The 72,089-nt window shown below is 38.8% G+C and overlaps 2 protein-coding genes and 4 long non-coding RNA genes across 7 annotated transcripts; 4 read left to right on the top strand and 2 right to left on the bottom strand.

The window, feature by feature from the left end:
• The first annotated feature begins 14,799 nt into the window (after positions 1-14,799).
• Positions 14,800-15,722, top strand: LOC137241783 (putative nuclease HARBI1). The gene is made up of 3 exons (XM_067769186.1): positions 14,800-14,994; positions 15,054-15,495; positions 15,570-15,722. The coding sequence occupies exons 1-3, from the start codon at positions 14,873-14,875 to the stop codon at positions 15,720-15,722; spliced, it is 717 nt and encodes a 238-aa protein (XP_067625287.1). The 5' UTR covers positions 14,800-14,872.
• A 4,596-nt stretch (positions 15,723-20,318) lies between these two features.
• Positions 20,319-22,078, top strand: LOC137242529 (uncharacterized). The gene is made up of 4 exons (XR_010950273.1): positions 20,319-20,724; positions 20,792-21,002; positions 21,091-21,571; positions 21,754-22,078. It is a non-coding gene; the product is annotated as an uncharacterized lncRNA (long non-coding RNA).
• Positions 22,079-22,093: 15 nt separating this feature from the next.
• LOC137242530 (uncharacterized) lies at positions 22,094-24,240 on the bottom strand. Its single transcript, XR_010950274.1, has 2 exons — positions 23,982-24,240; positions 22,094-23,917 (listed from the first exon to the last, which is right to left on the bottom strand). It is a non-coding gene; the product is annotated as an uncharacterized lncRNA (long non-coding RNA).
• Positions 24,241-24,596: 356 nt separating this feature from the next.
• LOC137242531 (uncharacterized) lies at positions 24,597-26,119 on the top strand. The gene is made up of 4 exons (XR_010950275.1): positions 24,597-24,765; positions 24,833-25,043; positions 25,132-25,612; positions 25,795-26,119. It is a non-coding gene; the product is annotated as an uncharacterized lncRNA (long non-coding RNA).
• Positions 26,120-26,134: 15 nt separating this feature from the next.
• Positions 26,135-28,282, bottom strand: LOC137242532 (uncharacterized). Its single transcript, XR_010950276.1, has 2 exons — positions 28,024-28,282; positions 26,135-27,959 (listed from the first exon to the last, which is right to left on the bottom strand). It is a non-coding gene; the product is annotated as an uncharacterized lncRNA (long non-coding RNA).
• Positions 28,283-28,527: 245 nt separating this feature from the next.
• Positions 28,528-52,876, top strand: Nup107 (nuclear pore complex protein Nup107). Of its 2 annotated transcripts, XM_067766745.1 has the most exons (4): positions 28,528-29,362; positions 34,642-36,100; positions 36,155-36,315; positions 52,202-52,876. In XM_067766745.1, the coding sequence occupies exons 1-4, from the start codon at positions 28,759-28,761 to the stop codon at positions 52,564-52,566; spliced, it is 2,589 nt and encodes an 862-aa protein (XP_067622846.1). In that variant the 5' UTR covers positions 28,528-28,758; the 3' UTR covers positions 52,567-52,876. The 2 variants fall into 2 exon arrangements, with proteins under 2 accessions (XP_067622846.1, XP_067622845.1); XM_067766744.1 differs by having other exon boundaries at positions 28,529-29,362; positions 34,642-36,315; positions 52,202-52,872.
• Positions 52,877-72,089: the final 19,213 nt, after the last annotated feature.

Here is a 72,089-nt window from a genome sequence, read left to right on the forward strand (position 1 = left end):
AGTGGTATGTCCTGGTTCTTATAGCGCACAATTTTCCTCCGCATATCGATCCTGACGTCATGGTCAACCAAGAAGTCCACTCCCAATATGACTTCATCAACGATCTCCGCCACAACGAACTTGTGTAGAACCATGACTTTTCCAATTAATACCTCACATACCACTTCGCCTTGGACTTGATTATATTCGCCTGTTACCGTACGCGACCTTGCTCCAGGTAATGACTTTACTCTCCTGTAGACCAAATCAGATCGAATCAAGGAATGAGATGCCCCCGTATCTACAGTCAGTACACGCTCTTTACCATCCACATTCCCTCTGACGGTAAGACTGCTTGATTTCCTTCCGATTTGCGACACAGATATCACAGGACATTCAACAGCCGGGGCAAGTTTTCGTTCTTTACATTCGACACGCTCTTGCTCATTTCCGCCAGCTTTGCGTTTACGGCCACCCACATTGTTGGAACTATTAGGACCAAGATCGCAATGACGTGCAATGTGACCTGGGTTGCCGCACTTGAAACATTTAATAACTCCGGCATTCTTCTGTTGAGATTCCTTCAGTGCTTCCAAAATTGTGTCTACCCACTCCGGCCTTTCTACTTCCACACGATGAGCTTTGTATGCTGGTTTACTCAATAATGACGCCGTTTCCTGGGTCAATGCATGGGATACCGTTTCAGAAAATGTTTGTTTTGGGTTCGCGTATGTGGCTCGCTTCGTTTCGACGTCCCGTATGCCATTTATAAAGCTCTGAATCTTCACTCTTTCCGTGTATTCCACGGGTGCATCCGCATTTGCAAGATGAGCCAATCTTTCAATCTCCGAAGCAAACTCCTGCAAAGTCTCGTTAGCTTTTTGGTAGCGGTTTTGCAATTCTATTTGAAATATCTGTTTCCTGTGTTCGCTTCCGTATCGCCGTTCTACAGCAGCCATCAATGCGTCATAACTGTTCCGTTCGTACTCTGGAATAGTCTGTAAGATTTCCGCGGCAGGCCCTTTCAGTGCCACGAACAGAGCTGCAACTTTATCTTCAGCATTCCATTGGTTCACTGCTGCGGTCTTCTCAAACTGTAGCTTAAAGACCTGAAAAGGAACAGAACCGTCAAAGGATGGTGTCTTTACCTTTGGATTACTCGTTGAAACTGCTGGGCGATTTAGTTGCAACTGCTCGATACGTCCTCTCAAAGCATCCACCTCGGCCTCGATTTTATCCTGTCGACCACTGAAGCCTTCATGAAACTGGGTTAGTTTTTCTTCCATATGCGCTTCCAGTTTAGATGATATACGGACTTCCTGCTCTTCTAGTTGTGTGGAGATCTGAGATGATATCTGTGCTGAAATTTGTGAAATACGCGTTTCTTGTGCTTCAATTTTCGATGTTATTTCTGACGACATTTCTGCAATACGTGTCTTCTGTTCTTCCATCTTGGATGTTATACGGTTCTCCTGGGATTCTAGTTGAGATGCCATATTTATCTTTTGTTCTTCCAGTTGAGATGCCAGTTGAGATGTTATATCTGTCTTTTGCGATTCCAGTTGAGAAGCCACTGTCGATGTTTGAGCAGATATTGCAGCCAAAATCATGTTCAAGTCTGTGCTCGTAACTGTCTGCAATGTTTCGTTTTTCTCTTCAATTTTTGTTACTTTCTCGCCATCAAGATGAAAGTCATACTCTTCCACATCAATTCCTCCCGCTTCCATTGCCTCTCGTAGCCGTGCCTGAAGTTCAAGTTTAACGCCGCTTGTATTCAATCCACGGCTCTCCAACTCCTCCTTTAGTTGCTGGATCTTCAATTCACTGAACTTTGCCATGTCCTTGTTGTCCTCTGGAATTTATTCAACAATTCCTCTTCTGACACCAATTGTAACGAATTTACTTGCAAATCCTCTTATTTGCAATCCTCTGCTAAGTTCGAATCACTAAACTGTTGAATAAATAACTCCAATATTGAATGATGGAAAAATGGCCTTTATTAAGTACTTCACAATAACACTTATACTTTGCTACTCGCTGGCTTAATAACCAAACTGATTGATAACTCAAATGAAACTTTACTATTGGCCGCCAGATCGCGTGCTTAATCAAACTGATTGATAGCTCAACTCAAACTGAATTCCTTCTTACTCGCCTGCACCGCTTTTATAGTTTACGCTGCATACTTCTAGGCTCTTCGATTTCCAGAAGTTACTAGTTGTTTCGGCTACAAAATCGCCAGCCACAACTACGTGCACAAATTATTGCCCTCTCTTGTGACCACTGAGATAAGATATATGCATGTGTTTGTAGTTTACAGTCTCCCGCACACACATAAGCGTATAAGTAAATTCATCGGGGTGTGACATCTCATCTCTCGCTGCCTTGTATGTAAATGTTGCTCGTCGGAATGTGTACATATGTGTAGACGCAATTATTGATTCGTTTATGTAGATACATAATGATTGAATTATTGATGTGAATTCACGTCACTGCTTAGCATCGGTCTGGAGATGGCAGCACTCCTCAGTTTTGCTAATATTCGTAACAATATTTTAAAAATAAATCTAAGTGCAAGTAATACAAAAGTACGTCGAACATGTACTTTATGTTATTGCAGAATAAAACAAATGGAAGGAAGGGAGATCGCCAGAAAGAAGGCTAAAAGAGTATACACGTATTGCCCGGGTTATTATTATTATCCGGGTACCTCCCGGTGTTGTTGCTGTTGTAGCAGTGCTTCGCCCGATCCAATAGGTGTGGTTTATTTGGGGTCATGCTGTCTTATAAGGTCACGTTCTCTCGCTAGAGTTGCGGCCTCCGCTGGAAAATGTGGCCGGATTTCCCGGATTCCAACGGCGGAAATAAAACGAGCCAAAGCGGATTCAATTACTTTGCGGAAAGCAAGCTCCCCTTGGCAGGCATCAGTTCCCTCCCTGCAGCAAAACGATTGTCAGTATAAGTTTTTTAATCTTCCCACTTTCCTTTTTTGAAGTTGATGAAAGTGCGATTTTCAGTAGTATTGAAATCGGCAGATCGCTCGAGCGAAATTAGTATGGGTAGGTGGTCGGATGTCAATGTTGCCATCGGCTGCCAGTTGACGCAGTTTAGGAGTCATGCGCTCATGATTGAAATGTCTGGCGAACTGTGACCTCCTACCATACGCATGGGGACGTCTACGTTTATCGTGCAGAACGTAGTTTCTTCTTTTCGAGATATCGGCATAAAGGTGGACCAGGGATGACTCTCGACTTTGTTTGTACGATATAGGTATCAAATGAAAGGTGTTAATGAGTATTTTAAAAGGGCGTGGACCTTAGTTCTATAGGTGGACGCCTTTTCGAAATATCGCCATAAAGGTGGACCAGGGGTGACTCTAGAATTTATTTGTACGATATGGTTATCAAATGAAAGGTGTTAATGAGTATTTTAAAAGGGAGTGGGCCTTAGTTCTATAGGTAGACGCCTTTTCGAGATATCACCATAAAGGTGGACCAGGGGTGAATCTAGAATGCGTGTGGACGCCTTTTCGAGATATCGCCATAAAAGTGGACCAGGGGTGACTCTAGAATTTGTTTGTACGATATTGGTTTTGATACCCAGGAATGACTCTAGAATGCGTTTGTACAATATGAGTATCAAACGAAAGGTGTTAATGAGTACTTTAAAAGGGCGTAGGCCTTAGTTCTATAGGTGGACGCCTTTTCAAGATATCGCCATAAAGGTGGACCAGGGGTGGCTCTAGAATTTGTTTGTACGATAGGGTATCAAATGAAAGGTGTTAATGAGTATTTTAAAAGGGAGTGGGCCTTAGTTCTATAGGTGGTCGCCTTTTCGAGATATCTCCATAAAGGTGGACCAGGGGTGACTCTAGAATGCGTTTGTTAGTTCTATAAGTGGACACCTTTTAGAGATATCGCCATAAAGGTGGACCAGGGGTGGCTCTAGAATTTGTTTGTACGATATTGGTTTTGATACCCAGGGATGATTCTAGAATGCGTTTGTACAATATGAGTATCAAACGAAAGGTGTTAATGAGTATTTTAAAAGGGCGTGACCCTTAGTTCTATAGGTGGACGCCTTTTCGAGATTACGCCATAAAGGTGGACCAGGGGTGACTCTAGAATTTGTTTGTACGATATGGGTATCAAATGAAAAGTGTTAATGAGTATTTTAAAAGGGATTCCGCCTTAGTTCTATAGGTGGACGCCTTTTCGAGATATCGCCATAAAGCTGGACCAGGGGTGGCTCTAGACATTGTTTGTACGATATTGGTTTTGATACCCAGGGATGACTCTAGAATGCGTTTGTACAATATGAGTATCAAACGAAAGGTGTTAATGAGTATTTTAAAAGGGCGTGGCCCTTAGTTCTATAGTTGCCTTTTCGAGATTACGCCATAAAGGTGGACCAGGGGTGACTCTAGAATTTGTTTGTACGATATGGGTATCAAATGAAAAGTGTTAATGAGTATTTTAAAAGGGAGTCGGCCTTAGTTCTATAGGTGGACGCCTTTTCGAGATATCGCCATAAAGGTGGACCAGGGGTGACTCTAGAATGCGTTTGTACAATATGGGTATCAAACGAAAGGTGTCAATGAGTATTTTAAAAGGGAGTGGGCCTTAGTTCTATAGGTGGACGTCTTTTCGAGATATCGCCATAAATGTGGACCAGCGTGACTCTAGAATTTGTTTGTACGATATGGGTATCAAATGAAAAGTGTTAATGAGTATTTTGAAAGGGAGTCGGCCTTAGTTCTATAGGTGGACGCATTTTCGAGATATCGCCATAAAGGTGGACTAGGGGTGACTCTAGAATTTGTTTGTACGATATGGCTATCAAACGAAAGGTGTTAATGAGTATTTTAAACGGGAGTGGTGGTATTGACCAAAATTTGGACCAGGGTGACACAGAATAATACCACGAACAGTATTCCTGCCAAGATTCCAAGGGCTTTTGATTTCGCTCTGCAGAACTTTTTCATTTTCTTCTACTTAATATGGTAGGTGTCACACCCATTTTGCAAAGTTTTTTTCTAAATTTATATTTTGCGTCAATTAACCAATCCAATTACCATGTTTCATCCCTTTTTTCGTATTTGGTATAGAATTATGGCATTTTTTTTTCATTTTTCGTAAATTTCGATATCGGAAAAGTGGGCGTGGTCATAGTCGGATTACGGCCATTTTTTACACCAATACAAAGTTAGTTCAGATAAGTACGTGAACTGAATTTAGTAAAGATATATAGATATGGCGGCCTCCGTGGTGTGATGGTAGCGTGCTCCGCCTATCACACCGTATGCCCTGGGTTCAACTCCCGGGCAAAGCAACATCAAAATTTTAGAAATAAGATTTTTCAATTAGAAGAAAATTTTTCTAAGCGGGGTCGCCCCTCGGCAGTGTCTGGCAAGCGCTCCGATTGTATTTCTGCCATGAAAAGCTCTCAGTGAAAACTCATATGCCTTGCAGATGCCGTTCGGAGTCGGCATAAAACATGTAGGTTCCCGTCCGGCCAATTTGTAGGGAAAAATCAAGAGGACGCAAATTGGAAGAGAAGCTCGGCCTTAGATCTCTTCGGAGGTTATCGCGCCTTACATTTATTTTTTTTTTTTTATATAGATATTTGCTCAAGTTATCGTGTTAACGGCCGAGCGGAAGGACAGACGGTCGACTGTGTATAAAAACTGGGCGTGGCTTCAAACTGATTTCGCCCTTTTTCACAGAAAATAGTTATGTCCTAGAATCTAAGCCCCTACCAAATTTCACAAGGACTTGTAAATTTTTGTTCGACTTATTGCATTAAAAGTATTCTAGACAAAAAAAAACATTTTTTTTAAGTGGGCGTGGTCGTTCCCCGATTTTGCTAATTTTTATTTAGTATACATACAGTAATAGGAGTAATGTTCCTGCCAAATTTCATCATAATATCTTCAACGACTGCCAAATTACAGCTTGCAAAGCTTTTAAATTAACTTCTTTTAAAAGTGGGCGGTGCCACGCCCATTGTCCAAAATTTTACTAATTTTCTATTCTACGACATAAGTTCAACTCACCTACCAAGTTTCATCGCTTTATCCGTCTTTGGTAATGAATTATCGCACTCTTTCGGTTTTTCGAAATTTTCGTTATCGAAAAAGTGGGCGGGGTTATAGTCCGATATCGTTCATTTTAAATAGCGATCTGAGATAAGTGCCCAGGAGCCTACACAAAAATTTCATCCAGATACCTCAAAATTTACTCAAGTTATCGTGTTAACGGACAGACGGACGGACGGACGGACATGCCTCAATCAAATTTTTTTTTCCGATACTGATGATTTTGATATATGGAAGTCTATATCTATCTCGATTCCTTTATACCTGTACAACCAACCGTTATCCAATCAAAGTTAATATACTCTGTGAGCTCTGCTCAACTGAGTATAAAAACAGGCACTTTCAATGCTAGCTTAACACGGACCTTGCATCACCCACTAAAAGAAAAGTTTGATAATAAATTTTTGTTCTCACTTTGCATAATAGCGTCTGAAATGTTAATTTTGATTTTCACACTTCATCCTTCAACATCAAAGCCTCCCGGTTTGGCATTTCCTAAAGTTGGCGGCCCTATCCAAAACTAGTCTCTTGGAGTGAAACACATTACGGCTCCTTTTACAAATGTGAATACGTAGGCACATATTTTTACCAGGTGAGGCTTTGTCCTTCGCAAGAACACTCAAAGTGGTGAAGCAAAAGCTTTCCCAAGGCATTCGAACTAATGACCGTGTATGCTCCTACCCTAACGTAGTGGACAGTCGAACTAGTCATCCATAATGAGCTTTTATATCATAAGGCCGGAAAATAGCAGTTAACATCTTTCAACTTAAAATCGGTCGACTTTCATTCTAAAATATCGTTTTGATTTAACGAAGACTATTGAAATCAATGTTATAAACACAAACTTTGGTCTACATTTTAAAATTTTATCCAGTGTCCTTGTAAAATTTTAATTATGTAGATGCTCCGAGGACAATACGATTTTCACCCATGAGTTACGCAATGATATCCACTTAGGCTGCTTATGATTTCGAGGGCGGCATCCTTGGCCGAATAGTCACTCCCCAACGTTTCAGGGTGTTTCTCTGGAGTAACTCGTGAAATATTCGCAGTAAATGAAAAGAATGTTTGACTTTGGAAGTCTGATAATAATTGAATTTATTGAAGAAATTCTTTCTCTTTTTATACATAATTTTTTAACCTACACATACATAATTATGCTAACACTAACAAACTAAAAATATGTACATTTGTAATACTGGTATGCAAAGTCAGCAGATTACTTCATTGACCTATTTATGGAAACAATGTAAAATAGTTGTGTGTGAATATTTTGGTGATTCACATTGACAAACTAACACTGACAATTAGACATTCCGATCGGCACGTGCATTGATCGGCGTGACTAACAGCTCCGACACATAAGCAGTTTTTCATATAGATGAGTTTAACACATGCTTATGCATTATGAGTAGATTGCATGTATTTTTATGGAGAACGATAGAATGAGCGACACTGGCGCCATCTGATATTGAAAAGTAGCCAACTCCCCAATTTTGTTCCAAGCAAATCATAAGAAGAAGAATTTGACATTTGTTTTGGCTAAGGGTGTCGGCACACTTTGCAAGTGAAATTATTTTTCCCACTAGTTGGTAAAATTTCTTACATTTTTCGCAATTGAAAACTGCAATATAACAATGGAATACGACACAAAATATGTTAGCAAGTATTTTTGTTGTATAGGGAGAATGTTTACAACAGTGCTTCGCGAAATTTTGTATGTGAATGGGCAAGGCGTAATAAACTACAATTGCCAAGTCTGAAGTTCCTTCATATTTACAAACGTTGATTGTGGCGATGTTATTGGAACGCATAAGCTTGTGTTAAACGCATCTATATGAAAAATGTCATTGTGCCGCCGCCTTAACTGAGCAAAACTATGAAGGTGTGATATAACGTGGGTTTCGTCTTCGGCATTCAATTGATGCCGACTTCCCGCTGTATCGGGTCAACATAATTTATGTGGAACAATATTGTAATATGACTGCGCTATGACTGCGTGTGGCAGGTTCATAAAAAATGCATTGGCATAGAAGTTCATAATGCATAATGCCGCAAATGTATTGTATAAGTGGGCATAACGCATAATGCTACACCATCCGCCTTAGAAAAAAGAGGCTTATATAATTGTGGACAATTGTATAAGACTCTTTGTTTGAATTTTAAATGCTTTTGGTATTTTATGGTAGCTTGATGTGAAAGTGCAAGAGTTTGTATACTTTCTTTCTAATATGCTGACTTTGATACTTTTGTTATTTTTACATTTTGTCCTTGAATAATGTTTTGTATAAGTTCTTATTGGCATTTGTTTTTACACATCAGTATTTTAAATGTATTTTGCACGTCTTTAAGAGCGTCGACTCACTTAAAAATCGGCATGTGTTTACAAATTATTACGAAGTAACTGTTATATTTATGTATTTTTTTTTTTTACTTTTTAATGACGAGAAAATTGGAATGCTATTGTTGAGACTGTTTTTTGTTAATATGTGTGAGTTAATAGCAGATTTTTTTTTTATTGATATTTTGCTATTACTATTTTCTAGTCTAATGGGTGTTTGAAGTAAAAATATTTTTTTATTACTATATTCTATTCTATTCAGAATAAAAGATATATTTTTTTTTATTAGTATTTCCTATTCTACCGGTGGCTAAAGTAAAAATATTTTTTCTATTATGTAAACTTATGAGCTGCTTCTTCTCTATCTAACACTAAGTTTCCTATTTTTATTTCCTTACTGTAGCTATTTTATCATAATTAGATTTCTTTAATGTTTCTCTTAAACGAATATTTTCATTGCTATTTTATTTCATTTGGGTCATATTAAATTTAGAACCAATAAAAAAAAATTGTAGCTGATTATTCGGAAAATTTAGTAGCTGTAGTAGGTGGAAGAGCAAGGTAATTTATAATATTAGTAGTTCAGCTAATGGGTAGACGGAAGGTACAGTGGATGCAAAAATGTTTGGTATCTTTAAATGATCTTTTCAGATTTTCGATATTTTCTTATTTTCCAGCAATTTCTTTGATCTTATTTGTCATGCGATTTCTGCGGCGGGAACGTGGGTACCAATTATTGTCATATTAAATTTGCCTACTCGAGAAAATACTCAATTATTTTTCACCAATTTGTCCCTCAGGACAACTGTGTTTTCCTTATTAATTTCAAGTCCTGGATTGGCGGCATTTGTACAACTTGTGTACAGCCTGATAAGTAATTGTCCTAAGTCAATTTTATCATCTACAATCAGGTTGCTTGTATTTTTTTTTACGCTACCATTTTAGGAGCGCGACATGTCTTATTGCTGCAAATTTATACAGCGCTTCACATATATTTTTATATGTTCTCTTTGTAACTTTTCTTCATTCTTTGTTTTTTTTTTTTGTTGGCTGGTTGTAAAATGTTTGTATTATTTTTTTTATTAGGTTTTGCTTACTTCCACTGTCATAGAATTTCCTATTGCTTCATGACTATCTTTGTCAGGAGCTTTCAAAGGAATTTATGCAAATTTTTGATTTGTTGTTCACTTTAGGCAGGGCTGCCTTTACTGTTAATTGCGACGGGGTTATTATTTGAAGGTCTATTTTTAATTGTCTATTGCTCTTCCGCAGTTTTGGGTAAAAAGAATTTAGATGTTTGAGAAGGAGAAAAAAAAATTTAGACGCGCTGCTGCACGTTTTTCAATTGCATATATTCGATTTTCATAAATTTTCTTAGTATTGTGGCCATTGCAATGATCAATAGCCCGACTACGCAAATCATTGCGCCTAGCCAAACATCTGGAATTTTTGGAGTGATTTTGTGTCTAATTGGTTTGGTGGCTCATATTCAACTATCCTGTTTTCAGATACTTTATTTTCAGAACTTACTGAATTTTCCTTCCCTAATTCATATCCGGCTAATGCTATCATTATGCCGTGTGCTATCTTTGTCCACAAAGCCTTGCTGGAATTCTAATATTAATTTTCTGCTTTTGTGAGAAAGGGGCTAAATTTAATATTTAACAAAATGTTTGATTTTGTTCTTTACCCTATGCATTCCATTTTACTTTTATTATTTTTTCCTTTAGTTGACATAAAAGCGAGTTAATATCGAGCTCAAGGCCTAACAATAATTATTTTATCATTATTATTGTTATAATATATTTTTCTTAATTGAAAAAATTTTAAATCAGAATAGAAGAAAGACAAAATTTAGACAACTGCCAAAGCTCGTTGTATAGATCCATTTCGGGAACTGCTAAATTCCTTCATCGGCAAAGTTTAGGCGCCGCTGCTATAACCATTCAGCCATCACAGCGGTTTTTTGTTTGTCTTCATTATTCCTACTTCAATTCTGGTTCTTGCCAATTGATATTCACAGCACTGCGACATCTGTTACAGAATAGTTGTGAAAATTGGACTTGTTAGGCCTTGAGCTCGATATTAACTCGCGATATTACAAATCAGTAGGCCGATATAACAACAAAAATTGTTAATACATCCCAGAGCACGGGGAAAAAGTGTCAATAAAATATGACACTATGGCATCATCGCCATAAACAAAGTCCAATTTTCACAACTATTCTGTAACAGATGTCGCAGTGCTGTGAATATCAATTGGCAAGAACCAGAATTGAAGTAGGAATAATGAAGACAAACAAAAAACCGCTGTGATGGCTGAATGGTTATAGCAGCGGCGCCTAAACGTTGCCGATGAAGGAATTTAGCAGTTCCCGAAATGGATCTATACAACGAGCTTTGGCAGTTGTCTAAATTTTTTCTTTCTTCTATTCTGATTTAAAATTTTTTCAATTAAGAAAAATATATTATAACAATAATAATGATAAAATAATTATTGTTAGGCCTTGAGCTCGATATTAACTCGCGATATTACAAATCAGTAGGCCGATATAACAACAAAAATTGTTGACATAAAAGTTTAAGAAAAATTTTGTTGGAAAAATTTGTTTAATTTAAGATTTTTAACATTTTAAAGTAATTTTTTTCACAACATTTTAAAAATTAATTTTTATGCCGTTTTTGCCTGATTTATTTGACATTATAAAGATCTAAGACTAATTTTGTTAATGTTATTTTCCCTTATTTAATCAATATTATAGAAACTACTGTTTGAAATTTTCTAAATTTTTGATTTTCTTAAAAACATTTTTTTTCTGAGGTTAATATTTTTAACAATTCTAGTATGGTACATACCTACAAACATAAATAAAAATTTCATGTACTTTGTTTTTGTAAATTCGATGGACAAATGTCAAAATTGTACTGCGCCGGAAGTTGATGTATCAAATCAAATAAAAAAAGTTTATAATCACCTGCCCGATGCTGCCACCTTGTATCATTGCGCCATGTGTTAGCCAATCCAACACCGGCTGCGCCATGCACAGTAATTCTGCGTAGAACACCTTTCGGCATAGGCGGCCTTCGGCCGCGCTTATAAAAAATAACCCTGGGCTACGCCATGCCAACTCCGGGTGTGTGGTATAACCGTGGCTACCGCCACGGTGATGTCCTTCCGCATAGTACACCCTTCTGCGCAGAAGGACATCAAGCGCGGCCGAAGGCCGCCTACGCGGAAAGGTGTTTCAACTTTTCAAAATGAGTAGTAAAAATATATATTTTCTTTTTCTTTATTAACTGAAAGGTGGTAAGGTAATATTTATATTTGTTTTTTTTTTGTTTATGTGGCAGCACAGCTTTGTAATGTCATCAATAAAATATATATATATATATATATATAAATGTGCATGTTGCTACAAAAGCGCGATTGATTTAATAAAAAACATTTATAATAAGTAAAAACAATGCAAAAATGAAATGTGAAATATACAAAAATGCAATTTAAGTTTATCGTTGCCAATTTATATAGATATGTATGTGGATTAAGGTTTTGAAAAATGTGTAAATTGTAATTAAAGTAGGGGGACTCATGATAGCATATAAACTTATAAGGTGTAAAATTATATCCATTTACACACGCGGTTATATGAACGCACCTAGTAATACTCTTGATAAACTTGATCGTTTTTCAGCTGTATTATTTCCAAAAAAATTTTTTTGATTGTTATACAAATTAAAAAATACCAATATTAAGTGAAAAATCAAAACTAAAACGCCTTTACTTGCTGATGTTGGATATTTTTGATGAAAATGCCGTCTGTAATGTCTGCAAGGTTGCATTCCTTTGAGTTTACCGCGTTTACACAATGAAATGTGCGCGTAAATTTATACAAATTAGGGGGACTCATGTAACCGTATAAATGCCTTATAAAGTGTGTAAACGTATAAATCATTGTACAGGTCTACAAGTAGGATATGTAGCAGCACGCACATACACAGCCACGCTCACCTGATAAAATGCTTGTTCTTGTTCGTTTTTTTTTTTTTGTGGATGCTATTTGGCACTGTTGTACTTCTTAGGACAAAAAAAGTTTAGTAGCTGCTATCGAAAACTGCTTAAAATTTTTTTTTCTTATGTTACAAAGAAATATACTTATTTACTTTCAAACGAACACTTAATTACATCTCTCTTTAATAACCATATATTTTGGACAATTTTAATTAACAAATTGTGATACTTTATTACCGGGGACGATTGCTAAAACACGACCAAAACCGTCGGGGGAGGTATTAATAGACGCGTTTTGGCCTCGCTCCAATAATTCGAATACTTTTTCTCTTCGGACTATTGACAACAGGACAAAACGCGTCTATTCATTTTTCTTTCCGCTTTTTTGGACGGGTTATTGCAGTCGACCTCGGTTTCAAACTGTTTTTCGCGGAGAACTTTTGAACGGGTAGAAAAACTTAACTCACGTGTTTGTATTCTTAATTCTGAAATAACTACGCGTCCTCAGATACCCCAATTGAAGACTTTTTTATAATTTTCTGAAGGACCCATATGGCTGCACTTAAAATTTCCTACTAAATTCGTTCACAAAAATTTACCATCACAGCAACCCATATCTGATATTCCGATCCCTTTTTTGCTTCCCTGTGTCGCTTTCGACGAAGCAACCCCGGTAATTTTGACACTTCGTTCAGTGTCAAAACTCATGTTCCACGCAGGTTCCACTGGGTTCCACGCTAGTCAAACGAAGTCCACGAAGTCCACGAAGTGTCAAACTGCCGTGTGTTAGAAAGGGAAAGAAATTGTTTCCCTCTCATACATATCATACTTGTAAACCTGTACAATGGTATAAATTTATCTAGTTTACGCACGAGCTGTCAAATTTTGTATGAAAAATCATTTACACAATTTGTATAAATTTACGCGCACATTTCATTAGGGGGACTCATGAAAGCATATAAACTTATAAGGTGTAAAATTATATCCATTTACACACGCTGTTATATGAACGCACCTAGTAATACTATTGATAAACTTGAATGTTTATCAGCTGTATTATTGCCGAACAAATTTTTTTGATTGTTATACAAATTAAAAAATGCCAAGATTAAGTGAAAAATCAAAACTAAAATGCATTTACTTGCTGATGTTGGGGATTTCTGATGAAAATGCCTGCTGTAATGTCTGCAAGGTTGCATTCCTTGGAGTTTACCACGTTTACACAATGAAATGTGCGCGTAAATTTATACAAATTGTGTAAATGATTTTTCATACAAGATTTGACAGCTCGTGCGTAAACTAGATAAATTTATACGTTTACACACTTTATAAGGCATTTATACGGTTACATGAGTCCCCCTATTGTGTAAACGCGGTAAACTCAAAGGAATGCAACCTTGCAGACATTACAGACGGCATTTTCATCAAAAATCTCCAACATCAGCAAGTAAAGGCGTTTTAGTTTTGATTTTTCACTTAATTTTGGTATTTTTTAATTTGTATAACAATCAAAAAAATTTTTTTGGAAATAATACAGCTGAAAAACAATCAAGTTTATCAAGAGTATTACTAGGTGCGTTCATATAACCGCGCGTGTAAATGGATATAATTTTACACCTTATAAGTTTATATGTTATCATGAGTCCTCCTATTGTGTAAATGATTTTTCATACAAAATTTGACAGCTCGTGCGTAAACTAGATAAATTTATACGTTTACACACTTTATAAGGCATTTATACGGTTACATAAGTCCCCCTAGTGCTATAGAAATTTGCTAAATTTGCAAACTTTAACAACAAATAACTTTTAAATTATAAGTTTGCGCACTTTAAAATATATATATTTGTGATCGGGACAACTCCCTATTTCAGTTGATACCAAGTTTTACCCCGAACTCGGGGGGTGCTATTCTAAAATTTTGCCAATATTAGACTACAAATTATTAAAAGTGTTTTACAAAAACAGAATACATTGATAGTGTATGTTTATTTGTATTTATTTCGACGTGCCACCACCTTATAATGTTCTACCAAGATAAAAAGATATTGGCCCCTATTATGAGACAAATTCGATCTTCGACTGTGGTCGAAAGAGCTGATCGAACGAATTTTCATTCGGTATTATGACGCGCGTTCGATGAAGGCAAGCGTTATTGTGAATTTCGATAAATTCAAAAGTTCACAATAGCACATTTCCAATACTCTGTCAAATAAAATAAAGGCTCCTATTATGAGCATCTTTCGATCTTCGACTGTGGTCGAAAGAGCTGATCGAATGCATTTTCTTTCGGTATTATGACGCACGTTCGATGAAGGCAAGCATTATTGTGAATTTCGATAAATTCAAAAGTTCACAATAGCACATTTCCTTCAGCTTTCAAATAAAATAAAATAAATAGACAAAAGCAGAACTAGTTATTAAATGCAAATATTGAAAATAAAAGTATGACTACGACGGAATTGTGGTTTTATGATTCGTCAGATGAAGAGAAAAGCTTACTGGAGCTAGCCAGAAGTAGAAGACGCGTGAGGGATGCTTCAAATACTTTGAAAATGAATTCCACCACGTAAGTGTAGCTTTCTAAATAAGTTGTTAAATTGTTGAAATTATAAGTTTTTTTTATAGATTTATTCAAAACTTCAGACTGTCCAAAGAAGCGTTCATGGACTTGTTGTCCAGTACAGATGAACTGCTTCAGCAATGCACAAGAGCCAAGCATATTTCTAATATTCTAAAATATGCAACAGTTCTCCGATTTCGTGCTCGGGGATCCTACCAACTGAGCATTGGAAACGAAAATGCATTCGTACTTGCCCAGCCGAATGTGTCTGTGGTTCTAACAGAGGTGTTGAATGTCTTGGAAATTTTTATTTGTGAAAGATGGATAAAATTCAACTATGAGGAGGCTGAGCTACATCAATCAAAGTTGCATTTCTATAATGTTAGCAGAATTCCAGGGATTATTGGCTGTGTTGATGGCACACACATTAAAATTGTTGCTGCCAAAAAAGAATTACAGAATTTATATTACAACAGAAAAGGATTCTACAGCATTAATGCTATGTTTGTAAGTGTAACATTTTGATATTAGTTTCAGGTTGTAAATACATAAGTTTACATCTTTATACAAATATTTTTTAGGTTTGTGACCATTCTATGACTATACGATACATAAATGCAAAATATCCGGGAGCAACACATGATTCTTGTGTGTTCAATATGTCGGCCTTGAAATCACATTTGGAACAGCAAGAGCCCTTCACTACACACCAGACAAAGCAATACAAATTATAAACGTATGTGCGGCTTTTCACAATACAAATTTCTGTAGAAGAGTTATCTAATGAAGAGGACGACCATGATATCCCATTCGCCGAAATTGAATCCACAACCAACTCGGAAGCAGAAGAAATCAGAAACTAAATATTGCGAGTTTTGTAGATAATTCATTTTATTGAAATAAAAAATTCATATACATGTATATATATAAAAAAATATTTGGTAAATTCATTATGGTTCTTAAAAGCTAAAGATTTTCAGTTTTCATAATACAGTCTTAAATTTTATTATAAATTTGGTATAAAAAATATCACTTCAGTTTCATATGTTTGTTAAAAAAAAAAAAATCAGGTATTGTTCAGCACTTAAAGCATAAATTTGTGATGGCCTTATTTTTTCATTTGGCTTTTATACAACTCCAGCTTTTCCTGTTTCGATTTCAAAAAATCACGTTTCTAATAGTACTCCAAGCTATACGTTCTCCTCGCATACTTTTCTGTCTCAAGAGCACTTTTTTTGATCTCTTCCAATGTTTTCAGCATCTCTTCTTAAACATTTTTTTGATTTGCTGTCTGCTCTTGCAATAGTTTGAGCCTATCGTTTTTGCTGCACTTTTTCGATTTGCTTTTCGTGGCCTCTCCTCATCAGGTGCACCACTTTGTCCACTTACTTCCAAATTCTCATCCGATTCTAAGTTATCACTATATAATCGCTCCACAATCATATCTTCACATTCTTCATTCGCATTAGTACTAAGGCCATGCTCTTGTACAGGTGGATCTACACTGGTCTGAAGACTTAACAAACCCATTATAGACTCTTCTGATTGCGTAAAGATATTTAACCTGTTTGGTCCACCACCAGTTGCACGGTATTCCACTATGTTCTCCGACATTTTTGTTTTTGTTTTTGACTTCATGTCAGCCCACACCTGAGACGACGAAAATAAAGTTGTATTATACAGAATTGACTTCTATGGTTCTTTAGTTCACCTTAATCCACTTTTCCGTCGTTCTTACTGGTGGTCCTAAACAGTTCAGCTCCACTGTTATATCATCCCACTTTTTTGTCACCTGAACCTTTGTGCAAGTTCATTTTGCTATATGGGAATTTTTTTCCATAATTGAAACCAGTCTTTCAAGCTGTTGTCTTGTACTCACGACCTTGGACCTATATAAAATTAATTCAAATATTTTAAAATTACTACTAGGTAGTAAAAAATTAGAACATAAATACAAAAAACTTACATTTTAAACAATTCTTTTTCTGTTCGATAAAGCGTCGACAACAAATTTCTATTCGCTACAAAATTCGGTACACAACGAAAATTTCGACAGAGATGAGGTGTCATAATACTAACTTCTAATTCGATTTTCGATGTTCGATAGCCAACGAAGATCGAAGATCGAAAGATGCTCATAATAGGGGCCAAAATAAATAAACAAAAGCAGAACTAGATTAAATGCAAATATTAAAAATAAAAGTATGACTACAACGGAATTATGGTTTGATGATTCGTCAGATGAAAAGGAAAGCTTACTAGAGCTAGCCAGAAGTAGAAGACAGGTGAAATGCTTCAAATCCTCTGGAAATGAATTCCACCACGTACATAAGTGTAGCTTTCTAAATAAGTTGTTAAATTGTTGAAATTATAAGTTTTGTTTATAGATTTGTTCAAAATTTCAGACTGTCCAAAGAAGCATTCATGGACTTATTGTCCAGTACAGATGAACTGCTGCAGCAATTCACAAGAGCCAATTCTATTACTAATATTTTTTAATTTTGGTAACAGTTTCCGATTTTGTGCTCAGGGATCCTACCAACTGAGCACTGGAAACGAAAATGCACTCGGACTTGCCCAGCCGACTGTGTTTGTGGTACTACCAGAGGTGTTGAATGTCTTGGAAGATTTTATTTGTGAAAGATGAATAAAATTGAATTACGAGGAGACTGAACTGCAGCAAGCAAAGTTCCATTTCTATAATGTGCAAGTTCCTTTTCTATATGGGGATTTTGTTCCATAATTGAAATCAGTCTTTCAAGCTGTTGTTTTGTACTCACGACCTTGGATATATATAAAATTAATTCAAATAGTTTAAAATTACTACTAGGTAGTAAAAAAGTAGAACATAAATACGAAAAACTTACATTTTGAAAACAATTATTTTCCTATTCGATACAGCGTCGAAAACAAATTTCTGTTCGCTTGAAAATTAGATACACAACGAAAATTTCGACAGATATGAGTTGTCATAATACCAATTTCAAATTCGATTTTCGATGTTCGATAGCCAGCGAAGATCGAATAATGCTCATAATAGGGGCCATTGTTGCGGAGCTGGCAACACTATTCACCACCTTCATTTGTTTTCGTTTAATTGCAACAACGAAAAAAGCGACAATAGTACCGACGTGTTTTCCGCGAATAACTTTTAATCTTGACGCAAATACGCGTCTTTTGATACCGCTATCGACATGTGCGACAAGCATTATTGTGAATTTCGATAAATTCAAAAGTTCACAATAGCACATTTTCAATACTCTGTCAAATAAAATAGAATAAATAAACAAAAGCAGAACTAGTTATTAAATGCAAATATTAAAAATAAAAGTATGACTACAACGGAATTGTGGTTTGATGATTCGTCAGATGAAGAGGAAAGCTTACTGGAGCTAGCCAGAAGTAGGAGACGGGTAAGATGCTTCAAATCCTTTGGAAGTGAATTCCACCACGTAAGTGTGGCTTTCTAAATAAGTTGTTAAATTGTTGAAATTATAAGTTTTGTTTATAGATTTATTCAAAATTTCAGACTGTCCAAAGAAGCGTTCATGGACTTGTTGTCCAGTACAGATGAACTGCTGCAGGAATGCACAAGAGCCGAGTCTATTCCTAATATTTTTTTAATTTTGGCAACAGTTCTCCGATTTTGCGCTCAGGGATCCTACCAACCGAGCGTTGGAAACGGCATTCACTTATTTGTGAAAGATGAATAAAATTGAATTACGAGGAGGCTGAGCTGCATCAAGCAAAGTTGCATTTCTATAATGTGCAAGTTCCTTTGCTATATGGGGATTTTGTTCCATAATTGAAACCAGTCTTTCAAGCTGTTGCTTTGTACTCACGACCTTGGACCTATATAAAATTAATTCAAATAGTTTAAAATTACTAGCAGGTAGTAAAAAAGTAGAATATAAATACAAAAAACTTACATTTTAAACAATTCTTTTTCTATTCGATACAGCATCTACTAAAAATTTCTATTCGCTTGAAAATTAGATACACAACGAAAATTTCGACAGAGATGAGTTGTCATAATACCAATTTCAAATTCGATTTTCGATGTTCGATAGCCAGCGAAGATCGAAGATCGAATAATGCTCATAATAGGGGCCTAAGAGTTTCCTAGAGCTGCGGATAATTTTGTGATTTTTAGGACCCCCTCTACCCCTACAAATCAACAAAAGTTTGAAAATCGTGGAACCTTATATAAAATCCAACACATTATTATATTTCAATATGTTGCTTACCAGAAGTGCGCAGAAATTTCTTCATCTTTCTCTCGAAGCCACCAAAACGCTGAATTTATAAAAGTAAATATTACGGAATACGATTGTGTTTTCCCAAGCGTCCGTAAAGCAGATAGTGATGAAAACTTCGATACCTAAAGAATCGAGTGATTTTTTTTTTTAAATCGATTCTACATTTCTAAAAAGAAAAATCGATTAAGAATCGAATCGAAATCCAGGTCTACCGCCCATTGTGAATCAATTCACAATTAATGTTGGCAGATCCCGTGATTTTTGAGGAACAATGTTATCTGTGCTTGTGACCTCTCAGTCACAGCGTATTTTATCCGTGACTGTGACTGTGACATAGGAAGAGGAAGAGCTACCCTTCAAGACGGTGGTTGGTGATAGTTCACGCACACATTCAAAGCCTTTTTTTGCTCTCCACTAACACATGTAACATTTGATACTGTCATCAAAATGACAGTGTCATATTTAATAACATAGTGTACAAGTACAAGTGTGTTGACTTATCTGTCAAGCATTCTGACAGGCACTCGCTGGATTCGGAATGACAGCGAATTCAAAATGGATACCATTACCGAATGCTCCGAATGATTGAAAAATTGAAAAAGTCGATACGATTGGTAGTCAAAAATGTTGTCGTTGAGACTAAAAATGCGACTCTAGACCTGAGATTTCCATCAGGTGAGCGAGGCTGTTTGTAGTTTTGACGTTTATCGCTTAGTGAACACACTTGGTATAGGTACACTATGTCATAGTGTACAAGTACAAGTGTGTTGACTTATCTGTCAAGCATTCTGACAGGCACTCGCTGGATTCGGAATGACAGCGAATTCAAAATGGATACCATTACCGAGTGCGCCGAATGATTGAAAAATTGAAAAAGTCGATACGATTGGTAGTCAAAAATGTTGACGTTGAGACCAAAAATGCGACTCTAGACCTGAGATTTCCATCAGGTGAGCGAGGCTGTTTGTAGTTTTGACGTTTATCGCTTAGTGAACACACTTGTATAGGTACACTATGCACTATGTTTAATAAACTAAAAAATGCAAAAGGATTGGTTGGAACTGTATCATTGTGGTCTGCAATCAAGAGCAAACAAAAGGCAGCAGCTGTTGACTCATGCAACCATTGCTAAGTACTTTATGCAAATTTAGAATGTTATGCTGGATTTGTTATATAGTTTCTCTGATGATGAATTGCAACGTGAAGCCAAACCGGAGGGGTGGAACGATTATATTAATGGTATTGTAAAGTCGGCACGTGTGTTAGCAAGTCGTTTGCCTGAACAAGAGGATTTCATAAGTGATCTGGAAATGTTTCGTCTCAAAATGATATTGCGCTTATTACACGTATCTAGCTTCAATGGTAAAATGAATGCGCTAAATGAAATCAATATAGTGCTAAGCTCATATTCAACATCGTACACAACAACAACAACATTGTATGCCCGATGATGAAATGGATTGGTTGACAGCAGAGCGTAAGTACACGTAAACAATTTAATATAAAAATATTGGCTTTTTCATTGCGATTTTATTTGGTACTAGAATTATATCAAACTTTCAGATGTTTTGTGCTGGAAAGACGCCTTGCTCAGCTACAATATGTTGAAAAGCTGGAGAAGATAATACGATTTCTTATAAAAGAACACGCCTTAACACTTGAAGATTTGGATACAGTATGGCGTGCACAGAGTGGCAAACATGAGCTTGGGATTTTACGTCCGAACAATTAGATCATCTGTTTGAATCATTCCAGGTAGATACAAACTTTCAACATATATGAATACAAAATTAATATTAATTGATAATAAGAATACTCATAAAATTTTCACTATGTTTTCTAGCCTATACTAGTATGACGGGCGCTAATAAGCGTCAGCGTGAACGGCTTCTCAAACTAATAAGGCGCCTTGCCGAGGACGATAAGAATGGTTTAAAGGCTAAAAAAGTGTTAAAGCTTTTTTGAACGTTTGCGCATAGCCAGGAAATACCGCCAGAAGTATTAGGTCAAGCATTACCAGCGTTTAATACGCGAAAATTGTTGCTTGTATGTTTAATCGCCCAGTCATGCTGCGCGCACTCAACAAACACTTAATCACCAACAAGTAATTGAACGTTTGCCAAATGATTATACTTTCATCATACTTGGTACGAACAGTTTAACTGCATATATGGATAAAATTCGCAACATGATTGCTGAAATGCCGAATGTTGAGCGGAACACTTTATGTATTGATGGACGTTATCCGCATAATATGCAATGAGCGTTTCGATTTTCTCAAGTTGTTGTTAAAGGATGGGCACCTATGGTTGTGCGCCGAACAAGTAAGAGATTATTGCAATAGTTTTTCATCTATTAATAAAGGGGTTGTCAGTTATTAATTTTAAGATTTGGGTTGGTGTTGTTGTAGCAGGTTGTTGTTATTGTAGAGTACTCGTTATTTATAATTTGTAAAAACTATTGTATATATAATGAAAGGAATTAAATGTTTAATTTTCGCTTTAAGGTACATGATAAGGAGGTCAAGGAGGTGGATAATTAGGGGGGTTCACCGTCTTTTAAAACCCAATAAATCGCAACATCTGGACAAATATACATCAGCTGCTGGAAATCACGTCCATTCCGGCAGCACTAATAATCAATTCCTGTGACTCGGCATCAAAGTCAATCCCGACAACTGATTTAATAATATATACATATTTTATAATATAATTTTGTGCAATTTGTATGCTTCTGTAATTTATCTATAACCCGTAACTATATTTAATCTGATTAATTGTTAAATTTGTAGACTACTAAATAAATAAATAAGTGGTAATTTTAAAACCCAATTTTTTGTTATCAAATTCTTTTTATTTTATCATAGTCAGCCTTTAGTTCAATTAACATTTAAATACAGGTACCAAAAATATTTTATGAAATAAAACTACAAAAATTGTATATATTCGTACATACAGAAAAAAAATTAAATATAAATACATATTCAATCAATCTTAGTAAAATATTTTTTTTGGATGCGTTTAATTTAAAAATGTTATACAAAACTTTGATTACTGTTTAAGAAGATAAGCATCTCAGTTTTTTTTCACTCAGTCGTGAGCGACGGTCACTAACTATTTGGCCTGCTTTCGAAAAAACTCTTTCACATGGAACAGAAGATGCTAGTGCACATAAATATTTCTTTGCCAAATCTGCTAGCTTAGGGTATTTATATTTATTTTCGCGCCACAACTGAAATGAATTGTTTGTTCTGGAAACTATTCCATCCTCTAAATACCGCTGCATTTCAATGATGCTTTTTGCTTCAGCACTACCTTTCGGTCTATTTTGGTTGGCACATTGATCGAAAGAGCTCCAAATGGAAAGAAAGTATTCTGCAGGTTCGTCTACACTCTCAGACGAGGGAGCCGATTCTGCCCTATACAGTTCCATAAGATTACTTTTCACAATTTTTTTACAATTTTCTGCAGCTAATTCATCCGTCAATGCTAATAATTTAAACCTAGGATCCAAAAATGTAGCTACAGAAAATGTGTTGCTTTTTTGGATATTGCGCAATCGTTCCCGAATACCATTTACAAAAATGTCTATAACCTTGCGCACAGGATCGGGCCAAACTTTTGTTAGCAAATGCCTGTAAACGTCCTGAAGACCATTTGTAATTGGTATTACCAGGGATCCCGTACAATACGTTTCGCCACTTATGGTTACTGTAGCGTCTTTGAATGGTTGACATATTATACATAAATCTTTGACTATTTGCCATTCTTCACTGGACAAGGTTAAAAGGCTCCTGTTTAAAATAACTAGCGTACATTTTACTGCTTCCTCAAGCGCAGCAAATCGTCCCATCATTGCAAGAGTAGAGTTCCACCTAGTCTCAACTTGTTAAATCAGCTTCAACGGGTCCCTGCCACTGTTTCGTTGATAGCTCAGAAAAGCTTCGTTGGCTGAAGAACTTTTCTTAAAATAGGTAACTATACCTTTGATCTTATCGATTATTTCAGCAACTTCCGTTACACGCAAGCCATATTTAACAAAACAATCAAATTCATTGTATGAGCCATACATCCAAAATGTTTCCAATTCAACTTTGTTGTAAGGGCACATTTTATGTTACTGGCGTTATCGGAAACAGAAAGCAAAATTTTTCTTTCTACATTCCAGTCACAGACAATCTTGTATATCGCGTTAGCTAAGTTTTCGGCCGTATGGTTAATATTGAGCTCTGAAGCCGACAATAGTATGGATTTCAGCTCAAACTCCGGTGATACAAAATGCGCTGTCACAGCAATGAAGCTACAAACATTTCTTGAAGTCCAACAATCCGTTGTAATACAAAATTGGTTGCCGCCTTGTATCATTCCTTGCATTTTATGTCTGCACTCTTCGTACAAAGCAGGAATCATGGTTTTGGAAACTACCCGTCTGCTTGGGAGTACGTACATAGGATTCAAAGATTTCACAAATTCCCTGAACCCTCTATCGTCTACAACGCTGAATGGCTGTAAGTCTATAGTAAATAACTGCAGAAGCTTGATATTCAAACCCTCTTTTGAAATTGGGCGATAGTTTTTTATAATTTTGCATTGTGTCATCCGTTTTGGTGCTGCACTGGAAGTTGATGGCTGCTCTTCGGTGATATCAATTTCGATAGGTTGAGGTTTATCCTGCAAATGGAAATGCATACATACACAGGGACACTAACAAAGTTTGGAAGTCGTTAAAATTTACCACAAGCTCTTCCAGTTGTACGGTCGGATGCCTCCGAATCATATGTCTCTTCAAATTACTTGTCGATGTTTTATAAGATATTTTGGTTTTGCAAATATTGCATGTGGCAAAAGAATGATCCACCTTTTCAAAAAACTGCCATAGGAAACTGGTTTTGGATTTTTTTAACGACATGTTTTATAAATAATAAATTTTTATAAAACTTTAAGCTTAAAGTGATACACTCCAAATCGCCCCAGTCCAGTCAATACGAGAATATTCAAAATGAAACAATTTTCAGAACGTAAGTAACAGACGTATTCACATCAATAGAAACCGTATTCAAAACGGAATGCAAAAAAAATATCCATTCTAAATACATATACATGCATGATTTTACATGGCGACTGCGCCATCTGCTGCTAATTAGTTGTAGCACGATTCACAGATTCGTTGACTCATGTGATTGAGATTATCATTAAACGTGATTGTGAACGAAGTGCAGATGCTATCACAGTCAGTCAGTCACGGCTATTCCTCAGAAGCAGTCACAGCGTTCAGCTGTGATCATTCAGTACCTGTGACAAAATCACAGGTACACGGATATTTGCCAACTCTATTTCATAAGTGATCTGGAAATGTTTCGTCTCAAAATGATATTGCGCTTATTACACGTATCTAGCTTCAATGGTAAAATGAATGCGCTAAATGAAATCAATATAGTGCTAAGCTCATATTCAACATCGTACACAACAACAACAACATTGTATGCCCGATGATGAAATGGATTGGTTGACAGCAGAGCGTAAGTACACGTAAACAATTTAATATAAAAATATTGGCTTTTTCATTGCGATTTTATTTGGTACTAGAATTATATCAAACTTTCAGATGTTTTGTGCTGGAAAGACGCCTTGCTCAGCTACAATATGTTGAAAAGCTGGAGAAGATAATACGATTTCTTATAAAAGAACACGCCTTAACACTTGAAGATTTGGATACAGTATGGCGTGCACAGAGTGGCAAACATGAGCTTGGGATTTTACGTCCGAACAATTAGATCATCTGTTTGAATCATTCCAGGTAGATACAAACTTTCAACATATATGAATACAAAATTAATATTAATTGATAATAAGAATACTCATAAAATTTTCACTATGTTTTCTAGCCTATACTAGTATGACGGGCGCTAATAAGCGTCAGCGTGAACGGCTTCTCAAACTAATAAGGCGCCTTGCCGAGGACGATAAGAATGGTTTAAAGGCTAAAAAAGTGTTAAAGCTTTTTTGAACGTTTGCGCATAGCCAGGAAATACCGCCAGAAGTATTAGGTCAAGCATTACCAGCGTTTAATACGCGAAAATTGTTGCTTGTATGTTTAATCGCCCAGTCATGCTGCGCGCACTCAACAAACACTTAATCACCAACAAGTAATTGAACGTTTGCCAAATGATTATACTTTCATCATACTTGGTACGAACAGTTTAACTGCATATATGGATAAAATTCGCAACATGATTGCTGAAATGCCGAATGTTGAGCGGAACACTTTATGTATTGATGGACGTTATCCGCATAATATGCAATGAGCGTTTCGATTTTCTCAAGTTGTTGTTAAAGGATGGGCACCTATGGTTGTGCGCCGAACAAGTAAGAGATTATTGCAATAGTTTTTCATCTATTAATAAAGGGGTTGTCAGTTATTAATTTTAAGATTTGGGTTGGTGTTGTTGTAGCAGGTTGTTGTTATTGTAGAGTACTCGTTATTTATAATTTGTAAAAACTATTGTATATATAATGAAAGGAATTAAATGTTTAATTTTCGCTTTAAGGTACATGATAAGGAGGTCAAGGAGGTGGATAATTAGGGGGGTTCACCGTCTTTTAAAACCCAATAAATCGCAACATCTGGACAAATATACATCAGCTGCTGGAAATCACGTCCATTCCGGCAGCACTAATAATCAATTCCTGTGACTCGGCATCAAAGTCAATCCCGACAACTGATTTAATAATATATACATATTTTATAATATAATTTTGTGCAATTTGTATGCTTCTGTAATTTATCTATAACCCGTAACTATATTTAATCTGATTAATTGTTAAATTTGTAGACTACTAAATAAATAAATAAGTGGTAATTTTAAAACCCAATTTTTTGTTATCAAATTCTTTTTATTTTATCATAGTCAGCCTTTAGTTCAATTAACATTTAAATACAGGTACCAAAAATATTTTATGAAATAAAACTACAAAAATTGTATATATTCGTACATACAGAAAAAAAATTAAATATAAATACATATTCAATCAATCTTAGTAAAATATTTTTTTTGGATGCGTTTAATTTAAAAATGTTATACAAAACTTTGATTACTGTTTAAGAAGATAAGCATCTCAGTTTTTTTTTCACTCAGTCGTGAGCGACGGTCACTAACTATTTGGCCTGCTTTCGAAAAAACTCTTTCACATGGAACAGAAGATGCTAGTGCACATAAATATTTCTTTGCCAAATCTGCTAGCTTAGGGTATTTATATTTATTTTCGCGCCACAACTGAAATGAATTGTTTGTTCTGGAAACTATTCCATCCTCTAAATACCGCTGCATTTCAATGATGCTTTTTGCTTCAGCACTACCTTTCGGTCTATTTTGGTTGGCACATTGATCGAAAGAGCTCCAAATGGAAAGAAAGTATTCTGCAGGTTCGTCTACACTCTCAGACGAGGGAGCCGATTCTGCCCTATACAGTTCCATAAGATTACTTTTCACAATTTTTTTACAATTTTCTGCAGCTAATTCATCCGTCAATGCTAATAATTTAAACCTAGGATCCAAAAATGTAGCTACAGAAAATGTGTTGCTTTTTTGGATATTGCGCAATCGTTCCCGAATACCATTTACAAAAATGTCTATAACCTTGCGCACAGGATCGGGCCAAACTTTTGTTAGCAAATGCCTGTAAACGTCCTGAAGACCATTTGTAATTGGTATTACCAGGGATCCCGTACAATACGTTTCGCCACTTATGGTTACTGTAGCGTCTTTGAATGGTTGACATATTATACATAAATCTTTGACTATTTGCCATTCTTCACTGGACAAGGTTAAAAGGCTCCTGTTTAAAATAACTAGCGTACATTTTACTGCTTCCTCAAGCGCAGCAAATCGTCCCATCATTGCAAGAGTAGAGTTCCACCTAGTCTCAACTTGTTAAATCAGCTTCAACGGGTCCCTGCCACTGTTTCGTTGATAGCTCAGAAAAGCTTCGTTGGCTGAAGAACTTTTCTTAAAATAGGTAACTATACCTTTGATCTTATCGATTATTTCAGCAACTTCCGTTACACGCAAGCCATATTTAACAAAACAATCAAATTCATTGTATGAGCCATACATCCAAAATGTTTCCAATTCAACTTTGTTGTAAGGGCACATTTTATGTTACTGGCGTTATCGGAAACAGAAAGCAAAATTTTTCTTTCTACATTCCAGTCACAGACAATCTTGTATATCGCGTTAGCTAAGTTTTCGGCCGTATGGTTAATATTGAGCTCTGAAGCCGACAATAGTATGGATTTCAGCTCAAACTCCGGTGATACAAAATGCGCTGTCACAGCAATGAAGCTACAAACATTTCTTGAAGTCCAACAATCCGTTGTAATACAAAATTGGTTGCCGCCTTGTATCATTCCTTGCATTTTATGTCTGCACTCTTCGTACAAAGCAGGAATCATGGTTTTGGAAACTACCCGTCTGCTTGGGAGTACGTACATAGGATTCAAAGATTTCACAAATTCCCTGAACCCTCTATCGTCTACAACGCTGAATGGCTGTAAGTCTATAGTAAATAACTGCAGAAGCTTGATATTCAAACCCTCTTTTGAAATTGGGCGATAGTTTTTTATAATTTTGCATTGTGTCATCCGTTTTGGTGCTGCACTGGAAGTTGATGGCTGCTCTTCGGTGATATCAATTTCGATAGGTTGAGGTTTATCCTGCAAATGGAAATGCATACATACACAGGGACACTAACAAAGTTTGGAAGTCGTTAAAATTTACCACAAGCTCTTCCAGTTGTACGGTCGGATGCCTCCGAATCATATGTCTCTTCAAATTACTTGTCGATGTTTTATAAGATATTTTGGTTTTGCAAATATTGCATGTGGCAAAAGAATGATCCACCTTTTCAAAAAACTGCCATAGGAAACTGGTTTTGGATTTTTTTAACGACATGTTTTATAAATAATAAATTTTTATAAAACTTTAAGCTTAAAGTGATACACTCCAAATCGCCCCAGTCCAGTCAATACGAGAATATTCAAAATGAAACAATTTTCAGAACGTAAGTAACAGACGTATTCACATCAATAGAAACCGTATTCAAAACGGAATGCAAAAAAAATATCCATTCTAAATACATATACATGCATGATTTTACATGGCGACTGCGCCATCTGCTGCTAATTAGTTGTAGCACGATTCACAGATTCGTTGACTCATGTGATTGAGATTATCATTAAACGTGATTGTGAACGAAGTGCAGATGCTATCACAGTCAGTCAGTCACGGCTATTCCTCAGAAGCAGTCACAGCGTTCAGCTGTGATCATTCAGTACCTGTGACAAAATCACAGGTACACGGATATTTGCCAACTCTATTCACAATGCTACCGCCCGCCAATTGCAGCAACAGACAAAGCAGCATTTTTCACACCGGTGTTTTTCTAATTTAGTAAAAAAGTAGAAATAGAATTGGTGAAAAGGGATTAATCACAGTTAAAATCTGTGTTTAAGTATGTCGCAGAGTCCATTCACTACCTCAAAACGTGGTTTAATTCAAGTTAAACCTCAGACCCCAAAAGCATTGCTGGCACCATTAAACTCAAGTCATGACAATTCCATATCGTTATTGCCTAATGAATTATCTCGCTTGTTGGACCAATCGCAACGACAACTATCTCATAACAATTCCAGTGCATTTTATGATCATTTCAATCTAACTGTTGGTGATGGTATGACCGTCAGTGAACGCTCAATAGTGGACGATGCACATCACATGCATTCAGTAAAAGAGAAAACCAATTTACTATTTCCACAGTTTTTGGAAGTTTTGCAAGCTAGAACAAATGACTCTGAGGTATTTGATACTATTCAGGATTTAATTCAAACATGTGCTGGTGTAGCTGATGAGTTACACAAGGAAAGGCAGATGACACCCGCTACTGTCAGCGGGCAACGTGACAATGGGTTATGGCTAGAGCAAGAAATGAAAACATGGAAACTTCTATATGCGCTATATAAAGATCGTATACTAGTTCAAGCAGAAAACGGTGGTATGGATTGTGACATGCCACCTTTAGGCGGTTCCGAGAAGGAAGTGATCGCACAACTCTATGCATGTAGGTATTACGAATATTATTACATATACCTATGTTTTTAAAATGAAGGTGGCTGTTTGCACATGACCAGTTCATGTGGGCCCGGATATTATTATTATTATTAGGCCTGGAAGCACTGCGACCTTTGTGTAGATCTATTGTGCATGACCTTTCAGCCCAATTTTGTATGTTTCAATGTATCTAAGTACCTCTTCAGGCTTTTTACTCCATATCTCAAGGGAATTAAAAGTCACACCACCTAGATGGGAGAGCATCTTCCTTGCCAGAGGGACACATTCGTAGATAATAGGAGCCGGCGTTTCATCCTCACAGAAACGATAAATTTGTTTATCTGATAGATTTAACTTAGGTGATATCGTAGATTACAGTGTCCCGTATAATTCGCAGTGAGAGTTCGTAGGTCCTCCCTGCTTAGGTTATTGAGTTTGGCAGGTACTTTCGCTCCCGGTAGTATAAACAATTTGGCCTGTCCTTGCCCTTGGTAGTCAATCCAGTGACGTCTGAATTGTTTTGTTTCCCAGTTACTTATGGGATTCCTAGTGTATGCTTTTGTGAGTTCACAGAAGAGCTCTGGACCCTAGGATGCTGCTTTGGCACCCTGCTTGGCTGGGAAACAGCATGTTCATTACCTTCATCCACCTGATGTCCGAGAAGCCACCCTAACAAAAGGTTTTTTGTAGATGCGCAGCTGCCAGGTCATTAAGGATTTCAATGCAGTCATCCACTAGCGTAGATGTAATTGTGTAGGATGGCAAGGCACGCAAGGCCTCCTGCCTGTCCGCAATAATGTAGATGCTCTTCGAGGATGAGCCTCTCCGTAGACATTCACTACCACTAATTTATGATCGGCCCATAGATACCAGCTCTCCTCCGTCATCGGTTTTCGATCCATACGTGAACGAGACCTCTGAGTCAGAATCATTATAAGGATTCCCTGTTTCTCAGTGGTTTCTGTCCACAATAGACACCTAAAAGTTCCGTGAGATTCACGTAGATGTAATATGGGATTTCCTTTTCTTATTACTTTCATATGCCCTATCATGTTTCCTAGCTTCAACTTTGAAATATGTATATTGTGAAGTCTTAGTGCGCCTAGTGTTGCCTCTTGCTCTATCAGAATTGGGAAGGGAGGTATTCCCACTAAAGCACTAAGTGAATCAGTAGGGGAGTCCTCATCGCACCCGTTATGCCAATGCAAACTAGTCGATGCAGTTTGCTTAGTTTTGCTGTTGTCGTTCTTTTGTGCCCTTCTGCCACCAATTTGGGAAGCATAGGTGACTATTGGGTTCATATCCCCCATGTTTTGCCATAGGGTCGACTACAGGCGAAGAAAGCTTGATGATATGTTTAGGATATCATCAAAATGAGGAGGGGATCAGGGATAGTTTCCTTATCCGGGTAAAAGGCACAAGGACACTTTTGTTAGGAATGATAGTCCTCTGGTATCGCACCGCCTCTCTATGATGCGAAGGGCTCGTTGCACGTGATCTGATATTGTTTCCTCGTGCATCCCTGTGATGCAGATAGCAAGGTTATCTGAATACTCTTTTGCGTCAAATCCTTGATTCAGTTAGAATATAGAGTGGATAAGGCTGGGGCTATATGATTTATCCATTGCTGTAACAGACAAGGATAGACCCCCTCCTTTCCTGGCGGCTTGAATGGGCTGAAAGTAGACAAGGCCCATTGCACTCGTTTGACAGGTTTGAGCTGTGTTGCTAGGATTTTTTCTTTACCCGGGCTCGGATAAACGAAGACAGCCATAACACGTTGATGCCCCCAATTTGACATAGGAAACTTAAAAATAGGATGCCATGGTGGAGCACTGAAATATGTAACGGAAGTAAAGTTCTTGGGGGTCGTTGTTGTTGTTGTAGCAATGCTCGCCCCACCTAATAGCCGCGACCGATCACAAATTGTCATCAATATCCTCTAACGGGAGTCCAAGGAAACTTGCCGTTTCAACAGGGGTGGACCATAAGGAAAGGGGTGTTAGAGGCGTTGGTTCCACATTACAATTGAAGAGATGGTTGGTGTCATGTGGGGACACATTGCAAGCGGGGCATACATTTTGTATTGCGGGGTTGATTCTGGATAGGTAAGAGTTTAACCTGTTACAGTATCCAGAACGAAGTTAAGCAAGAGTGACACGCGTTTCCCTGGGGAGTATGCGTTCCTCTTCCGCAAGTTTTGGATAATTTTCGTTAAATACTGGATTCACCGGGCAATTCCCGGCATAAAGGTCCGACGCCTGTTTATGGAGTTCACCAAGGACCTGTTTGTGTTTTTTCACTTCATACGGCTGGGTTCTCAGGTGCCGTATTTCCTCAAAATGCTTACGGAGATGACTCCTTAAGCCCCTAGGCGGTGCTGGTTCATCAATCAGATGTCTGTTGGGATGCCCAGGTTTCTGGGTATTCAACAGGAACTGTTTGGTTAGCATCTCATTTCTCTCCCCGATGGGGAGTATTCTCGCCTCATTATGCAGATGGTGTTCTGGGGACATAAGAAGACAGCCCGTGGCGATTCTGAGAGCAGTATTTTGGCAGGCCTGTAGATTCTTCCAGTGGGTGATTTTTAGGCTTGGCGACCATATAGGTGACGCGTAGCACGTAATCGGCTGGCTAATTGCTTTGTATGTAGTCATGAGCGTTTCTTATTTTTTCCCCAAGTACTGCCAGCGAGGGATTTGAGGATTTTGTTACGGCTCTGAATTCTCGGAACAATTGCGGCTGCGTGCTCACCAAAATGTAGATCCTGATCAAACGTCACACCCAAGATTTTGGGGTGTAGGACAGTCGGTAGCGTAGTGCCATCGACCTGGATGTTCAAAATGGTCGACATTTGAGGCGTCCATGTTGTAAATAAGGTCGCGGAAGATTTAGTCGGTGATAATGCCAGGTTTCGCGAGGCGAAAAAACTGGAGAGATCAGGGAGGTAGCCGTTTATTTTATTGCATAGCGCATCGATCTTTGGGCCTGGGCCTGTGGCCATTATTGTGCAGTCATCGGCGTAGGAAACTATTGTGACTCCTTCCGGTGGTGAAGGTAGCTTAGATATGTAGAAATTAAACAAAAGTGGGGATAGGACACCACCCTGTGGCACCCCCTGTTTAATTCTCCTTGGTTTTGATGTTTCGTTTCTAAATTGCACCGATGCCTGGCGACCACCCAGATAATTTGCGGTCCACCTTTTAAGACATGGGGGAAGGGTAGACCCTTCCAGGGCCTGCAGTAACGAGCCATGGTTGACCGTATCAAAAGCTTTTGATAGGTCTAGCGCTACGAGTACTGTTCTATGGTGGGGGTATTGATTTAAACCGCAATTTATCTGGGTGCTAATGGCATTTAGCGCGGTGGTAGTGCTATGGAGTTTTCTGAAGCCATGCTGATGAGGGGCTGGCTGCAAATTTGCTTGGAAATAAGGGAGCAAAATGGCTTCAAGCGTCTTTGCCACTGGCGATAGGAGAGATATCGGACGATACGACTCACCTATGTTAGCTGGTTTCCCAGGCTTTAGTAGCGGGACCACCTTGGCCATTTTCCATTTCTCAGGTATGACAAAGGTGGAAAGAGACAGATTGAAGACATGCGCTAAATATTTGAACCCCTCTTTCCCTAGGTTTTTAAAAATCGGCATGGCTATGCCGTCTGGGCCCACTGCTTTGGATGGTTTAGCACGACCAATGGCGTCCTCAACCTCTTTAGCGGTGATGGTGATTGGTGACGCGCTGAATTTGTGTTTATGTGCGCGTCTATAGGCTCTCCGTCTATCTTTGTCGACCGTAGGATGCATTATATATTGTCGGCAGAAAGCGCTCGCGCATTTTTTCGCGTCCGACAGCACTTTGTCGGGGGTCGTCTTTGCCATTGCCACCAAGCTTCTATGAAACAAACACTTTGCTTCCATGTCCACTAGGGAAGTACATCATAGTCAAACACATTGTAATCTATGGCTCGATAGCCATCGACAAATAATTCAATTAACGACTAGGCAAAACGAGGACATGTGTACATGTACATGCCTCACAACAGCGTTGGAGGCTATCATCGACCTAACCCCGCTACACGAACTGATAGGTAGGGATTCAAGGGGTTGTGTAGCGCAATATATAGCTTCTCCAACCCAATTGTCAACCTCACCTTCGAGCGGCGAATCCCGTTTCACTAACAGACGAGGCTCTGGCGACCCCAAGCTCCTCATGGAACTTGGGGGTGGGGAGGGAGGGATGGCCTGAAGGTTTAATGTGGCCATATAAATCGTTCCCGAGATGGTCGGGCCAGCACCTTAATGGTGCTGTGTTACCGGAGCGTATCGGATCTGTATCCGACAAAGGACCATCACATCGATAACACTCCCCAAAGCCTTCGGGGAGTAACCTAATCGCTACAACAACAACAACAACTGATAGGTAGCTTTTCGGAAAAAAGAAAAAATCCGAGGGAATATTTAGAATTGGGCTGATAATAAAGTAGAATTGGGAGAAAAGATAGCATGGAATGCAGACAAACTATACATCATTCAACGCTTACACCAAATCGTATGGTACACAGGTGGGTCGAAACACCAGAACGGATTGGGGCCGGTAACATCGGACCCAAAGCTAGAATATCAGTGCCTATAGGTGATACCTGAGCATCTTTCAATTTGACAAAACGCCGTACGTGTATGCTGAGCTGAACCTATAACGCGGCGTTCCAGAACTAGTCCTGGAGTGCGTGGAAAAGCTGAACCAACGATGAACCCGCATTGTTGTATTGTCGGCCTGAGTTCCAGGCCCAAGGGAGTGGAGGGTTATTAGCGGGTGGACAGCCTGACGAAATAGGCACCGACAGTACGACCCATTGGGCCGCTCCTGCAAAACAAAACTACAGGGCATATATTGCTGGAAGGGAAGTATTAAGTTATTTCAATTAGAAAAAAGTGTTTTCGAGCGAAGTCGCCCTACGGCAGTGATTTGCGAAACACTCCGAGTGTATTTCTTGAAAAGTTTCTCAGTGACAACTCATCTGCCTTGCAGATGCCGTTTGGAGTCGTCGTAAAACATGTAGGTAAAGTCGTGCCAACGTGTAGGAAAAATTAAAGGAGCACGACGCATACGGGAAAAAAAGCTCGGCCTAAAATCTCTGCAGGTTATCGCGCCGTGTACTTATTTATTTTTATTTATATTGCAGGAAGAAAGTAAGAACAGAGAATTTTATTTAGATTTTGTTAAATTGATGTCGCTACCCATAATTACGGCCTGCTCAAACTGATAAATTTGTGTAAACTCTTAACAGGTAACTCTACATTACGGGAATATCAACTAATGGTGGATTGGCTTGAATCTTGTTATAATAGAATAGATGCACAACCGCATGTGGGTCACGTCACTAGTCACGCAGTTGGTTGGGAAAACACACTATTTCAACTACAGAATCGGCGTGATGTTGCTTTTGGAACAGGTGCAGAAATCGTTAAGTCCTTAGATCCAGATGCACCTGTAAGAGAACGTCGTCCTTTACATGCTTTAGACGAAGAGGATAATTTACGGTTGTCGAGTTGTATTTTCAAAGAGATTCGTCAAGGCCGCATTGATGAAGCCATGACACTATGCAAATACAGTGGACAAACTTGGCGTGCCGCAATACTTGAAGGATGGCGTCTACACGAAGATCCAAACTACGAAACTCAATTGAACACACGAGAGAAGTATCCCATCGAAGGCAATCCACGACGTGATGTATGGAAAAAATGTGCTTGGTTAATGGCTGATTCGAAAAAATTTGATGAATATACGCGCGCTATAGCTGGTGCATTTTGTGGTCATCTGGATTCAATGAAAGCACTATTGAATGGGTCATGGGAAGATTTACTTTGGGCATACCTTAAAGTGCAAATTGATATACGCGTTGAAAGTGAGATACGAGCTTGTTGCATTAAAGCATACCATCCGTTACCAGATGGTTATTGGAATGCCAAAATGTCATTAGAGCAAATATTCGAAGAACTCTCAGTTCATAAAGATGCTGCAGTACGTGATTATGCTAGCAGTAAAATTGGCACAATACAAAAGTATTTGATATTAGATAATATTGGTGAGTTGCTCCAGCATATGCGACGTTGGATCGAAGAGTCTAGTAGTAATATTGAGTCTAAAAAACTATCACCACATCTTTTACGGTTTCTCACACACATTGTGCTCTTCATGCGTCAAATTGGGCGCGTCGATAAGGAAGACACAGCAGATCGCATAGTCGGCGCCTATGTTGAGGCGCTCATTGAAATGGGTGATGCACAACTAATTGCTTTCTATACTGCTGCATTGCCTGCTAAAATGCAAATTTACTTATATTCTAAATTCCTTGAGACAGTCACAGCGACTAATACTCGATCTGCTGCACTGACAGAAGCTATTAATGCTGGTTTGGATGTAGAGAACATCACACGTCATACTGTAGAGGCCATCCGTCAACGTATGCCAAGCGAAGGCGATGAAGCTCCCATCTCGCGTGAGGAACTACAAGTTGGCCAAATTTCAGCATTTGATCAAAGAAAAATTTGTGCTTTGGAATGGCTAACATTTTTGCCTACACAACGTGGCGATCTGTTGTGGCAAGCTAATGCGATGATACGCAGGTTTTTGGGTGAAAACAAATCTGAATGTGTGCGTACTGTTCATAAAATGATACCAAATGACTCAATTTCACAAATTATAAGCGTGTTTGGTTCTAAGGACAATTTACCTTGCCGCGAGGAGTGTAGTATAAAGGAATATCTAAGCTATAAAGTGTATTTAACAGCCATTGATAGTTTTAGCGATTGGTCACGACTGTTACATAACAAACCAAAGGAACCCCACTTATTAACAACTGGTGCAAATTTTACTGAACGCATTGCATTGGAGCACAAAGAGCAAGTCTACCGGGCTGAATTCAAACGTTGGGAAGGAAATCTGGACGAACAGACTAAATGTAAGTATACCAAAAACCCATTTTAATAACATACTATTAGAGGTGAGGCCGTAGCCCAGCGGGTTAGGGGGTCAGAATATTCCCGCGGTAGGTATGCCTGTCGTAAGAGGTTTCTAAAGTACCAGAATCAAGGGGCTGTGTAGCGCAACCCTTCAGGTTGCCAGCGCAATATATAGCTTCTCCAAACCCAATTGTCAACCTCACCTATCCGCGGCGAATCCTGTTTCACTAACAGACGGGGCTCTGGCGACCCCAAGCTTCTCATGGAACTTGGGGGTGGGGAGGGAGGGGATGGCCTGAAGGTTTAATGTGGCCACATAAATCGTTCCCGAGATTGTCGGGCTAGCACCTAATGGTGCTGTGGTACCTGAGCGTACCGGATCCATTACATCGATAGCACTCCCCAAAGCCTTCGGGGAGCAACCTTATCGCTACAACAACAACAACAGAGGTGAGGCCGTACTACCAACCGACCTCTTCCTCGCCGCACTTCGGAATACTGCAGTTCAACTGTAATAGGTAAACTAGCAAGATTACGGAGATAGTGAACTTCATGAAGGGACACAACATCCGCATAGCTGCGATGCAAGAGACGATGCTTACCACAAAATCTGCTTTACAGACTTGACCTCGGCCGCAGAGACAAATGGGGTTAAGGAATATCTGTCCGATCAGGCGATGCAGAAGTCATTAACATCTGCATACCGTGTGTTATTTCTGCCCTTGTGGATATCGCCCTGATATCAGTGCTCTTCTCACTGGCGAAGATCGCATTATTCAAGGCGATTTCGATGCCCATCTCGATCTGTGACATTCAGACCTGTAAGCTGACAGCAGGGTTGAGATGTTGGCAGCTCAATGATGTGATACACCGTTCTGCACGTTAACGAGGACGCCCCACACATGTGGTAGGAAATTGACATCACTGATCTCGCTGGACCTGTCTGTCCAATCCACTACATCTGAGCGCCACATTTTATCAACTTCAAAAAAGGAAAGAAGGTCGGCTATACAGTATTCACATACAATATTTTCACTGCCCTCCCAATCCAATCGGAAGTTGCTTTTCTGAAGGGCATTGAATAGGCGGCTCGCTTTTTTCCAGGTGGAAGAATTCCGGCAATCCGACCAACAAATTTCCAACCGGAAGCCGCAACCGTGGTGAGAGAACGTGACCTTGGGATACAGCAAGACCTCGGCGACCACCAAGCCAGGGGCGCACACTGGGCGGCGAAAGCCTGCACATGAGACAGCTTGTGAATAAACACAACCTCCCTTATTCATTCCAGTTGAGATTCATTCATTCATTTATTTAAATAAAAAATTAGTACAATGAGATTTAACATCTTTCATAGTACAACAAAAAACAAAATTGTAATGAATATATCAAGTAAACAATAGAAAAGGTGTAAATATATTAATAAAAATGTATAAATAATATTAACACTAATAGTAATAATAATAACAATAATAATCACCCCTATTCTGCATTTCGATTACGTTCCCGTTCTACGCTCCGCTTCAATTGAAGTTTGGTATTCTGCATTACGACGGAATTGTAAAGAGAAGAGGAAGATCAAATGATTTTTCGAAATCAGCTGTTGGTACGGAATGTGTGAACATTGGAACAAAATAAATTAAAGAAAATTTGTAAAAAATACTGAAAAATGTTTATATTTTATTATCCACGCCATTTTGTACAAAAAAAGCAATGGAATATATTGCCGCAGTGTTATATTTTTTTGAGTGAAGTGCTTTCATAATTGTAAGTGTGTTTTTGTCGTTCTTTTGGCCAATTCCCTGCCGTGGCCACCAAGTTTTGTTAAAACGGATTCCTGTACGAATATAGTTGACATTTTCTGAATTTTAAGGATGCTAATTTCATTGCACTGCCCTAAAATACTTTATGAAGATTTATTTATTCTTTCCGCAAGGATTGTTTACGTTTTCGCTTCACCTTCCTCTACTCCGGCAGCTTGCTTTGGCATATATCTGGACCCAACGAACAGACACAAATTATAGCTGTCTATTATAATGGAATCAATAGCCGCGGCATTATTTATGGAGTTGGAAAGCAACGCATACGAAAATTGCCAGGCGAGAATGGAAAGGCAAATATTGCGAGATTTGTGTAATCCATTTGAGATGAGTGACGAATTGTAAGAAATTGAACTTAAAAGTGGTATAGTTTATTGACTTATTTTCTTATTTAGGTTCAAAAATAACTTTCGACTTAACAAGGATGCTTTCAAGTATGTGTTAGATACTTTTGCGGCGCAAATACGTCCAAGGACTTCGACATCGACATGTTGTTTTTGACCTGGAAACATATAAAAAACAATCATCATCAAGCCTTCTACGTTTCTTAACAAGTTTTCCTTCAATTTTTGTTAAAATTCTGTTATAAATTAATAAAAAAATAAAAAGAAAAAAATTTCCGCCAACTAATTTGCAACTTAGAAAAACGGAACTACGATCGAAATGCAGAATACAAAAAATCGAACGATTCGAAGTTGGATCGAAAGAGATTGGAACACAGAATACCAAAATTGCCAAATCGAAAAAATTCCAATCCAAGTCGAAATGCAGAATAGGGCTGAATAACATTAGTAATAACGATAGTAATAAAGGCATCATTAATAACCTATAGATGGTCGGTCAGAATTTAAGTCCGAATTTGCGAAACAAGATTTGCTTGAAATCGCTTCCCAAGGCAGTCGGTTCTATGTACCGGAGCGACTCGGGATTCTTCCCGACCAAGGACTATCATTTCAGTGTGACCCCATTTAATTTGTTGCGTCCCTCCCAAAAATTGTCATCCTCCCAGCAGCTCCTTGCAGCAGGACTGCTCCATATTCTCTTACTCCGGGAAGGCATCGAATCCAATCCGGATCCGTCTCCTGACCCCGGTCCCTAGAAATGATTTTGCTGCATCTGCCGGAAAAGAATCTTTTTAGGACGGTCATACTCTGTTCAGTGTCTCGTGCAAGGGATGGTAGCATCGGACAGGTTGTTCTGGGCTTGATCCCAAAACCCGACGTCCACGTAACTTTTATAAATCTTTTATGGCTCCTTGCTCTTCCCGACCAAGGACTGTCATTTCAGTGTGACCCCATTTAATTTGTTGCGTCCCTCCCAAAAATTGTCATCCTCCCAGCAGCTCCTTGCAGCAGGACTGCTCCATATTCTCTTACTCCGGGAAGGCATCGAATCCAATCCGGGTCCGTCTCCTGACCCCGGTCCTGAGAAATGGTTTTGCTGCATCTGCCGGAAAAGAATCTTTTTAGGACGGTCATACTCTGTTCAGTGTTCGGACAGGTTGTTCTGGGCTTGATCCCAAAACCCGACGTCCACGTAACTTTTATAAATCTTTTGTGGCTCCTTGCTGTTCACGCCCAAGGGCGTCCCGTAGTCTACGCCTAAGCGCCCCACTACCTTCCGGCAGCCCCGCTGCTCAGCAAGCCACAACAAGTACCCGCTGCTGCTCGCGCCCCACGGCGCCAACAACTGAAACAGCTGCTACCACTCATAACTACTACCTTCGTATCATCAGCCCCTGCCCCTGTCTTCTCGCCCCCTCTTTTCCGGCAGCAATCGTGCAGGCTAGGGAAACAGACTCTTAGTCCCTACCTCCTTTTGCACCGTTTGCCAGTGCAGAATATATAGGTTTGCGACATCCGCCCAATGCAGCTCCTGCAGATGTTCTGGTCTCCGCGACGGCAACCCCCCGACGGGTTTCATCGCGCCATGTTGCCAGGTCGCAAACCCAAATCATCCGGGTACCTCAATGCTTGCCCAAGGACGCCCAGTCCCAGGGCCACAACAGCAATTGCGTCCTGGCCTTCCACAACCCAGGCGTAGTCACCCGTCACTTACCCCCGTCTCCCCTTATGCACTTCAGAATTCTGCAGTTAGACTGTAATGGACTAACTGGGAGGATTACGGAGATAGTCGATTTCATGAAGCGGCACAACATCCGCATTGCTGCGATTCAAGAGACTAAACTCACAGCAAGATCTGCATTGCAGACCTGCTCTGGGTATAATTTCCACAGGAAAGACCGCGAGAGCGGAATGGAGGCGGCCTCGCATTTATCATACACCACTCTGTGCAATATTATATATTTGATCCTGGCATCGACCGCAGGGACAATGTCTTAGAACGTCAAGGCCTATCTGTCCGGTCAGGCGATGCAAACCTAGAAATCAACATAATCATCATCTACATCCCTCCTGCCACCTGTTGCCCCAGTGGATACCGCCCTAATATCAGAGCCTTACTCACTGGCAACAATCGCATTATCTTATGCGATTTCAATGCCCATCACGATCTATGGCATTCTAACTTGTGGGCGGACAGTAGGGGTGAGATGTTGGCGGATCAAATAGAAGAAACGACGTTCTGCACAATAAATGGGAGGAGCACCTAAGAGGTTGTAACCTCTCTACCGGTGTGGGTAAACTTTGGTCCACCGTAAATTCCCTATCGAATCCGACTAAGCACAAAGACAGTTTCCATCGCCTTTGGCGACAAAGTGCTGTCGGATGCCAAAAAATGCGCGAGCGCTTTCTGCCGACAATATATAATGCATCCTACGGTCGACAAAGATAGGCGGAGAGCCAATAGACACGCACATAAACACAAATTCAGCGCGTCACCAATCACCATCACCGCTAAAGAGGTTGAGGTCGCGCTAAACCATCCAAAGCAGTGGGCTTAGACGGCATAGCCATGCCGATGCTTAAAAGCCTAGAGAAAGAGGGTTTCAAATATTTAGCGCATGTCTTCAACCTGTCTCTTTCTACCTTTGTCATACCCGAGAAAAGGAGAATGGCCAAGGTGGTCCCTCTACTAAAGCCTGGGAAACCAGCTAACATAGGTGAGTCGTATCGTCCGATATCTCTCCTATCGCCAGTAGCAAAGACGCTTGAAGCCATTTTGCTCCCCTACTTCAAAGCAAATTTGCAGCTAGCCTGTCGTCAGCATGGCTTCAGAAAACTCCATAGCACTACCACCGCGCTAAATGCCATTAGCACCCAGATAAATTGCGGTTTAAATCAATACCCCCACCATAGAACAGTACTCGTAGCGCTAGACATATCAAAAGCTTTTGATACGGTCAACCATGGCTCGTTACTGCAAGACCTGGAAGGGTCTACCCTTCCCGCATGTCTTAAAAGGTAGACCGCAAATTATCTGGGTGGTCGGCAGGCATCGGTGCAATTTAGAAACGAAACATCAAAACCAAGGAGAATTAAACAAGGGGTGCCACAGGGTGGTGTCCTATCCCCACTTTTGTTTAATTTCTACATATCTAAGCTACCTTCACCACCGGAAGGAGTCACAATCGTTTCCTACGACGATGACTGCACAATAATGGCCACAGGCCTAGACCCAAAGATCGATGCACTATGCAATAAAATAACGGCTACCTCCCTGATCTCTCCAGTTTTTTCGCCTCGCGAAACCTGGCATTATCACCGACTATCTTCCGCGACCTTATTTACAACATGGAAGTCCCAAATGGCGACCATTTTGAACATCCACGTCGATGGCACTACGCTACCGACTGTCCTACACCCTAAAATCTTGGGTGTGACGTTTGATCAGGATCTACATTTTGGTGAGCACGCAGCCGCAATTGTTCCGAGAATTCAGAGCCGTAACAAAATCCTCAAATCCCTCGCTGGCAGTACCTGGGGAAAAGATAAAGAAACGCTCATGACTACATACAAAGCAATTAGCCAGCCGATTACGTGCTACACGTCACCCATATGGTCGCCAAGCCTAAAATCTACCCACTGGAAGAAACTACAGGCCTGCCAAAATACTGCTCTTAGAATCGCCACGGGCTGTCTTCTTATGTCCCCAGAACACCATCTGCATAATGAGGCGATAATACTCCCCATCAGGGAGAGAAATGAGATGCTGACCAAACAGTTCCTGTTGAATACCCAGAAACCTGAGCATCCCAACAGACATCTGATTGATGAACCAGCACCGCCTAGGGGCTTAAGGAGTCATCTCCGTAAGCATTTTGAGGAAATACGGTACCTGAGAGAACCCAACCGTATGAAGCAGGTCTTTGGTGAACTCCATAAACAGGCGCCGGTCCTTTATGCCAGGAATTGCCCGGTGAATCCAGTACTTAAAGAAAAGTATCCAAAACTCGCGGAAGAGGAACGCATACTCCACAGGGAAACGCGTGTCACTCTTGCTCAACTTCGTTCTGGATACTGTAACAGGTTAAACTCTTACCTATCCAGAATCAACCCCGACATACAAAATGTATGCCCCGCTTGCAATGTGTCCCCACATGACACCAACCATCTCTTTAATTGTAATGTGGAACCAACCCCTCTAATACCCCTTTACTTATGGTCCACCCCTGTTGAAACGGCAATCGTGATCGGTCGCGGCTGTTAGGTGGGGCGAAGCATTGCTACAACAACAACAACAACAACATTTGCTTGAAATTGTTTTTATTTAGCTTACCCCTAACGGAGGCAGGTATGGAATTCCAGGTTCTTATAGTGTTGACAAAGAACAACCTCGCAGATGCTATGAAATTAAAGGTAGGGATAATTAAATCACTGGAACGCTCAGACCTTGTGAAAACAAGTTTGTAAAACAGGTAAGAGGGAGACTTACAAGACATAAGACGAAACAGAAAAATTCATCTTCTGGATTTACCGTACTGGAAAATATCACATCCCAAAAGTTTATTTTAAGGTTTTTTTTACCAGCTGGAGATGTGATCATATCTCTTAAGACCATAAACATACCGAGTAATATGATTGAATAACACATCAATTTTGTGGGCAGATTGTGAATCCAACTTATTATAGATTAATTCGGAGTATGAAATTATAGGTAGCAGTAGTTGAATAGCGAGTCTCCGCCTAATGACTAAAGGTGTAAAAGCACCAGTCAGCCTCAGACTTCTTAAGGAGGCATACACTTTACATACAACTGAATTTGTGTGATCAGCACAGGATAAGTTAGAATTAATCACGAAGCCAAGGTTAGTAATTGTATTAACAACCTGCAAAGGCATCATGTTCAAGTACAGCCGCGGCAAGGTAACACCTTGCAACCTCTTTTTCGCAATAGGCAGGACAAAAGATTTATTGGGATTCAGGCGCAGAATATTGCTTCCAGCCAAGTTCGCAATTGACACCAGATCAGTGTTAAACTTTTGAGCAAGGGTATCAATATTATCAAAAGAATCTGATAAATACAGCTGAATATCATCAGCATAGGCATGAAGACTTACAAGTTGCAAGACGAAAATATGTAGTTAATAAACAAGGCCAAGTATTGAGCCTTGTGGAACACCAGAAGTAAGTACTGCTAGTCCAGAGATATCAGTACTGGTCATTACTCTTTGACACCTACCAGTAAGGTAACTTCGCATAAGCTTGACTGAATTTACACTAAACCCAAAATAAATGATCAACAGAAAAAAAGGCTTTTGTAAAGTCAAGTAGACAAAGCAGGGTCAGCTGATTTTCATCAACTGGCACGCGAGGTTGTGATGGCGTGATTGATAATGTGGGATAAGGTACCAACAATAAATGGTAGTACAATCTTAATAAATTTGATTGGTATACCATCCTCACCAGTAGCATTAGATTTAATATTGAGAACTGATCTGACCACATCACACTCGGATACAGAGACAAATACGAACGGTGAACCAACATAAACAGACGAATTACATGAAATGGGCGGGGCTTGGCTGGCAGAAGGAGAACAACCTTTAATAAAGGCATTGTTTAGCAAATCTGCGCTCAGCTTACAGTCGAAGACGTCCCGGCAATATATCCCACAAGCTTTTGAGATTTCGCTAAAGAACATTTGAGGGGAGAGAGGGATCCAGCCTAGCTGAATAGAAAGAGCGCTTCTCGTTTTTGATGACTGCTGTAGCATCATTTCTAGCGCATCGAAATAGTTCCCAGGTTTGCGGCGTTGGATTCCTCTTCCATTGAGATCGCAACTTATTCCTTGTTTTAAGTGCTACCAGAACTCTTCTGTTGAACCACGGGCTGGACGGAGACTTGGGTTTACATACACGAATAGGAACATGAAAATTAAACACATTTAGTAAATTGGTGCTGAGAAAGTTCAGCTTGTCATCAACGGACGAGAAACACCAACAACCGGACCAATTTATACATGAAAGATGAACAAATAGCGAGTCAACGTTAAGGGCTCTATAATCTCTAAACGTACTTGTACCCTAGCGGGTAGAGTCAACAAAAATATCAAGAGCGCAAAAAATTAGGTCATGGTCAGAAATAAAAGAAAACTGGTCAAACTTTAAAACTAAATACAGATCAGACACTAAAAAATAGTCAAGTAAGCTGGGAACAGAGTTATTATCATATCTAGTCGGTACATACTTGTTAGCAACAGAAAGACCAGCACAAGCAACGTAATCCAGAAAACTTAACGATTCACGAGAAAGCAGATTCACATTGAAATCCCCACACACTACAATATTGGTATACTCCACAACATACAAAGACAGTACGTTAGGAAAAGGCTTCAGACAAATATGCTTGTGGGGGTTAGACACACGAGTTAAGGGTTTTGGAGGAGCAACCATAAGGTATTCAGTTTCTTGGCCATCTGACTGAAATATTAATTTCCCACTAAGATTACTTCTATAATAGATGGCTACCCCTCCTCATTTTTTCCGACCCTATCTTTTCGATTGAGGTTATAATTTGGAATATTGTAGTGAAAATCACTGACATCACTTAGAAACCATGCTTCAGAGACAAAAATAACATCAACAAGTGCAGACTCAAATGTGTATCGGACATCATCAATTTTCAACATACACCGCAAGCCTGCGCATTTCCAACGCACATCCGGGTTTCCAAACATTTCATGGCACTGTCACCTCGCTAAACGCTATCATAACAAAAATAATGTGCGGATCGTACCAAAAACCCCACACCAGACTGTCAATCACAGCACAGCGACGGTGACGTCACAAGTCTCGGAGGTATTGGACATCCACGTCGATGGCATTACGCTACCGTCTGTCCGGCACCCAAAAATACTGGATGTGACGTTCGATAAAGAAGAGGAATGAAATGCCGAACAAACAGTGTCTGCTGAATACCCAAAAACTTGGGCATCCCAACAGGCTTATGATTGAATAGCCTCCACCTCCCAGGGATATAAAGAGTCATCGCCGTAAGCTCGTATGACGAAATTCTGCTAACAAGAATTCAGCCCTTTTAAACAAAAGAGCATCTGAGTGATACACAAAGAGTAGGCAAAGACCTCTGTCTAAAACGCCAGGGAGATGCGCGTCACTCTGGCGCTAACCCCGTTCTTACTTACTTACTTAATTGGCGCTTAACCGTCTAAACGGTTATGGCCGTCCAACAAGGCGCGCCTGTCGCTCCTTCGCTCCGCCAACCGGCGCCAATTGGTCACACCAAGGGAGTTTAAATCATTTTCCACCTGGTCCTTCCAACGGAGTGGGGGTCGCCCTTTACCTCTGCTTCCATAGGCGGGTTCCGATAGAAACACTTTCTTGGCCGGAGCATCATCATCATCATCGCCAACGCGTAGAGGTCCATAAATCTTTCGAAGAACTTTTCTCTCGAACACTCCCAAAGCCGCTTCATCTGCTGTTGTCATGGTCCATGCTTCTGCCCCATATAGCAGGACGGGTACGATAAGTGACTTGTAGAGTATGATTTTCGTTCGCCGAGAGAGGACTTTACTTTTCAATTGCCTACCTAGTCCAAAGTAGCATTTATTGGCAAGATTGATTCTTCGCTGGATTTCAGTGCTGATGTTGTTGCTAGTGTTGATGCTGGTTCCCAAATAAACGAAGTCTTTTACTATTTCGAAATTATGGCTGCCAACAGTAGCCTGGTTGCCAAGGCGCATATGCGCTGACTCTTTGCTCGATGACAGCAGGTACTTCGTTTTGTCCTCATTCACCATCAAACCCATCTTTACCGCTTCTTTTTCCAGTTTGGAGTAAGCAGAACTAACAGCGCGGGTGTTTAGGCCGATGATATCAATGTCATTAGCATATGCCAGTAATTGCACGCTTTTATAGTATATTGTTCCAGTGCGGTTAAGTTCTGCAGCTAGTATAATTTTCTCCAGCATCAAATTAAAGAAATCGCACGATAGGGGGTCACCCTGTCTGAAACCTCGTTTAGTTTCGAACGGCTCGGAGAGGTCCTTCCCAATTCTGACTGAGCTGATGGTGTTGCTCAACGTCATTTTGCAGAGCCGTATAAGTTTTCGGGGAAACCAAATTCAGACATAGCGGCATATAGGCAGCTCCTTTTCGTGCTGTTGTTGTTGTTGTAGCAATGCTCGCCCCACCTAATAGCCGCGACCGATCACAAATTGTCATCAATATCCTCTAACGGGAGTCCAAGGAAACTTGCCGTTTCAACAGGGGTGGACCATAAGGAAAGGGGTGTTAGAGGCGTTAGTTCCACATTACAATTGAAGAGATGGTTGGTGTCATGTAGGGACACATTGCAAGCGGGGCATACATTTTGTATGTCGGGGTTGATTCTGGATAGGTAAGAGTTTAACCTGTTACAGTATCCAGAACGAAGTTGAGCAAGAGTGACACGCGTTTCCCTGGGGAGTATGCGTTCCTCTTCCGCAAGTTTTGGATAATTTTCGTTAAGTACTGGATTCAACGGGCAATTCCCGGCATAAAGGTCCGACGCCTGTTTATGGAGTTCACCAAGGACCTGCTTGTGTTTTTTCACTTCATACGGCTGGGTCCTCAGGTGTCGTATTTCCTCAAAATGCTTACGGAGATGACTCCTTAAGCCCCTAGGCGGTGCTGGTTCGTCAATCAGATGTCTGTTGGGATGCCCAGGTTTCTGGGTATTCAACAGGAACTGTTTGGTCAGCATCTCATTTCTCTCCCTGATGGGGAGTATTCTCGCCTCATTATGGAGATGGTGTTCTGGGGACATAAGAAGACAGCCCGTGGCGATTCTGAGAGCAGTATTTTGGCAGGCCTGTAGTTTCTTCCAGTGGGTGATTTTTAGCTTGGCGACCATATGGGTGACGCGTAGCACGTAATCGACTGGCTAATTGCTTTGTATGTAGTCATGAGCGTTTCTTTGTCTTTTCCCCAAGTACTGCCAGCGAGGGATTTGAGGATTTTGTTACGGCTCTGAATTCTCGGAACAATTGCGGCTGCGTGCTCACCAAAATGTAGATCCTGATCAAACGTCACACCCAAGATTTTGGGGTGTCGGACAGTCGGTAGCGTAGTGCCATCGACGTGGATGTTCAAAATGGTCGACATTTGGGGCGTCCATGTTGTAAATAAGGTCGCGGAAGATTTAGTCGGTGATAATGCCAGGTTTCGCGAGGCGAAAAAACTGGAGAGATCAGGGAGGTAGCCGTTTATTTTATTGCATAGCGCATCGATCTTTGGGCCTGGGCCTGTGGCCATTATTGTGCAGTCATCGGCGTAGGAAACGATTGTGACTCCTTCCGGTGGTGTAGGTAGCTGAGATATGTAGAAATTAAACAAAAGTGGGGATAGGACACACCCTGTGGCACCCCCTGTTTAATTCTCCTTGGTTTTGATGTTTCGTTTCTAAATTGCACCGATGCCTGCCGACCACCCAGATAATTTGCGGTCCACCTTTTAAGATATGGGGAAGGGTAGACCCTTCCAGGTCCTGCAGTAACGAGCCATGGTTGACCGTATCAAAAGCTTTTGATAGGTCTAGCGCTACAAGTACTGTTCTATGGTGGGGGTATTGATTTAAACCGCAATTTATCGCAATTTCGTGCTGTCGAAGGCGGCTTTAAAGTCGACGAAGAGGTGATCTGTGTCGATTATCTTTTCACGGGGTTTTTCCAAGATTTGGCACATTGTGAAAATCTGGTCGATGGTAGATTTACCAGGTCTGAAGCCGCACTGATAAGGTCCAATCAGCCGGTTTACGGTGGGCTTCAATCTTTCGCACAGTACACTTGAAAGGACCTTATATGCGATACTAAGAAGGCTGATTCCACGATAATTGGTGCATTTTGCAGTATCCCCCTTCTTGTGGACTGGGCAAAGAACACTTAGATTCCAACCGTCGGGCATGCTTTCGTCCGCCCATATTTTGCTAAGAAGCTGCTGCATGCGCCTTACCAACTCCTCGCCGCCGAACTTGAATAGCTCCGCAGGCAATCCATCAGCGCCCACGGCCTTGTTGTTTTTCAATCGTTATTGCTATTCTAACTTCGTCATAATCGGGCGGGGGGACATATATTCCATCATCATCGATTGCGGGATCGGGTTCTTCATCTCTGCGCGGTGAATTGCTGCCTCCATTTAGGAGAGCAGAGAAGTATTCCCTCCATAATCTAAGCACTCTCTGGACATCAGTTACAAGGTCGCCGTTTTCATTCCTACAGGAGTTTGCCCCGGTCTTAAAACCTTCCGTCTGTCGCCGTATTTTTTGGTAGAATTTTCGGGCGTTATTCCTGGTGGCTAGCAGCTCAAGCTTCTCGCACTCACGCCTTTCTGCTTCTGCTTTTTTATTCCTGAAAAGGCGTCTCGCTTCCCTTTTCAACTCACGATAGCGTTCACACACTCCTCTTGTCGCGCTCGCTTTTAACGTAGCCCTGTAGGCAGGGTTTTTTCTTTCGGTTGCAACGCGGCATTCTTCACCATACCAGTTGTTTTTTCGTGGCCGCCGGTAACCAATTTTTTCCTCGGCGGCAGTACGAAGTGCTTTGGAGATATGCTCCCACTGCTCCTGTATTCCTTCAGGTTGAGTTGTGCTCTCAGAGAGCAGGTGTGAGAGTCGAGTTGCGAAATCATTGGCAGTCTGTTGTGATTGAAGCTTTTCGACGTCTAGCTCTCCTTATGTTTTTTGTTCCTTGGTTTTAGCCGCATTGAGACGGGTGCGTATTTTGGCTGCAACGAGATAATGGTCCGAGTCGATGTTAGGTCCTCGGATCGTGCGCACATCTAAAACACTGGAGGCATGCCGTCCGTCTATCACAACGTGATCGATCTGATTGCGAGTATTTCGATCAGGAGACAGCCATGTAGCTTGATGTATCTTTTTATGCATGCACCTCGTGCTGGATATGACCATGTTTCGAGCACCGGCAAAGTCAATCAGCCTCAGTCCGTTAGGAGAAGTTTCATTGTGTAGGCTGAACTTTCCGACTGTAGGGACAGAAACACCTTCTTTGCCCACCCTGGCGTTAAAGTCGCCAAGCACGACTTTTATATCATGACGGGGGCAGCGCTCGTATGTGCGTTCTAATTGTTCATAAAAAGTGTCTTTCACCTCATCGTCTTTCTCCTCTGTCGGCGCATGGGCGCATATGAATGATATATTAAAAAATTTTGCTTTGATTCGTATAGCGGCGAGACGCTCGTCCACAGGCGTGAACGCCAGCACTTGGCGACAAAGTCTCTCTCCCACCACGAATCCGACGCCGAAACTGCGCTTATTCGCATGGCCACTCTAATATATGCCTCTAAAAGCCAAATATTGCTATATGCTAGATATGTTTATGGGTTGAAAAGACTTGACCACGTATCACAACATGCTGAAAGGTTGCTAAACATTTCTTTCGAAAATCTTTTAAAAGTCAAAACACTGTCCTTGCTCCATAAGTTGATGCACACGAAGGAACCTGACTATCTATATCGTAAGCTTATTTTTCTGCAATCATCAAGATCGGTGCTTCTTCTTAAGCACATTAGATACCGCACGCTAACCTCTGAGCGCCAATTCTTTGTTACTGCAATACGTCTTTGGAACTCCCTACCTACAAGTCTTCGACTCTTAAGTAATGCTCTGCACTTCAAAAAAGAGCTAACATCATTTTTTAACGACTCTTAAACTGGATCTCAAATTGATGTTGTTAAAATGTTCATTTCTAAGTCCTTTTCCTTTCTCTGTGTCTTCTTTCTTCATTTGTTAAATACTATTCGATCTATAACCAGCCAAAGGTTATCATCACTACTGCTGTTTTTTAATATTTATTAATTACTTTTATTTAGTTTTAAGATTTACATTTACATACATAAATATTTCACTATTATCCGTTATATTTAATTTAATTTGATTAATCTAATTTATTATTATTTTAAATGTTCAATTTTTTATAGCTCATGCTATTGTTGTTGTTGTTGTTGTAGCGATAAGGTTGCTCCCCGAAGGCTTTGGGGAGTGTTATCGATGTGATGGTCCTTTGCCGGATACAGATCCGGTACGCTCCGGTACCACAGCACCATTAAGGTGCTAGCCCGACCATCTCGGGAACGATTTATGTGAAACCTTCAGGCCATTCCCCCCTCTCCACCCCAAGTTCCATGAGGAGCTTGGGGTCGCCAGAGCCTCGTCTGTTAGTGAAACAGGATTCCCGCGGATAGGTGAGGTTGACAATTGGGTTTGGCGAAGCTATATATTGCGCTGGCAACCTAAAGGGTTGCGCTACACAGCCCCTTGAATCTGGTATTTTAGTCGCCTCTTACGACAGGCATACCTACCGCGGGTATATTCTGATCCCCTAATCCGCTGGGGTAGCTCATGCTATTCATGACTAGAACTGTTAAATAATTTGTCAAAATTGTTGTGCTGGGAACAAATTTTCAAATAAATACATACATACATACATACTGGAAATGGCAGGTGAATGCAGACTTTCCAGGGAGATGCGCGTCACTCTGGCACAACTTTGATATGGATATTGCAAAAGGATAAACTCTTACTTATACTGCATGTAATGTATCTTCATATGACACCAGCCATCTTCAATGCCAATGTGGAACCCACGCTTCTAACACCCATGTCTCTTATATTAAATCCTATTTAACGGCCAATTTTCTTTGGCTTCCACTAGAGGATATTTATGACAATTTGTAAGTGATTGCACCTATGGCAGGGGGCGAAGAGCGGTTACCAGAAGTAGGAGAACTAGCCCGATCATCTCTGGAAGGATATGATATGAACACGTTGAAACTTCTAGACCGTCCAATTTCCTCCGTCCGTGAGGAACTTGGGGTCGACAGAGCCTCGTCTGCTAAATAAACAGGACTCGCCGCGGAGGAGCTGAAAATTTCGCTGGTAGCACCTTGAAAGGGTTACGCTACACAATCCCTTGAATCGGCCTCTCCCTATCTATGCAACCTGCCCACTAGCCGCTGGCAACCCTTGAAATGGTTTTCTACACAACCCCTTAAATCAGTCGCAGCCTTAATGGCCTGTCGTAAGAGGCGACTAAAAGGCCTTCGGGGAGTGTCCTTATCGCTACAACAACAACATCAGTCGCTGCCGGTCTCTGCAATTTCTCCCACTAACCATTGTAAGTGAACGGCAGCTTCCTTCAGACCGCGGAATCAGGGCTCTCAAATATAATTATTTTCCGAGCTGGTCCAATATATTGCAAGAGCGTGCAATTGCTGAGATAATCGGCTGATACTGATATCATTCTGGCTATTCTAGCCTGAATAATGGTGCATCGTGAACGTCTTTAGGTTCAACCAACAACTGGCTTATAAGTGTGGTTGAACGTCTAAAAAGCGACTAGTTGAAAAAAAGACTGTAGTGACAGTTGTACAATAGCTCTTTAACCAGCTTTATACCATACTGAAGATTATCAGCTTTAAAAAAAACCTACCTAATGTTAGTAAATTTGCCTAAGTCTTACCAATGAGCCCCATCAGTAAAAAATAAGGATAACTGCCCATCTAGTATTATTTTCAGACGGGTAAAACCAATCAATAACCATAAGCAGTACTCTTAAAACAAGTTGATTGTATCTTCACAATAAACACAATTTCCGCTTTAACTGCTAATGTTACTAATTATTCATTTCTGTTTTACTATATTAAACTGGTGCCTAGTAACACGAGATGCTCTCTTCAACATATTACTTTTTCCGGAAAAGGGTTGGCTAATTGACCCAGATACGCCAAAAGATCCTGTAAACATAAGTCAATTGGATTGGGAAAATCGTCAAATACAATTGGACAAATTGCGTAGTATTTGTATACCCGAAGTGGTGTTGTTATTGCACAAGGTATTACATGTTTCGGGCGATTATCAAAGTTGTGTGAAACTTTCGGATGAGATTTCCTCAGAAGGTCGACAACTCTACAAGGTATATACTAAACATAAGCTAGCGGAATTACTCTCTAAATTAGCAGAATCGTCATTGGAACTACTTAACAAAAAACTCGATCCATGGGGATATGCAACAACACTTTAAATACTAGTGTGTTTAGTTTCGTCTGTTTAAATGATGATATTTTGATAGTTTTTGTACTTGTAATTTATTAGTTTTAAGCAGGCATGCTTAACCAACGAACCGATATCATTTTGTTACGATAATCAACGTTAATAAACGAAACAAAGTCATTTCGTTTCGTTTATTAACGTTAAGAACGTCAAATTAACGTTAAATTGACGTTCTTAACGTCGTTTCGTTTATTAACTTTGATTATCGTAACGAAATGATATCGGTTCGTTGGTTAAGCATGCCTGGTTTTAAGTGTGAATGTGTATATAAAAGGAATTAGTAATGAAGCATGTAATTTGATTTTAAAATCTTTATATACAACCTGTCTGAACCCGCAAACTGTTTGCAATATTTTTTGAAATACTATGTTTATGAATAATGCTGACTGAATGATTGGTTAGCGATAAAGACACTCCCCGCGGTAGGTATGCCTGTCGTAAGAGGCTACCAAAATACCAGATTCAAGGGGTTGTGTAGCGCAACCTTTTCAGGTTGCCAGTGCAATATATAGCTTCTCCAAACCCAATTGTCAAACTCACCTATCCGCGGCGAATCCTGTTTCTCTAACAGACGAGGCTCTGGCGACCCCAAGCTCATCATGGAACTAGGGGGGTAGGGAGCAGAGATATACGCCGCCGCCGATTTTGGTCGTTTTTCGCACGCCGCCGCCGAATGTCAAAAATATCGGCGCGGTGTCCGGCGCGGCGTTCGGCGCGGGACTATATTTTGTACTTATTTTAGGCTATATAATGCTGATTATCTACATCGAAAATGGGTTCGATGTTATAAAAATGGGTATCAAATGACTCGTGTTGCTATAGCATTAAGAACACTAATACCAAAATAAATTTTTTTAGATCGGCTTAAAGTTATTTTCTAAAAACAACATATATTAGGTATGCATTTCAAACCCCAGAGGTTTGAATAAAAATTTAAAATATAAGATCTCTTTTAAGTGGAATTTAGTGGAAAAATAAGGGGACAATTTCTTGTCACTTTCTTACATTTTTTATTATAGTAATAAGTAAATTGTTAAAGGTAAGGTAAAAGTATACAACAGCGGTCGACTGCAAAATCGCGTCCGGAAATATCGGGAGGGTTGTCAAACTGCGCGTCTTGGACTCGTCAACAACAATCCGAAGGTGGAAAAGAAAAACTTCAAGTCTGTCAAGAGATAGGAGTAAACCGCTGTTATAGACATTACCAAATAAATAAAATTTCATTTTACAAGAAGTAGAAGCATCCGGAAGGTGAAGCATTTGATTTTGTCATCTGGGAGGGTTTCTCTACCAAATATTGGTAATTTTTTACGACAGCTAATACGCGTCCAAAAATATCGAGAGAGGTATCAAACGGCGCGTCTTGACATCAGTACTAATAATCCGAAGGCGGAGAATAAAAATTTTAACCCGTTCAAAAGATATTAACGAAAAACCGAAAAAAGACCCACGGGTCGCTCCGAAACCGGGGGTGAAATCCATAGTAGTTTTGCGCAGAACATTTTTTTGCGTTGGCGGCCTTCGGCCACGGTGATGCACAATTTTTTTTGTGTGTACAATCACAACAACAACCACATGGAAATCGCCAACTTCAACTGCAAATATCTCCGGACAGAGATAAAATTTTTATTTTCCGGTTTCGGATTATTGTTCTCGAGATTAATACGCGTCTTTCGACACCTCTTTCGATATTTTTGGACGCGTATTAGCAGTGTCATGCTGTCGTATAGAATTACCCATTTTATTATTAGTAGATAGTGCAAGTAGCTTTTGTTTGATGTACCAACATCTTTAATTAATGAAGACTTATAATAAAAATATGTTGTGTAGGAAAGCGTTTATTATGTGAAAATGCATAAAAGCTAACTAATTTGTTCTTAAATTTTATGCATTTTCGTTCTGCTTTATCGGCCTGTAACTTACAGATGGAAAAGGCAGTGAAGGATTACATAATCAAACTACAAATTGCAAGTAGCCGACGTAAAAGCAGTGTTTGGCAATTTTTCGGAACGTTAGAAGAGGCTCAAGTTGGAAAAACTATTGAAAAAGAAAAAGTTTTTTGCAACCTTTGTCTAACAAAACGGAAAAATGAGGATTCATCCATAATTTTTTCATGGTAAGTTTTGAGCCTAGTACTTTTTCTATTTCACAAGTAACAAATATTTTAGTTCCAAGATCCAGTCATATAGCAAAAACGTTTCTACAGGGAATCTAACTAGGCACTTAAAAAATGAACACAATATTCGTGATTTCGATGCTGAAAGTAGTTCTAACATATCAAACTTTTTTAAAAAATGTCCTAAAAAATCTTCAACGGATTGCAAATGGCTATTGGGAAGAGACTTGGCATTGCGGATGGCACGAGATTTAGTACCGTTCCATACAATTTCCAATAATGGAATAAAAGACTTCCTAAAAAATACAAAGTTGTATTAGCTGATGGTGATATACCACATTTCAAAACCATTTCAACAACAGCGTTAGATGACGTTTATGAATGCGTTTTAAACACATTTCGACAAAAAATCTCTGGCCAGAAACATTTTGCACTAACATTTGATTTGTGGACTGATAATTTTCGAAGAAGAAATTATATTACATTTACTTTTCATTATCTCGACAAAAATTTCCTGTTGGAAAATCTCATGGTTCAATTATGTACAGGTTGGCTCATCTCATCAGCTGATTTTATTTATGTCATTGCATGGTCGAAGGGATTGTCAAAAGGAGATGGCAAACTCAAAATGAAACCAACACATTGGCAACATTTTACTTACACATACAAAAACTGCCAAGTTTTATGTTTCCATTCCATACCATTCGCACCAACACCAATACACAGATTTTGACAATTTGAACAGACATATTTTGTTGCTTTACAGATGAGCCAACCTGTATATAGTTGAACCATGGAAAATCTCACCTTGGAAACAAAATAAATTTCAAAGTCTCACACTGGCAATAACATTTGAACAGAACTTGAACAAGTAACAGATTTTTTGAAATTAAAACTGGGAACCAATTTTGTTGTCACTGATCAAAGTAGTAACATTAAAAAAGCAATTGATTTAGGGTGCATCAACAACCATTTCTGCCTTGGTCATGGGCTACATAATTTGCTTACTATAGATGGCTATAATTCCGTCCCTGAAGTAAGCAACTTAATTGCGAAGTACAAAAGTATTGCAAGGGCCCTTCGTTTTAAAACAGTTGTTTTAAGATGCCAAGCTGATACAATACAAAACGAAATTTTAGCAAATATTGACAACTTGGAGGAACTCCTTGCTTCCGAAGACTCGTGTTGGGTCGACTACGATGACGGATTTGGTCCACTAGACGATGTTCCGTTAGAAACGTATAAGCACATCAACAATCCTAAATGGTAGTTTGATGGACAAAAGAAATATCACTCTAAAAAACGCGGTCGCAACAAGATGGCACAGCGTTCTGTCAATGCTTGCAATGCAATAAATAAATTGCTGAAAAACTGTAATAAAACTGACTTGGTTTTACTAGAAGCTGAAGCACAGCTTATGTACAAGTTGAAGGACTTTTTACAAAAATTCAAAGATGCTGTGAACATTTTGTCTGGCGATTCATATCCATCTATTTCTCTTGCATTAATTATTCGAACGGAGATAGTGAAAATATTATCTGAGAACGTCGACATTGATTTGGATGAGAATAATGCAAACTTTTCACAGTTGCATTTAATTCAAAAAATTAAAAATAATATAATAAGCAAACTATACTATAGATTTCCAATAAATGATATAGTAGTGTGTGCAGCGCTGCTGGATCCGCGCTTCAGCACACTGGATTGTGTCACGGACTACTGCAACGACAGAAATATTACGAAAGTAAATTTTTTAATTAAAATGTATAAATCCCTTATTAGTGACTCAAAAAATACAGAAGGTAATAATGATAAAGATATTTCTCCACCTTCCTCTAAAATATTGAAGATTGCGCAGAGGTATTCCACAAATTCAAAAAATATGAATTTATCAGCAGAATGCCATTTGCTGTTGAGTTTGTCATCAAACCGAAATGTTTTAAATTTCTGGACGGAAAAGGCTGCTGCAATGCCACTATTATCTAAGTTGGCACAAAAAGTTTTGTGTATTCCGGCAACGAGTACACCCAGTGAGCGGGTTTTTTTCTATTGCTGGCCTTACTGTTACAAATAAACGGTCACAGCTCAGCCCGCACAACGTAAACAAAATTATTTTTATTCACAATAACTATGAATCTTGCAAAGAAAATTTCAAATAGGTATTTTTTATATTAATACTGGAAGCATATTTTTGGTGGTCTAAAATATAGACATAAAATAGCTGTTCTTACAAGATGTATCTGAATGAAAACGTCATTATACAATAAATATATTCATTTTAATCTTTAAATTCCAGAAGTGTTAAATCTAAGCATTTGGGAGAAATTTGCTGGATATAAATTTGAGAACCATACATTTTTCAAAATTTCTGTAAGGTCAGAGAGTAATTGAAAAAACTTGTGGAGATCAAAATATATTTACCAAGTACGACGGCGTGAGCCGGCGCGCCGACTTCGCCGCCGCCGCCGATATTTTACCTAGTCTACGCCGCCGCCGCCGATAAAGTAATCGGCGTAAACCTCTAGTAGGGAGGGAGGGAATGGACTGAAGGTTTAATGTGTGAGATGGTCGGGCTAGCACCTTAATGGTGCTATGGTACCGGAGCGTACCGGATTTGTATCCGGCAAAGGACCATCACATCGATAACACTCCCCAAAGCCTTCGGGGAGCAACCTTATCGCTACAACAATGCGATGTATAAGAAGGAGACAAAAACTCACACGTATACAGTTGTTTATATCACATTTGCGCAAGTCCCCTTAAGTTTGTAATAGAAGGTTTGTATGAGGCGCTGATCGTTAGGTTGACATTGCTGACAATCAGATGATAGTCATATGATAGTCAGTATTCTTGTAGGGATACTAGATGGCCGTACACCACCTACCCTACAAGAATACTGACTATCATCTGATTGTCAGCAATGTCAACCTAACGATCAGCGCCTCATACAAACTTTCTATCACAAACTTAAGGGGACTTGCGCAAATGCGATGTAAACAACTGTATACGTGTGAGTTTTTGTCTCCTTCTTATACACCAACATGGCCTACTGATTAAGTATATAGCCGTACTGCTCACTCTCATTCCTTTCCTGGATCGGTGCTGACACTCTAACTATCAAGAAGTGTCATAAATGATAGTTTACTGTATATATCAGGTTTGACTGTTATACTATCATAAATGACCATTGTTATATTCCGCTAAAAATTAAACAATGTCCAATAGGCCGATAAAAACAAAAACAATTGTTAATAAACCATGAGCACTTGGGAATGTCAAAAAAAGTAAACAAAAATCCAGCATTATCAGTGATTTGCACCAGATGGCGCAACACTGAATAAATATAGTTGGTAAAAAGGAATAGAAGTAGCAAATTTGCCAGTCAAACAAACCACCGCTGTATAGCTAAATGGTTAGCGCAGCATGCCTAAAGCGTACTGATGATGAAGGCTTAGCACCCTTCGAAATGGATCTATCTGCGCAGCTATGGCAGGTTGTCTGAAAAATTTTTCTACTTACTGTTCCAAAAACAAAATACAATTTTTCAAATTTAGAAAAATTAAAAAATAACAATAATTATCATTGGAAAAAAATTATTGTTCAGGCCTTGAGCTCGAATCGAACCTTGAATCATTTATCAATAGGGCGATAAAAACAAAAACAATTAAACGATGCCTTTTGCTTTTTATTTACTTTATTTCATTATGTTTTTAATTTTGTACGTGATAAAAGCATACGTGTTTCTTATTTGTTTAAAATAAATAGTTTTATAAGAATTCGAGTTCAGAATGTTCAATTTAAATTCAGAAAATAACAAAACAACAGAAGAGCGCTTTCCTCATGCGGAAACACATTTAAAAATGAATCACCACTAACCACTATTTTTTTCGCGTATCAATTTTTGAGTGCGCCCCACACATTCCGACAGCTTTTGGTATTTTTTAATATTATTTTCGATTTTTTTTTCTTTTAGCATGGAGCTTTGAAATGCTCTCTTTTTCATTTTTTAAACTTATTTTTTATATGGTTTTCGTCGGTTGAAAATGGCGGACTTTAAAAAAATAACAAAACAACCGTGATAATCATTTGATTGTCATATGACAGTCAGTAGTGACAACATGATTAAATCGGATAAACTGTTCTCGCATACATAAAATTCCGTTGAGAATTATGTATCTGTCTCACATGCATAATGGTATCTGCTGTATGTTCTTTTGTTCTGTACCAGGTGTCCGAAGCTTTCCCAGTTTGAGTCCTTTTTCAGCATTATAGGCTGTCGTTGGGTACATGCGGACATGCGTGTGCGAACAAAGGAACATACAAAAATTTGAGTATCAATGTTTACGTCATCGCAGGATCAGCATTGTCAATTATAAGTGTAAGTGTATTAGTAAAACTATCAGCGTTTCTTGTAGGGTAATTTTGGGCCAAATTTTTCGAGTGTGGCATCACGTTTTTACATCCGGAAGTGGAAATTAAGATTTTTATTTCCGTCAAGAGATATTAGCAAAAAAACTGCTACAAATTATAGTGAATTTAGGCAACGTTTACATGGCGGTACACTATCTAATTTTTATATACCCCAGCGGGTTAGGGGTCAGAATATACCCGCGGTAGGTATGTCTGTCTTAAGAGGCGACTAAAATACCAGATCCAAGTAGCTGTGTAGCGCAACCCTTCAGGTTGCCAGCGCAATATATAGCTTCTCCAAACCCAATTGTCAACCTCACCCATCCGCGGCGAATCCTGTTTCACTAACCGACGAGGCTCTGGCGACCCCAAGCTCCTCGTGAAAGTAGGTATGGGCTGAAGGATTAACGTGGCCATATAAATCGTTCCCGAGATGGTCGGGCTAGCACCTTAATGGTGCTGTGCTATTGGAGCGTACCGGATCTGTATCTGGCAAAGGATCATCACATCGATAACACTCCGCCTTCGGGGAGCAACCTTATCGCTACAACAACAACAACAACCTAAGTTTTATTATTGATTGTCGGTGAGGATATGAAAATTCGCGTTTAATCCTCCGCTTTAAGAATGTGAAAGCGAAATTTACCACTTTTGTTTCTGTCAGATGTTACAAAAAATCTAAGCGAACTCTTTTTTTTTTTTTTGGTTGTAAAACCTTGCATTATTTTTTTTTTTTTTTTGTGTGCACACACAGCAACGCAGAAAGGTGTTCTGGGCTAAAAAATGTAGAAAGCGTAGCTGGTGTTGAATTTTATAATCCAAATTTTCTGCTTTTTTAAATACACACAATTTGTTGAAAAAAGGGCCGCAGGCGAAAATGTGGAATAATAAATCGAGCTTTTCGTAATTTTTGCCACAATTTAACGGTTATAAGCCTCAAATTTCATGAAGTACATACATATGGGGCATTCATTTTTGTCTGCAAAAGTTGTATAGATCGGTCGTATATATATTGCACACATCCCATGCAACCGATTGTTTAGATAAGAAACTTTTCTCAGTTTCTACACCATTTTAACAGCTGGAGTTTCAAATTCAATCAAATGCTTTCGTGTATAGCACATACAGTGAGTGTCCCCTTATTTGATGCAGCCACAAAAATTACATTTAAACGCCCATAACTTTTGAACCAATAAAGATATTTGGAAAAATCAATAGGCTTAATAAAACTAGCATTGTTTTCTACTTAAAAAACATGTCATGTAAAAAAAATTTCTCACTTAATCCTTGCAAACCAATAAAAAACAAGTAAGGAAGGCTAAGTTCGGGTGTAACCGAACATTACATACTCAGCTGAGAGCTGTGGAGACAAAGTAAGGGAAAATCACCATATTGTAAAAAGAACCTAGGGCAACCCTGGAATGTGTTTGTATGACATGTGTATCAAATGAAAGGTATTAAAGAGTATTTTAAGAGGAAGTGGACCATAGTTCTATAGATGGACGCCATTTAGGGATATCGCCATAAAGGTGGACCAGGCCTGATACTAGAATTTGTTTGTAAGATATGGGTATCAAATGAAATGTGTTAATGATAATTTTAAAAGGGAGTGGGCCTAAGTTCTATAGGTGGACGCCTTTTCGAGATATCGCCATAAAGGTGGACTAGGGGTGACTCTAGAATTTATTTTGTACGATATGGGTATCAAATGAAAGGTATTAATGAGTATTTTAAAAGGGCGTGGGCCTAAGTTCTATAGATGTACGCCGTTTCGAGATATCGCCATAAAGGTGGACCAGGGGTGACTCTAGAAATTATTTTGTACGATATGGGTATCAAATGAAAGGCATTAATGAGTATTTTAAAAGGGCGTGGGCCTAAGTTCTATAGATGTACGCCGTTTCGAGATATCGCCATAAAGGTGGACCAGGGGTGACTCTAGAAATTATTTTGTACGATATGGGTATCAAATGAAAGGTATTAATGAGTATTTTAAAAGGGCGTGGGCCTAAGTTCTATAGATGGACGCCGTTTCGAGATATCGCCATAAAGATGGATCAGGGGTGACTTTAGAATGCGTTTTTACAATATGGGTATCAAACGAAAGGTGTTAATAAGTGTTTTAAAACGGAGTCGGCCTTAGTTCTATAGGTGAACGCCTTTTCGGAATATCGTTATAAAAGTGGACCAGGGTTGACTCTAGAATGCGTTTGTACAATATGGGTATCAAACGAAAGGTGTTAATAAATGTTTTAAAAGGGAGTGGGTCTTAGTTCTATAGGTGGACGCCTTTTCGGAATATCGTTATAAAAGTGGACCAGGGTTGACTTTAGAATGCGTTTGAACAATATGGGTATCCAACGAAAGGTGTTAATAAGTGTTTTAAAACGGAGTGGGCCTTAGTTCTATAGGTGGACGCCTTTTCGGAATATCGTTATAAAAGTGGACCAGGGTTGACTCTAGAATGCGTTTGTACAATATGGGTATCAAACGAAAGGTGTTAATAAGTGTTTTAAAAGGGAGTGTGCCTTAGTTCTATAGGTGGACGCCTTTTCGGAATATCGTTATAAAAGTGGACCAGGGGTGACTCTAGAATGCGTTTGTATAATATGGGTATCAAATGAAAGGTGTTAACGAGTATTTTAAAAGGGCGTGGGCCTTAGTTCTATAGGTGGACGCCTTTTCGAGATATCGCCATAAAGGTGGACCAGGGGTGACTCTAGAATTTGTTTGTACGATATGGGTATCAAATGAAAGGTTTTAATGAGTATTTTAAAAAGGAGTGGGCCTTAGTTCTATATGTGGACGCCTTTTCGAGATATCGCCATAAACGTGAACCAGGGGTGACTCTAGAATTTGTTTGTACTATATGGGTATCAAATGAAAGGTGTTAATGAGTATTTTAAAAGGGCATGGGCCTTAGTTCTATAGGTGGATGCCTTTTCGAGATATCGCCATAAACGTGGACCAGGGGTGACTCTAGAATTTGTTTGTACGATATTGGTATCAAATGAAAGGTGTTAATGAGTATTTTAAAAGGGCGTGGGCCTTAGTTCTTAAGGTGGACGCCTTTTCGAAATATCGCCATAAAGGTGGACCAGGGGTGACTCTAGAATTTGTTTGTACGATATGGGTATCAAATGAAAGGTGTTAATGAGTATTTTAAAAAGGAGTGGGCCTTAGTTCTATATGTGGACGCCTTTTCGAGATATCGCCATAAACGTGGACCAGGGGTGACTCTAGAATGTGTTTAGTAAAGATATATCGATTTTTGCTCAAGTTATCATGTTAACGGCCGAGCGGAAGGACAGACGGTCGACTGTGTATAAAAACTGGGCGTGGCTCAACCGATTTCGCCATTTTTCACAGAAAACAGTTATCGACCTAGAATCTACGCCTCTACCAAATTTCACAAGGATTGGTAAATTTTTGTTCGACTTATGGCATTAAAAGTATCCTAGACAAATTAAATGAAAAAGGGCGGAGCCACGCCCATTTTGAAATTTTCTTTTATTTTTGTATTTTGTTGCACCATATCATTACTGGAGTTGAATGTTGACTTAATTTACTTATATACTGTAAAGATATTAACTTTTCTTTTAAAATTTGAATTAAAAAAAAAAAAAAATTTTAAAAAGTGGGCGTGGTCGTTCTCCGATTTTGCTAATTTTTATTAAGCAGGCATATAGTAATAAGTGTAACATTCCTGCCAAATTTCATCATGATATCTTCAACGACTGCCAAATTACAGCTTGCAAAACTTCTAAATTACCTTCTTTTAAAAGTGGGCGGTGCCACACCCATTGTCCAAAATTTTACTAGTTTTCTATTCTGCGTCATAAGTTCAACTCACCTACCAAGTTTCATCGCTTTATCCGTATTTGGTTAGGAATTATCGCACTTTTTCGATTTTTCGAAATTTTCGATATCGAAAAAGTGGGCGTGGTTATTGTCCGATATCGTTCATTTTAAATAGCGGTCTGAGATGAGTACGCAGGAACCTACATACCAAATTTCATCAAGATACCTCAAAATTTACTCAAGTTATCGTGTTAACGGACAGACGGACGGACGGACGGACATGGCTCAATCGAATTTTTTTTCGATACTGATGATTTTTATATATGGAAGTCTATATCTATCTCGATTCCTTTATACCTGTACAACCAACCGTTATCCAATCAAAGTTAATATACTCTGTGAGCTCTGCTCGACTGAGTATAATGAAAAACCAGTATATTTCGTATGAGCAGCTTATTTGATGCATTCAGCTTTTAATGGTAGTGATCACGTTGCCTTGGCTTTTTGGTAAAAAAAAAATGACACTATCCCCTAAATAATTGTTTTTTCATAGAATTAGTAAATTTTTTAGCGTGAATGAGTAATTTGCTTACTAAGAACAAAAAAATGGGACGACGCACCAGTGTAGAACAACGAGAATTGGTAATTCACCACTTTAAGAACGGGAAAAGTCAGCGTTAAATAGCTGAAATGGTTAATATTCTATCGTCTACAGTTCAGCACATAATCGAACGGTTTTTAAAAGAAAATCGTGTAAAAAACAAGGGCAGAGAAGCGTCAAATAAAATATTTACACAAACTGACGAACGATATATCGTTAGAAAAATTAGTGAAAATCCCAAATTGTCGGCACAAAAATTGGCTGATCAAGTGAAAAGCTTCCTTGGGAAGGAATGTAGTGCATCAACAATCCGCCGTATCTTACGATCACATGATTTTCATGGTCGAGTTTCACTCAAATAGCCGTTCATTAATTCAAAAAATAAGGCTAGTCGTTTGAAATTCGCCAAAAATTACGTTCTGAAGGATTCCACATTTTGCAACACTGTGATATTTTCTGACGAGTCCAAGTTTAATATATCTGGATCGGACGGAAGGTCGATGGTTTGGCGTAAACCCAACAAACAACTTGATAATAAGAATTTACGTGCGTCTGTTAGCGGCGGTGGGAGTGTTATGGTTTGGGCATGTATGGCTGCTTCGGGCGTTGGAAACCTTGTTTTTATAGATGGAATCATGGATAAGAATATGTATCTTAACATTCTAAAGGAAAACTGGCTTCAAAGTGCTGAAAAACTGGGTCTACGGAGCAACTTTAGATTTTATCAAGACAATGACCCGAAACATAAATCAGGAATTGTCCAGCAGTGGTTGATATGGAATTGTCCCCACGTAATGGAACCACCAGCGCAGTCTCCTGACTTAAATGTCATTGAGAATTTATGGTCCCTACTAGAAAAAAACATACGAAAACACCATATTTCTAGCAAAGAAACCCTCAAAGCTGCACTTCTCGAAGAATGGTCAAAAATTTCACCGGATTTAACTGAAAAACTTGTCAGCTCAATGGAGGATCGTATAAAATCAGTTATCTCACAAAACGGTTACCAGACAAAGTACTGAGTTTACTTATAAATTCAAGAATTCGTTTTTGTTTTATTCTTTTATTGCTGCATCATTTAAGCTGCTCATGTGAAATATACTGCTTTTTCATTACTTTTTTCATTGTAAGGACTAAATAAGAAATGTCTATTACTTGTAATGGTTTTTAAATAAAAAACAATGCTAATATTAATGTGTCTTTTATTTTTTTTTTTTGAATATCTTTTTTTGATCAAAAGATATGGGCGTTGAAAGATTGTTTTTGTGACTGCATAAAATAAGATGACACTCACTGTATGTCTGAAAAAATCACGGAACTTCATCATATATATTTGTATTTTGTATTTGTATTTTATTAAATTTTTCCTAACACAACAATTTGACAAAATTATTTTATAGTGCTAGTCAGTACAGTGACAGAGAACAAAAGCGAAAATTCAAAAATATTTTAATAACTTAGATAAACAATAGATAATTTGTAAACTAAGATATAATGATTACAATAAATTTTATAGAGCTTAGCCTAGGGACGCAGAACAGAAACAAGAATAAAGGGGACTTTGCAATGGTAGGTAGTACAGTAATAATTCATGAACCAATAAACAGATCCCGCATTAAAAAATGAGGGAGCAAAAAATCATAGTTAGCCGTGAAATAAATTTTCTCGGCGTGACGTCACGCTCTTGACAACATGTTTTATTACTGACGCAGTGTTCAGACTTTATTCCAATGGGAGTATTTTGCTCCGTTCTTACCTCCTACTACATTTTTTGTATCTCAAAGGTTTATTTGGGTCGAGTTGAAAACTAAATAGTATTATTACCTAATATCTTTTGGTTGAAGTTTTTATTGTAAACGTATGAAAAGCTGATAGTTTACAAGTGACGATTGGATGAAATGACGTGAAATCTATGCTTATGTCTTCATACATGTTTGTTCACATTTTACTCACAGTTTTTGTACTTTTTTCGTACGGAATGAGAAAAGAAGAAGTAAAATGTAAGCCAAAAATGTGTTCGGGTGTGATCTGTGAATCCTGGCAAAATTTAACATACAGCACTTCTTGAAGTAGTTTGAGTCAGTGAGGACAGCTAACCCTGTTTTGTGATAATAGTCGCCAATTGGGGGACCAACCGATGTAAAATATTCCTCCAAGTGTCTCCTTCAACTCTTTCCTCTGTTTACAAGCTGCCGGAGCGCATTCGTTCATCCGCATAGCATGACTTAGCTAGCGAAGCCTTTGGATTTTCAATCGCTGCACCATCGTCATGTCTGCGTAAAGCTCATAACTCATCATTATACCTCCTTCGACACTCGCCGTCGACATAACGGATATAACTATAAACCTTCCGGAAAACTTTTCTCTCGCATACTCCAAGAGCCATTTCATCTTCTCTCGACACCTTCCATGATTCCGAGCCATACATCAGGACAGGTATTATGAGTGACTTATAGAGCGAGAATTTTGTTCGTCGAGGGAGGACTTTACTTTTAAATTGCCTGAAGAAACACTAGTTGGCAAGTAATGTTATGCTCTTAGTATAACCAATTAATATAAATTTATTCCAGTAATAATAATATAATTTATTGAAAATAAGTTTAAGGTAAATGATGTTTTAAAATTGATAGAAAATTGATATATAAAAATTTTAACATTCATTGAAATCAAAAGAAAATATAACTAATAAATTTAATTTTTCGTATAACATATCTAAGTGGTACAATAAACAAGTACCACAAATTTCGCAGAATCCAAAAGAACCTACTACTTTTAATTTTGTTTCTGAATCTATAACCAATTTATTTTTAATGTCCACTAAAAGTCCAAATCTTTCTAAAAAATTTGCACCGATAATTGGAGTTTTAATATCTGCCAAAATGAAAGGAAAATGAAATTCACGCCTTAGTCCTATATCTATTTTGAGTAATTTTGAACCAAAAGTGTGGATAATTGCTCCGTTTGCTGCTTGCCTATATCTATTTTGAGTAATTTTGAACCAAAAGTGTGGATAATTGCTCCGTTTGCTGCTGATAAACTTAAATCGGACTTTCTTTTAAATTGTTTAAATTTTGAAAGAGGAATCACTGAAGCAACAGCTCCTGTATCTATTAAAAAATTAAGTGTGTTTTGCTTATCAAAAATAAAAAGGCGGCTAGATGGTTTGACATTTCTTCTATTATCAGCCACCGGCATGATAGAACGATTCAATTTAAATGATTTGGTTTTATATCAAAAAATTGACATGGTTTAATACACTTAACTGCATTATTCCCAAATTTCAAGTGGTACCAGCAAATATTGTTTGGAGAATTTGATCGTTTCCTTAAAATTCTTTTATTTAATTTGTTAAAATTATTTCGTTCATTAGATCTCGATCTTGTTTGTAATTCACTTACATCAAGAGTTAATTTATTTAAATTTTCACAAAGTACAGAAGTTAAATGAGTTAAATTTTGAATAGTTTGTTCCAAAGAAGAGTTTTGAGAAATTGAGGAAACCTGAGGTTTAATATAAAGAGTATAAATTTTGTCAGCAATAATAATTTTATTGTCCATGGTTTCTTTTTCACAAGACATTAAATGTGCTTGAACTTGTTGTGGTAATTTACGTAACCACAGCTTAAAAAGTAGTTCTTGTCCAACAATGGAGCTAGAACCGACTAAAAATTTCATCTCACGATATAATTCAGAGGGTTTTCGATCTCCAAGCTGAGTATCAGAGAATAGTCGTTCTAGTCGACTATCTTCAGATTTAGTTAATCTCTCACACAATATCCTTTTAATTGTTTTATATTTGTTTGTCATTGGTGGAGGATTAATGACATCTAGTATTTTAGAAACAATTTCTTGAGGAAGAGAAATTAAAACATTATGAAATTTTACTAAATCTTCAAGTATATTATTTATAGAAAATTGTGCTTCTGCATGGATAAACCATACTTCAGGATTTTCATGCCAAAACTGTGGTAATTTTAACAACTTGTTAGCTTGTTGATTGTTTGAAAAAGATTGAACTGAACTTATAGGAACTGATTGGAAATTTGCAACAGTTGGTGTTGTAAGTGTATTTTGTGTTATTAGAGATGTCGTAATTGTTGGAAAGTTAGAAATAGCGGTTGTTTGCGTTGCCATTGATGTGACTATTTGACTATTAGTGATTGAAGTATTTGATTGAGAATATGTAGGCAAATTATCTTGCATTACTCTTGATGTCGTTGTTGGACTATGTGTAAGCGGCATACTTTCTATAAAAGTAAGTAGATTTTCTCGAGATCTGGTCAGAACCATAATATTTAAAAATGAAATAAAATAAAAACCACTGTTAAAATAAATTCACTGGAGATGGATTCACAATGAATAATATATATACAATATAATATTGTAGAGAAATTACATATTTGTATAGTCCAAATAACTCAAACTTATTATTGAAAATTTTTTAATTATGTAAATATAAACGACAATAATTGAAACCACTTTCTTTGTAATTCTTTTAAATTTTTTTTAAAATGATGAAACGTTTGTATTAGTTAGAATATTAGAAATATTCCCTTAATTATTATACAATTTTTCTGTTGATTTGCTGATGAGATTTGCAATCAATGTAGTATGTATATAAATTTTATTTTGTTTACTAGTATCTAGGGATACCTGGACAAGTCCAATTGATGTATTTTACAGCGCTGTTGTAGTTTGTCCACTAATATTGTTTGTTTAAATTCCTGTAGTTCCGCAAATATTAACACCACAATAGCCAGGTTCCATTGCTTCAAAATTGGTAACAAAAACATAACCAGTATAATATTGACTTTAATCGCTGATATCAGCGCGTGTTTAGTAGAAAATGTAATAAAAGAATATCCTTTCTAATGTCACTTGAACCGACACAACTAATTCCGCCAATTATTTAAAATAATTGTTATATTGTTCGTAATAAGCTGGATCGCCATATGTTATGCTCTTAGTATAACCAATTAATATAAATTTATTCCAGTAATAATAATATAATTTATTGAAAATAAGTTTAAGGAAAATGATGTTTTAAAATTGATATATAAAAATTTTAACATTCATTGAAATCAAAAGAAAATATAACTAATAAATTTAATTTTTCGTATAACATATTTAAGTGGTACAATAAACAAGTACCACTACAAGTAGTTCTCCGTTTGATTTCTAGGCCAACATTGTTTTTGCTTTTAATGCTGCTTCCCAAATGAACGAAATCCTTCACAGTATCGAATTTATATCCGTCAACAGTGACGTAGCTACAAAGGTCAAGATGACAGCAAGTACTTCGTCTTGTCCAAATTCACTGCAAGACACACTTTTTTTTGCTTCTTTATCTTCGCCTCCATGTTTGAACAGCCCGGCGGGTATCCCGTCATTACTTGGCACCTTCTTATTTTTTAGCCGGGGAGTGTTTTTCATCATCGGCGATCGGGGTATCGGGTTCGTCTTCCCCCACACTCTGTACGTCAGTTAACAGGTCGCCATTATCGTTCCTACAGGAATCTGCCCCGGTCTTGAAACCTTCTGTCATTAACAGAGCATGAAATATGTATGGTAACCGAAAATAATAATATTTTTCGCGATAAATATCCGGGGATATATAATGTGGTGTGTTAATGGGAGCATTAATTGGGCATCCTACACGTGCATCTGATAAGGCAGATAACTTTTTTTACTAAGAAACATTTTATGGCAAAAACACAATCGAAAGGTTTGCCAAGCCACCAAATCAATTTGATGTTAGTTGTTCGCCCGCTTTCAAAAAGGAAGAAAAAATATACTCCGAAAATTTTACTTTACCCCGGCGTAGTCGTTTGCTCAGGTAACAGTTTTAAATGCTCCGAACACTGGTAGCGAAATATGAGAGAAATGTAATAAATCGAAAAACTTCAAAAGCGCTACGTCATCAAACTTTTTTCAAATTCGATTACAAATACAACAATTCCGGAATGCGGGATCTTGGCTCATTCGATTATGGTAATAATTATTAGGTTATATCCTTAGAGAAAATAGGAGGTGGCAAGAAAAATGGAAAGAAGATCAGTAAAGAGAGAGTTGAAGAAGGAGAGGTGAATCAATTATAAAACAAGATTCTTTTTTTAAATGCAGTGCATTACTTATTTGTCTTATTCCGGCTGGAAGGGAGTTCCAAAGTCGGATCGAAGTATCGAAGAATTGTCGTTCAGAAATAAGCATACGGTGTTTAACATGTGCAAGAACCATTGTCCTCGTAGAATGAAGGAATTGAAGCCTTCGATATAGGTAATAAGGCTCCTTCGTGTAGATTATCTTAAGTAAGGTAATAACCGTTCTAACCTTTAAAAGGTTGTCAAAAGAAATGTCTAGCAACTTTGCAGAATAACAGGAAACGTGATCAAGTCTATTCAGCCCGTAAACGTATCTAGCAATGTTATTGTAGGCAACATTAAGCTTCTTTTTACTCACAGCGTCACAGTTAGAAAAAATCTCACAGCCGTAGACGAGTGTAGGTATTAAGTACGCTTTGGATAAAAGTAGTGGAATATGTAGCGGAGTGAAATACTGTGTCAACCACAGTGTACGGAGCATACCGTACACTATTTCTGCGGTACTAAAGATATGGTCTTTCCAGGTCAATGTTTTGTTAAAAACTATGCCAAGATTTCTTGCCGTGTCAACATATTCTATAACAGAATTTTCAAACATATTGTCTAAGCCATTTGTAGCTAGCGGCTTTCTACGTATGACAATGCACTTCGACTTTCTAGGATTTAGACATAAACCGTCCATGGAAGCCCATACACCTATTTGACTAAGGTCACGATTCAAATTACTTATACATAAACTCATACAATCGACAGGACAGCACGTATACAATTGAACATCGTCAGCATAGATGTGGACGTCACAATACTTAAGGTCACGAGGCAGGTTATTAATGTACCATACAAACAACAAAGGATCAAGGATTGACCTTCCCAAGGCAGTCGGTTCTATGTACCGGAGCGACTCAGGATTTTTCCCGACCAAGGACTGTCATTTCAGTGTACATCCATTTAATTTGTTACGTCCCTCCCATAAATTGTCATCCTCTCAACAGCTCCTTGCAGCGGGACTGCTCCATATTCTTTTGCTCCGGGAAGGTATCGAACCCAATCCGGGTCCATCTCCTGACCCCGGTACTGAGAAATGGTTTTGCTGCATCTGCCGGAAAATAATCTATCTATAGTCTACGCCTTAGCGCAGAAAAGATCGTGAGAGCGGAAATGGAGGCGGCCTCGCGTTTATCTTACACCACTCAGTGCAATATCATTTATTTGATCCCGACATCGGCCGCAGGGACAGTGTCTTAGAACGTCAAGGCTTATGTTGTTGTTGTTGTTGTAGCGATAAGGCTGCTCTCTGAAGGCTTTGGGAGTGTTATCGATCTGATGGTCCTTTGCCGGATACAGATCAGGCAGAGAGGCATGAGCGCGAGGAGCATGAGCTGTTAGTCACCAGGAATAATGCCTGCAAATTTTAGCAAAAAAAATTCGACGACAGGCGAAAGGTTCTTAGTCCGGGGTAAACTGCTGTCAGAATGAAAACTGTGTTGGTTTTCCTGCGGAGATATTCAATTACAGTTACGAGGAGTTGATCAAAGACGCTTGTATCAGCCTTTGTGCGAAATACGATCGGATGTGCGAAATATGATCGGATGAGTGCATGTCTGATGCTTGGAATCCAAGTGTTCTTTGCCCAGTCTACATAAAATGAGACACTGCAAATTGCAGTTTTTAACCTGGAAAATCCCCAATCGACCAGATTTTCACCATACAAAAAACCTGGGAAAAAAGTTCCGAAAAGGCCCACCCGCGTGCATCATGTCTGCATTTAGTTTCCTCGCAAAATTTATGTCTGTGCAAACTGACGTTGAGCAACACCATTAGCTTAGCTAGAGTTGGCAAGGAAATTTCCGAGCGGCTCAAAACTAAATGAAATTTCAGACAAGGCTCCGCTGGAAGGACCAGATGGAAACCGATTTAAATTCCTTTGGTGTTACAAAGTGGTACCCGTCAGTCAAATGAAGAATCGACTGGAGCAACTTTTTGGACGGCCAAAACCGTTAAAATCGGTTGAGCACGAACTAAGTAAAACCTCGAGTAAGTGATTTCAACATGGAGAACTCATTCGTAGCGACGATGTGTTTTCAAATATCACTAAATTAGACCATGGATATATCCTCCGGAGATCTGAGTAAACTGAGAACAAGATACTATAACCTAGCGCCGAAAAAAGTTCTGAAACCTTAAACATGTAGGGACAACATGATTTAATCTCATCGTCCTCAATGCAGCTTCAACGCGAAGAGGTTTTGAGTATTCGTCAGATCTCCAATCAATATTTTCAAAAGCCTAATCACCAGGGCTGCATGAGCTTTGCTGAGATCAACTATTTCGGCAGACCAGTTCTCCAGTCCAGTGTTTGCTTGGCTTATTTGTGGCTTAATTTTTAAGTTTACAAGAAATTTACCCCCAACCTAGGTCATATATGCAGGCAAACACTTGCCAGCATTTGTTTTCGAGGTCCCAGTG

This window comes from Eurosta solidaginis, chromosome 2, assembly GCF_040869045.1.
Source record: "Eurosta solidaginis isolate ZX-2024a chromosome 2, ASM4086904v1, whole genome shotgun sequence".
Classification (NCBI taxonomy): Eukaryota; Metazoa; Arthropoda; class Insecta; order Diptera; family Tephritidae; genus Eurosta; species Eurosta solidaginis.

What these genes read in the sequence shown, in the direction of transcription:
- LOC137241783 (XM_067769186.1), top strand. Translation starts at nt 14,873, where the DNA reads ATGACTACGACGGAATTGTGGTTTTATGATTCGTCAGATGAAGAGAAA. An exon ending in TTGAAAATGAATTCCACCAC is followed by an intron (nt 14,995 to 15,053) that starts GTAAGTGTAGCT and finishes TTTTTTTTATAG; the next exon opens with ATTTATTCAAAACTTCAGAC. An exon ending in ACAGCATTAATGCTATGTTT is followed by an intron (nt 15,496 to 15,569) that starts GTAAGTGTAACA and finishes AATATTTTTTAG; the next exon opens with GTTTGTGACCATTCTATGAC.
- Nup107 (XM_067766744.1), top strand. Translation starts at nt 28,759, where the DNA reads ATGTCGCAGAGTCCATTCACTACCTCAAAACGTGGTTTAATTCAAGTT. An exon ending in GATCGCACAACTCTATGCAT is followed by an intron (nt 29,363 to 34,641) that starts GTAGGTATTACG and finishes AACTCTTAACAG; the next exon opens with GTAACTCTACATTACGGGAA. An exon ending in TCTGGACGAACAGACTAAAT is followed by an intron (nt 36,316 to 52,201) that starts GTAAGTATACCA and finishes ACTGGTGCCTAG; the next exon opens with TAACACGAGATGCTCTCTTC.